The sequence below is a fragment of the Panthera uncia genome (genome assembly GCF_023721935.1).
Source record: "Panthera uncia isolate 11264 chromosome A1 unlocalized genomic scaffold, Puncia_PCG_1.0 HiC_scaffold_17, whole genome shotgun sequence".
Lineage (NCBI taxonomy): Eukaryota > Metazoa > Chordata > Mammalia > Carnivora > Felidae > Panthera > Panthera uncia.
In genome coordinates this window covers 80,051,295-80,123,383 of record NW_026057577.1, presented here as the reverse complement: position 1 = coordinate 80,123,383, position 72,089 = coordinate 80,051,295, and the positions used below count along the sequence as shown (strand labels likewise).

General features: G+C 34.6%; 1 pseudogene; it reads right to left on the bottom strand.

Moving 5' to 3' along the window:
• Positions 1-39,220: 39,220 nt before the first annotated feature.
• On the bottom strand, positions 39,221-69,535 carry LOC125935255 (40S ribosomal protein SA-like; annotated as a pseudogene).
• Between the last annotated feature and the right edge of the window lie 2,554 nt (positions 69,536-72,089).

The following is a 72,089-nucleotide window of genomic DNA, read 5'->3' as shown; positions in this document are numbered from 1 at the left end:
AGACTTTAGAGTTAAGGTACTGGCTCCTCATTTTCAAGCATCTCATGGATTTACTTTCCCTCTAGTTCCAAGTCTTTTCATTTGGAAGCCCACTTGGATCTTTAAGCATAGTTTTTTTGTTTTGTTTTAAGGTTTTATTTTTAAGTTATCTCTACACCCAACATGGGGCTGGAAATTTACAACCCTGAGATCAAGAGTTGCATTTTCTATCAACTGAGCCAGCCAGGAGCTCCTAAATGTTGTTTTTAAAAGAGGCTTGGACAAATACCTACGTGCCAATACCAAACCAGATATCATTATTATCAATTTTTATGTTAACTTTAAAAAATTTTTATGTTAACTTTTAACATCCTGGCCCAATGCTTTAAATAGGGAATTAAATAGGGAATACAGAAAAATATTCCAATCAGTGACTATGTAAACATTCCAAAAGTTTCATTCTCAGAGTTTGGCCAAGGGTCATTGCTATTCTAGACATTCCATTGATAAACAACAACTGCTCTCATATATGTACAGGTTCTAAAATAAAAATTTGTCTTAAATATACAAGTTTTAAAATAGAGAATTAGAAAAAGATGTAAAATAAATATGAAATGTTCAGATATTCCATAGATAAGATCTTAAATGATTTTTATGTCACCATAGTATACTTTTTAAACTTTCCATACAACAAATTACTGCTTTATTCAGAAAATATTAACATTTCAACAGCAAATTTTATGGAAATTCTTTGTCTAGTCTTTATATATGTCTGAGAAATTGTTATTTCTCTTCCATACAAATCCCTTTACCACTTTAAAAAATTCTTCTGTACACTGTTTTCACGCTAATATCTGGATCTACTTATCTTTATCCTTTCCCTTTTCTGTATAAATAATAATCATTATATAAGTAGCATCTAGTATTATTTTATACGGATACCATTGTCTTCCCCAAAATGACTATTTTCACTAACCTTCTACTATGCCTGAAATCTGTTTTAAGGATTATTTTATGATTAAGAAACATTATGAGGAAACACGGATGGAGTCAAGAATTAACAAAGTTTTTTTTTTTCTTTTCCTATAGAAATGCACATTAAAGCATGCATGTTTTGGAAGATCTGCAGTTCTACAGGCTTGTTTATGCCACTCACCCGGTCCTCACTAAGTGTTATTCACTCAGAAAAACTGAGCTGGATTTACCTCCTGTATTTACTGTTATGACTACAAGGGCAGATTCTGAGAAGAGACAACAGGGAAAAAGGTGAATTTACTCTATTGACAGTGCTTGAGAATTGATTTGGCAATCAGCAAAGTCTACTGCTTTTACCACAGGGGCTAGAAAAGGGTGGCATTGCCATAATGTTAAAATAGTTTTATAACTCCCCATTGCCTGTGTGATAAAATAGGAACTCTTCCTTATGACACACAAGTCAATATATATGGCTCATGCCTATCTTTTCTGTCCATTTCCCATTGTTTTCCGATACACATGCTATGTTCCACTCTTGACATATTTCTGTTCTGTATGTGTTCCATCCTTTTTCCAATTCCATGTTTTGCACTCATAATTCTGTCTACAAACTGTGAGAGTTCACAGAGCGAATTTTTTTTTTAGGTCAAAAGTGACCTATTATATAAAGATTTCCATGGCTCCTCCTTATTCTATCACAGTCAAGAACATCATCTTTGTGCATAAAGGACACTGTTCTGCTGTAGCATTAATTATAATGTATTATAAATTTATGTACATAGCTCCTAATAATTACCTAAGTCCAAGTCCATTTAAGATTAGATATCCAAAAGGAATTAAAGCATACCAATATAATAAATGATCAAATAACAAAAGAATAGCGCAAAAGAGAAAGAAACAAAGTACAAAACACCCATAAAATCATAAACAGAAATATTAAATCCCTATCAATAATTTTAATTCTAAAAGAACTAAATTATCCAATAAAAGAGAGTAGCAAAATGGATAAAAAGCAGGAATCAACTATATTCTACCTAAAAGAGACTCACTTTAGCCTACAGGATACACACAAATTTCAAGTGAAGGCATGAGAAAACATATTCCATGCAAATGGAACCCAAAGGAAAGCATGGGTAGATATATCAGAAAAAAATAGGTTTTAAGTTAAAACTAACAAGAGGCAAAGAAGGTCATTATATAATTCTAAAGGGGTCAATGCAGCCAGAAAAATAATAATAGTAAATATTTAGGCATCCAACATCCAACACTTAAGTATATAAAGCTAATATTAGCAGATTTGAAGGGAAAGCATAAATAGCAATAATAATGGGGGCTTTAATATTGGATAGATCACTTTCAACAATAGATCACTTAGCAAATTAATAAAGAAACAATGTACTTAAATTTCATTTTAGAGAAAATGGATCTAATAGACATACACATAACATCCTAGCCAAAAGCATAAGAAAACAAAATTTCTGAAGTACACATGGTACATTCTCCAGGATGGTATGTTAAACCCCAAAACAAGTGTTAACCAATTTAAGAACATTGAGAGCCTATCAAGCATTCTTTTCAAACCACAATGATACAAAACTACACGTCCAATACAAGAAGAAAAATATAAATTTATAAAATGTAGAGATTAAACAACATGCTTTTCAATAACTAACGGGTCAAAAAAATAGGAATAATTCAGCAAGTATCTTGAGAAAATTAAAATGGAAACATACAAAAACATATGCAATGCAGCAAAAGTAGTTTTAAGAGGAAGAAAAAAAGTTCTCAAATATCCAAACTTTATCTCAGTGAGGTAGAAAAAGAACAATCTAAGCTCAAGATAATAAAGGAATAAAAAAAATAATGAAGATCAGACTGCAAATATGCCAAATAGAGATAAGAAAAACAATAGAAAACATTAACAAAGAGTTAATTTTTTAAAGATAATTAAAATAAACTTTAGCTAGACTTTTCAAGGAAAAAAAGACTAGAATTATAAATGAAAGAGGAGACATTACAACTACAACCACAGAAGTACAGAGGTTTCTAAGAGACTTCTATGAATAACTTTTTGTCTCAAAATTGGATAACTTAGGGGTACCTGGGTGGCTCAGTCGGTTGAGCGTCCGACTCAGCTCAGGTCATGATCTCATAGTTTGTGAGTTCGAGCCCCGCATCGGGCTCTGTGCTGACAGCTCAGAGCCTGAAGCCTGCTTCTGATTCTGTGTCTCGCTCTCTCTCTACCCCTCCCCCATTCATGCTCTGTCTGTCTCCGAAATAAGTAAACATTAAAAAAAAAATTGGTAACTTAGGGGAACTGGGTACATTCTTAGAAATGTACAACCAAACAAGACTGAATGATAACAAAACCAACATCTGAACAGACCAATAACAAGTGAAGATACTAAATCAGTAAATAAAAACCTCCTACCAAAGACAATTCCATGACTAGATGAATTCATTAGTGAATTCTACCAAATATTCAAAGAACTAATCCTAATCCTTTCAAAAACAGAGAAGAACAAGAAACTTCCAACCTCATTTTATGAGGCAGCATTATCCTGATAACAAAGCCAGATAAGGATACTACAAGAAATGAAAGCCAAAGGCCAATATGCCAGTTGGACATCAATGTAAAAATCCTCAATAAAATACTAGCAATCCAATTTCAACAGTACATCAAAAGGACTGTATACCATGATCAAGTGGGATTTATTCTAGAGATGCAAGTTTGGTTCAACATTTGCAAATCAATAATGTGACACATCACATTAGAAAATGGAGGGTGATAATTATATAGTCATCTATATAGATGCAGAAAAAACACTTGACGAAACAACATATTTCCATTCAGAAAAAAACAACTCTTGTAGTGACTATAGAAGGAACATATATCAATTTATTAAAGGCCATATATGACAAATCTATCATACTCAACAGTAAAAAAAAGAAAGCTTTTCTAAGATCAGTAACAAGACAAGGAAGCTCACTCTTGCAACTTTTAGCCAATATAGTACTAGAAGTCCTAGCCAGAACAAGTAAGCAAGAACTTCAGAAATAAAAGGCAACTAATTCAGAGAGGAAGAATTAAAATTATCTGTTTGAAGATGACAGGATTTCTTATGTAGAATCCTAAAGATTTCACTAAAAACCAGTTAGAATAAATAAATTCAGTCAAGTTGCAAGATACAAAAATCAACCTACAAAAATTAGTTGCATTTCTATACACTAATAATGAACAATCAAAAAAAATCATGTAAACAATTCGATTTATAATGGCTTTGAAATAAAAAAAAAAAACTTTGGAATAAGTTTAACCAAGAAAATGAAAGATCTGCACAATGAAAACTATAGAATATTGAAGGAAATTGCATATGACACATATAAATGGAATTATAACCTCTTTTCTGCAGTTTAAATGATATTATCAAAATGTCCATGTTACCCAAAGCAATCTACATATTCAATGCAATCTCTAAGTCCAGTGTCATTTTTCACAGAAATAGACAAAAGCATCTGAAAATGTATATGGAACACCACAAGACTCTCAACACCCAAAGAAATCTTGGGAAAGACACAGCTGGAGGCATCATCACACTTCCTGATTTCAAACTATTTTACAAAGCAATAAAAACCAAAACATTATGTATTGATATAAAATAATACATATAGATCGTGGAGTTATTTTTAGAGAGTATATTGTAAGCCCTGGGAAAGTCAATGGGGTAATTGCTGAAATGTCAGCGATGTTCTGGTCTCAAGCTGTTAGCATTATGAGAACAGATCCCCATGATCTCCCAGGAGCCAGTTAGGGAACAGATCCACTGTAATTGCCTAGCAGTCCTTAAAAGTGCCCATCTTCCCCGCATGCCAAATTTCACGTAAAGACCACATGTCTGTTTGGTCTATGTCTGGAGGCTCTTTATGCTTTCCTCCCATGCTTTAACATTCTTTGATGTTTATACTTGGCAAACATGAAATAAAGACTGTGTGCACTTCGCTGCTGCTGCTGTTTCACTGGCAGAGGCAACCCTGCACGTCAGCCCAGTCTAAGTGCCTGAGAACTTTTTCTTCAGTGCACAGTTACAATAGATCAATGGGACAGAAAAGAGGGCCCCCAAATAAGCCTATGTATATATGGTCAATTATTTTTTGACAAAGGAGTCAAGAATATACCGTGAGGAAAGGACAGTATCTTCAAGCAATGGTGCTGGGAAAATTGAATATCCACAGGCAAAAAATGAAACTAGTTTGGTCTTACACTGAACATTAAAACCAATTCAATATAGATTAAATAAGGCTTGCATGTAAGGCTTCAAACTGTAAAACTCCTCCAAGAAAACATAAAGGGTAAGCTCTGTAGCAATGGTCTTGGCAATGATTTTTTTGGAGGTGACATCAAAGCAAAGTCAACAAAAACAAAAGTAAACAGGTGAAACTACATCAACCTCAAATGCTTCTGCACAGGAAAGGAAATCATCAAAAAATTTACGCAACCTATGGAATAGGAGAACATATTTGCAAACCAGTAAGGGATTAATATCCAAAATATACAATAAACTCTTTTAATCTAAAAAAAGGAGGAAAAAAAAAACCCACAAATAACCCAAATTAAAAAAAAAAATGGGCAAATAACCTAAATAGACATTTCCAAAGAAGACCTACAAATGGCCAACAAGTACCTGTAAAAGCACTTAACATGATTAATCATCAGAGAAATGTAATTCAAAACCACAAGGAGATATCACTTCAAACCTGTTAGGATCTCTGTTATCAAACAGAGAAGGGATAATAAATGCTGGCAAGTATGTAAAGTAAAGGGAACCCTTGTACACTATTGGGGGGAATGTGAACTCATACAGCCACTATGGAAAACTGGAGTTTCCTAAAGAAATTAATACCATATGATCCATCAAGTTCACCCTGGGTATCTATTCAAAGGAAACAACTCAGTATTTCTCAGAAATGTCTGTTTTCCCATGCTCACTGCAGCTATGTTCACAATATTCAAGGTGTGGAAACAATCTACTGTCTGCCAACAGATCAATGGATGGTGAAAATGTGACACACACACACACACACACACACACACACACACGCAGCTACATGTATACATATATAGAGTGGAATATTATTATCCTTATCAAAGAAGGAAAAACTGTCATTTGCAACAACATGGCAAACTGATTGGCTTATTTCACTTAGCATAATACCTGACAGAAAAGTAACAAACAGTGACAAATGCAATCACTTACACAACTGCCTTTGAATAACATGGGTTTTAATTGCGCAGATTCACTCACATGCAGATTTTTTATAAATACTATAAATGTATTATCTCTTCCTTATAATTTTCTTAATTTGATTTTCTCCAGCTTATTCTAAGAATACAGTATTTTTATATAACACACAAAATATGTTAATCAACTTCTAATTTTATTGGTAAGGCTTCTGGTCAACACTAGGCTAATAGTAATTAAGTTTTGGGGCAAAAGTTATACATGAATTTTTTACTGTGCAGGGGCTTGGTACCCCTAACACCTGAATAGTTCAAGGGTCAACTGTACATAGAAACTAAAATTCTAATGTTACAAACAGTGTAGAATGATTGTTGCCAGGAGCTCCTTGGTGGTGGAAATAGAATCTAGTAAAATGATACAAAATTTCAGTTATAAGATGAATACGTCCTGAGGATCTAATGCATATTATGAGGACTATAGTTGTTAATACTGTATTCTGTGAATGAAACTTGTTAAGGGAGTAGAAACTTAAATATTCTCATCATAAAGAAAGGTAAAAAGAATTTTTAAAAGAGATAATATAAACAAGAATTTTTCAACCTTAGGTCACTATGGGAAGCTGCAGTTCCTCATCAAGGAATCAGAGTAGGCACCTTGTGACTTGTTAGGAACTGAAATAAGAAGAAGGAGTACCAAACCTGATTCATTTCACAGAATGAGGCCTCTGTCCTTCTTCATTAACTGCCTCTTTTTCTCCTGTGAAACTCAAGCACTTTTTTCTAAATCACAAAAGAATAGAGTGAAAATGAGAAAGTAAACTTTGCTCTGCACATGTGCTTCTGTGCCATTAACCCTCTGGTTTTCGTAAACTGTGCACCTTCAGTATCTGTTTTCCCCTGTTCATTGCAGTTTTGTTCACAATAGTCAAGGTGTGGAAACAATCTAATGTCTTGCCAGCCTACACTCTCACCCCCATCAAAAAAGGATTTCACAAGTAAATGAAAATCATTTAACTCTCAACAAATCACAAGTCCAGCATTTAAAAAAAATGATAGAATGTCCATAGGAGATTTCAAGAAATGGTTAATGTTGTACAGGTTAAACATATTTACAGAGATTATGACATCAAAAGGAAAATATTTCTTAAAATAAAATTGTTTTAGAAGATATGGAAACCTTTAAAATCTTTTTAAACAGTATTCTACTGAAACAATTTTTTTCAATTCTCACATTTTAAATTTTATTCAAAATTTAATCGCTGTAATTGAAAAAAAATACCACGATTCATTCAAACAGATGATTACATAGGTTAGTAAATAACACAATGAAAATGCATTATCAAGAACTAGATACCATGATATGCTTCCTAAAACAAAAATCTGTCTCTTATAAAATATAAAGGAAGATTCTGCTGCATTTTACGGAAAAAAAAAATCCTCCACTTTGAAACGAATCAAATCTCTCATCAGTGCAAAGAGAGCTAGTCTACACCAACTAAATATCAGCTGTCATTTCAGTCTTAAATTCCTAATGGAAACAGTCAAGAACAGATTCAATTTTAGCTGATTTCTAAATAATACTCTCAGACCCAAAATACTGTCTCAGAAATTTGGGGTTAGATTATCTTTCTTTGAACATATATTCTTCTAAATTTGATAGGAAAATCAGAGAAGAAAATGTTTTAAGCCATTAAAAACAATGTCACAGGCTCTATTATAATATTACCTTTCTATACAGTAATCATGCACTGTTAATAACCAGGCAATTGGGGACAGAAGTTTTTAGTGTTTAACCAAATCAAATAATTCTTTTTTTATTTTTAAAAAAAAAATTTTTAATGTTTATTTATTTTTGAGACAGAGAGAGACAGAGCATGAACGGGGGAGGGTCAGAGAGAGGGAGACACAGAATCTGAAACAGACTCCAGGCTCTGAGCTGTCAGCACAGAGCCCGACGTGGGGCTCGAACTCACGGACCGCGAGATCATGACCTGAGCCGAAGTAGGCTGCCCAACCGACTAAGCCACCCAGGCGCTGCAAATCAAATAATTCTAATAGCTTATATGCTAATATAAAATATTTAAAGGGTAACTGCATCTGGCACTCAAATATCTTGTTCAAATCCCTTAACAGAATTTATATTCTAAACCATCAACCCATCATCGGAAAATCTTGTTGAAATTAAAGGGTATGTTATTGTTTTTTTCTTAGAAGCCTATCATTTATCTACTAATTAAATGACCTTGTTGAGGTATAACTGTTTTAGGAGATCTAGGATTCAAATCCAGATTTCTTTAAACTAAAATATAAGTTATATCTGAGTGTGAAGGATTGTTTTTCTGTGGAATAAAATTTGAAGCAAATAATTTAATTGGTAAATATATTAATTACTCTCTCCATGTCTACTCTCTCAAAACGTTTTAGCTGTTTCCGACATGCAGACAATTCTAAAAATTTTAAGTTCAATTTCAATTTTAGATTCAAAATGAGGTGAAGCTAGATAAACTGCCAAATTTTAGTTCAGATTCTACGATGTCCCATTCTACAATGGGAAATCAAGAGAAGAATGATCTCTGTATAGAACATGAATATATCAAGAATTTATAATATGAATTCTAAAATAATAAAGATGTAATATGGTTATACTTGATGTATAAAGAAAATACAGACTTCTGACAAAAAATGTTTTGTTTTGTTTTTTTAACATCTTTTAGCTTTCACATATAGAACAATATAGACCTGGGTACTAAATTCTTTAACAACTAGATACAGTACTTATCAAATAAGAAATTTTTTTTTTTGGTAGCCAAGGAGTTACATAAAAAAGCAAAGTAGGCAAAGATTATATATACAGTCCATTTACAAATAATGCAAACCCCTCTGTGATCTCAAAGAATGGTAAGATCTGGAGCATCTGTGATCCTTGAGATTGATGTCAGGATCACCAAGAACACTGTCAGGGTTAGGCAAAAAATTCACTTCCGGATACTAGAGAAATCTAATACAAGTTAACACAATACAAAGCATTAAACACTCTTGTTGTTAGGTTTTATCAAAGTTAGTTAGTTTATATATGCTAGTTTTACCTTTCAGACCTTAAATTACTTATCTCTTCCAAAATAAGTATTTTCAAAATGTTTAAATTACCCTATAATTTGTCATTAAATACCTGTACATACATCCTGAATGGTTCATGCTTTTTAAAGTAATGTCTTTATTAGAAAATTCACATATTTATTATTCAAAGTCAAATAATACAGTGTAAAGAAAAAAAAAAAACAACTTCCTCATCTTGCCACTCCCCAAATATACTATGTATTGGAAACAACCATGTTTGAAATATCCATCTGTCCAAAAAAAGCAAAGCTGGATATTTTTCCCCACACCCTTTATTATTTACGAAAACAGAATATTTATCAAGTTATTCAATCAAAACTCAATGGTGAAGACATTGTGAAAAGACAAGCTTTATGTTCAACATTTTCCTATAGGGTCCTTTTGCAATACTCTAATTGCTAGGCCTTTCCTTTCTCCTTTTTTTTAAATTTTTTTGAGTTCTTATTTAAATTCTAGTTGATTAACATACAGTGTAATATTAGTTTCAGGTGCACAATATAGTGATTCAACACTTCCATATACCACCCTGTGTTCATCACAGCAAGTGCTCTCCTTAATTCCCATCTCTATTTAACCCATCCCCCCAATGACTTCCTTTCTGGTAACCATTACTGTGTTCTCTGCAGTTCAGTGTCTGTTTCTTGGTTTGCCTCTCTCTCTTTTGCCCCTCACCCATTTGTTGTTTCTTAAACTCCACATGAGAGTGAAATCATATAGTATTTGTCTTTCTCTTATTTCACCTAGCATAATATTCTCTACCTCCGACCATGTCATTGCAAATGGCAAGATGCCATTCTTTTTTATGGCTGAGTCACATTCCATTTAACACACGCACACACACACCACAAATCTTTATTCATCTCCTTTCTTCTTTTTAAAGTCATTATCACATAATGTTTTGGAAAAGATTTCATAAACTAATATTCTATTATAAAATTTTGTGTTTCAATTCTGTATTAAACTGTAAAATTTAACACAAAGTAATTGATTCATTAAACAACTAAAAAATTGTTCTCATTCAAAATACCATAGCATGTAATATAAATATGCATATGGTCCAGTGTTTGGCATATACTGAGTGTGCAATAAATATATATTCAGTGAATGAAGACTCAATGCCAATACTGTTCTGCTTATTTGTGTGTGAGTGTGTGTGCAAGCATGCACATGTATGTGTGGTGGGGGCTGTGAGCTCATGTTTGGTTTATTTGTCTGGATGTAGAACATTGTAGTCCATCAAAAAATATAGGACATAGGACTGCTATCATTTTTTACATTTTTTTAAAAAAAGGAAATGAGATACAAAGGTTCAATGTGTTCCTGCCTACTCTAAAAAACTTTTCTTGTCCCTGATTTGTCTTCACAGGGTCCTTACAGGCTACCTAAAATTGCATTAAAGTCCTGGGACAAAGACAAATGAGGTTCCTGCTCAAGGTACTACAAGACCAATTAGCACCATATAAAATATAAATATGATCATAAATACATTAAAATAGAGCCTTTAGGAGAAGTAGGTCAATGGAAAATTTGAAAATGAATGAGATTTACAAGGTTAAATACCCTAGATGGCTATAAAATAATAATTTAGAAGAAAGTGAAATATATTCTATTTAAAAAATGATATTTTATAAAAATCATCTCATCTACAAAATGATGCCCTCCGAATCCTCAAGCTTCTAAACTGGGTTTACCATCTTTAATTTTCTCACATGTCTCTATTAAAATCCAACACAAATTCCAACACTCTTCAGTCTCAGAAATTTACCTTCCTGGGGAAAATGGGTAATGCACTACATTCCTTTCTTCTTAATAATAGTTATTGTTTTTACATATTTATTATTTTTTTCCAAAGGGAAAAGGTATATACTTTCTACTGAGTTATATTTCTTTTTTAAGTAAGTTCTATATGGGGCTTAAACTCATGAACCTGAGATCAAGAGTTCTATGTTCTACTGACTGAGCCAGCAAGGCCCCATGAGTTACACTTCTTTATGTGGATTGTTACCTTAGAAGAATATCCTTTTCCATTAACTCCCCCTTTCACATTTATTTTAAATTTGTGTTTTTTTCTCATCATTCACTCATAAGTATAGTCCATATTTCCCAATGCCTCATGTAATTACATCTTAGCTATCACAGGACTTAAACATTTTAATGCAGAGGTGATGGCTTATGACAAAATCCTAAGTGAGAATTAAAAGTACCCACTCTAGAAAAATACCCATTGTCAGTTTTGCAATAATCAACATGCTTCCTTCTATATTTAAGATTCAACTAATCCCTTTGGCAACATCCATATTCTAAGTGTATCAGTTGGTAAATTCAAAGACCCTACAACCTCCTGTTTTTATATCTATGCTTGGCTCAGTAAAAATGTACCACTCAGCTATGGGTCTTACTTGTCTAAGCAAACAATAAATTTAGACTTCATTTCCAGAATAATGCATATTTTCACTTCTTGAATAAATACCTAGAAGTGCAATGGCTGGGGCACAAGGTGAGTAAAAGTTAAATTCTTAAGAATGCTAACTGAATACAAGCACTTTCTACCAGCACTACCATTATTCCATACATGGCTCAACTGCAATGTTTCTATAGCCTCCCAAAGGCTCTGTTTCTATCCTTGTTCTCTTATTGGTCACTAAAACCACAGCAGTGATTTCAATATGTGAATCATATTACAGCATTGGTCTATTTAGAGTATTTCAAGAAGTTCCCACCACCCTTGTAATAAAACCTAACCTTTCTATCATAGCTCCTCATTTATCTCTCAAAATTTACATGCAATGTTCTACAGCCACATTAACTGCTTGGTTTTCTTCAAAACCCATCAGTGTCCCATGAATTAAGGACTTTTAACTTGATATTCCCTCTCCCTGAATGTAATTTCTCAAATAGTACTATAGCTTATTTTTTCACTTCATCAAATTCCTTTTTAAAGGTCACTTTTGGGGCGCCTGGGTGGCTCAGTCGGTTAAGCATCCGACTTCAGCTCAGGTCATGATCTCGCGGTCCATGAGTTTGAGCCCTGCAATGGGCTCTGTGCTGACCGCTCAGAGCCTGGAGCCTGTTTCAGATTCTGTGTCTCCCTCTCTCTCTGACCCTCCCCCATTCATGCTCTGTCCCTCTCTGTCTCAAAAATAAGTAAACGTTAAAAAAAAATTAAAATAAAATAAAGGTCACTTTTTAGTTTGGTCCAAACAAGCCAATTTTAAGAATATACATTTCAGTAATTAGCTAGGTTTAATTTGTTTTATTTATAGCATTTATTGTTTTTTAACACATATAAAAGCATAAAACCATACATTTATCACCTGCCAGTGGCAATAGAATAAAAGTTCCAGAGGGCGAGGGATTTTTTCTTTACTCTTTTTGTACAGTTTCTCTAGTACCTAGAATAGCACTTGACAAATAGCAGGAATTAAGACATTTGTTGTGGTTCCAAACAACAAATGAAACATCCTACATTTTGGCCCACTTGCTTTTGTATCAGACTTCACTGAAGGGGATAAGAAAGGTACAATGTATGACATGTAGTTAAACAACCTAATCTAGTGACCTCAAAGTATTTTTCTATCATTTTCTGCAGTCTGTTCTCATTTTCCTGCTTATATTAAATGATTAACAATTATAAATATAGCTTTGCAACTGAATCAAATCCTTAGTTTTTTGTTTCCTTCAGATGAAATTACCTGATAACCCATAATCATAATGAACTCAATATACTGCATTTTCCATAGTCACCTCTGTTTGGGTGAGCATTCCTTCTGAAAATCATGCATTCAGATTAGGGTCCAAAACATTCAAGACCATTAGGGTTAAACTGACACTCAAAACTTCTCTGCAAATCTATCATATTTGTCTTTTTTTTAATGTTTATTTATTTTTGAGAGAGAGGCAGAGAATGAGTGGAGGAGGGGCAGAGAGAGAGGGAGACACAGAATTTGCAGCAGGCTCCAGGCTCTGAGCTGTCAGGACAGAGCCCTACTTAGGACTCGAACTCAGGAACCATGAGATCATGACCTGAGTTAAAGTCAGTTGCTCAACCAACTGAGCTACCCAGGAGCTCCTATCATATTTGACTTTTATTTTTATTTTTTTTTCTTTAGCAATAGCTATTGTATTTCCTGACAGAATAGAAGCCATCAGACTGGAGAACTCTTACCCTCCTTTCACTCTTTATTAAGGTCTATCTATTCAATAAATACATTTTGTTTTATCAGTACTATTTCAAAAGAAGAAATGTCCCTAGAACTCTCAAAGCCAAAATCTCTAATTGTCCACTGAATCCTATCCTCCTTACCTTAAGCTTTAGATGTCCTTTCTTTCTCCATTTCTAATATATCATTTCATTTCTATAGATCTAAGAACACATTGTACTATTCATGTCCCAAAATCAAAACAAAAATCTCAAAATACTCCTACTTGCCTGTCACATCATCAAATTCGTATCTCTACTCTACACAACCATACTTCTTCAAAGAATAGTCTATATATACTTTCTCCACTTCTTTATTCCCTCAGTATTCTTAGACATCCTCCAATCTAGGCTATACCTTGATTCAAATTGATCCAGCCAAGGTGACCCACGATTTCATATTGTACAATCCAATAATTTTTAACCTCAACTCATTCTATTGGTTGATTTTGATTACTTTAGTTCACTAAGTATTTTCCTCCTTTTCCATCCGTGATAGAATCAAATCTTAAATTTCCCTCTGATATATGATAACCTCATCTCAATCTGTAATGCCTTCTCATACTTTACATGACCAAATGGAAGTATGTATGCCCTCAGAAAACACATGCGCAAGTACACGCTCAGATATGTAACCTCACACAGATATGCATATCTCACATACACATTCCCATACACACATTTCATGCATACCCCTGCACATCCATATACATACACAGACACTACCGAAAGATAATCCTATGAATTATGTGTAACCCCCTACACCGTCACTTGTACAATGGCACCCCCTCACCTAAACAGACACACATGCATCTCGCCACACACATTCACATACATGTATACATCCACCACACTTGCACACTTACATACACAAATGCACATATCCTCCATACAAACATACACACACATGCAAATTTCACATTCAGACACTCATGTACTCTCAAGCATGCACACCATACACACTTCTTTCAGACTTGGAGTGTGTATACTCAAAAAAATGAACTGTGAGGACACAGACTCAAAACTTACAACTTTCAGAAAATGAGTCAGAATCTAAAGTAAGTCTACTCTTTTCTCACAATTGCATCCTCATTTCATCACCTAAAACTCTCCATTCCTCTAAAAAGTGTACCTAGAATTTGCCTATATATTTCCATTTTGTTTGCCACCCAGCTAGATATACCATCATTGTTTATCTACCTCCTGACATTTTTCAAGTTGCCTATTTTGCCCTGTCTATCCTATATGATTTGAACTGTGTTACTATTTCAGAACACAATTCAGATTAACAACTGTAACATTTAAATTCATTCAATGACTGTCTATAAAATTCTATTTTCATTATTAAAATTGGCCTATATTGAATATGTAATACTAGAAACAAAATGATAAAATAAATATCATCTATTAGGTAACATTTTAAATGGTTTAAAATAGATATGATAAAACTCATGTAATGTATTTCAAGGTAAAAAAATAGCAATATACCATTTCACATATTTCAGAGACACTATAACAAAATTTTATCAAACACTAAGAAACCATGGACAAAAATACATACTGTGGTATTACTATAATAGGGCTATTCAAAACAACATAAAAATAACACTAAAAAAATAGCAATAGGGAAATAAAGGATGAAGTATCTATTCAACAGAGTATTATATACTCAAGGTATTTTTGAATAGTTTTTTAATGTTTTATTTATTTGAGAGAGAGCAGGAGTGGGAAAGGGGCAGAGAGAGAGGGCAGGACAGAGGATCTGGAGTGGGCTCTGTGCTGACAGCAGTGAGCCAGATGGAAGCCTCAAATTTACAAACTCGTGAGATCATGACCCAATCCAAAGTTGAACACTCAACCGACTGAGCCACTCAGGCACCTCTAGAATAGTTTTTATTTATATAATCAGTGTTCCTAGGAGATTGAAAATGTTTAACTATAAAAGGTATAAAATGGGTTTAAACTTGTACCTACAATATAATCATAGCTCAATTAAAACTAAAATAAAGAATGCAACTGATTTCTGTACATTGATTTCATATACTGCAATTTTGCTGAATTCATCTATCAGTTCTAGTAGACTTTGGGTGGAGTCTATCAGGTTTTCCATGTACAGTATCATGTCATCTGCAAGAAGTGAAAGCTTCACTTCATCTTTGCCAATTTTGATGTCTTTGATTTCCTTTTGTTGTCTGATTGCTGATGCTACAACTTCCAACACTATGTTAAACAACAGAGGTGAGAGTGGACATCCCTGTCATGTTCCTGATCTCAGGGAAAAAGCTCTCAGTTTTTTCCCATTGAGGATGATATTAGCTGTGGGCTTTTCATAAATGGCTTTTATGATATTTAAGTATGTTCCTTCTATGCTGACTTTCTTGAGGGATTTTATTAAGAAAGGATGCTTACACTAATAATGAAGCAACAGAAAGACAAATAAAGAAACTGATCCATTCACAATTGCACCAAGAATCATAAGTACCTGGGAATAAACCTAACCAAAGATGTAAAAGATCTATATGCTGAAAACTATAGAAAGCTTATGAAGGAAATTGAAGAAGATATAAAGAAATGAAAAAACATTCCATGCTCATGGATTGGAAGAATAAACATTGTTAAAATGAAAATACTACCCATAGCAATCTACACATTCAATGCAATCCCAATAAAAAGTGCACAAGCATTCTTCTCGAAGCTAGAACAAGCAATCCTAAAATTTGTATGGAACCACAAAAGACCCCAAATAGCCAAAGTAATATAGAAGAAGAAGACCAAGCAGGAGGCATCACAATCCCAGACTTTAGCCTCTACTACAAAGCTGTAATCATCAAGACAGCATGGTATTTGCACAAAAACAGACACATAGACCAATGGAATAGAATAGACTCCAGAATTGGACCCACAAAAGTATGGCCAACTAATCTTTGACAAAGCAGGAAAGAATATCCAATGGAAAAAAGACAGTCTCTTTAACAAATGGTTCTGGGAGAACTGGACAGCAACATGCAGAAGGATGAAACTAGACCACTTTCTTACACCATTCACAAAAATAAACACAAAATGGATAAAGGACCTGAATGTGAGACAGGAAACCATCAAAACCCTAGAAGAGAAAGCAGAGAAAAACCTCTCTGACCTCAGCTGCAGCAATTTCGTAGTTGACACATCTCCAAAGGCAAGGGAATGAAAAGCAAAAATGAAATATTGGGACAAGATAAAAAGCTTCTGCACTGCAAAGGAAACAATCAACAAAACTAAAAGGCAACCAACGGAATGGGAAAAGATGTTTGCAAATGACATATCGGAAAAAGGGCTAGTATCCAAAATCTATAAAGAGTTCACCAAACTCCACACCCGAGAAACAAATAATCCAGTGAAGAAACGGGCAGAAAACATGAATAGACACTTCTCTAAAGTAGACATCCAGGTGTCCAACAGGCACATGAAAAGATGCCCAACGTCACTCCTCATCAGGGAAATACAAATCAAAACCACACTCAGATACCACCTCATGCCAGTCAGAGTGGCTAAAATGAACAAATCAGGAGACTATAGATGCTGGCAAGGATGTGGAGAAACGGGAACCCTCTTGCACTGTTGGTGAGAATGCACCACTGTTGTTGGTGCTGCCGCTCTGGAAAACAGTGTGGAGGTTCCTCAAAAAATTAAAAATAGACCTACCCTATGACCCAGCAATAGCACTGCTAGGAATTTGCCCAAGGGATACAGGAGTGCTGATGCATAGGGACACTTTTACCCCAATATTTATAATAGCACTTTCAACAATAGCCAAATTATGGAAAGAGCCTAAATGTCCATCAACTGATGAATGGATAAAGAAATTGTGGTTTATATACAATGGAATACTACGTGGCAATGAGAAAGAATTAAATATGGCCTTTTGTAGCAACATGGATGGAACCTGAGAGTATTATGCTAAGTGAAATAAGTCATACAGAGAAAGACAGATACCATATGTTTTCACTCTTATGTGGATCCTGAGAAACTTAACAGAAACCCATGGGGGAGGGGAAGAAAAAAAAAATTAGACAGAGAGGGAGCCAAACCATAAAAGACTCCTAAAAACTGAGAACAATCTCAGGTTTGATGGCAAGTGGGAGGGAGGGGAAGATGGGTGATGGGTATTGAGGAGGGCACCTGTTGGGATGAGCACTGGGTGTTGTATGGAAACAAATTTGACAATAAAGCTCATATTAAAAAAAAACTAAAACAAAGAAAAATACACAAAAGCATTAATAGAGGTAACAGTTCAGTGATTTAACCATTTTAGCTTACCTCCTCTTTTCTTATTATCTGCATTTACCATTGTGAGAATATAAAAAGGAAAAGCCAGTTAACAAAAGAATTATTATTTTCCTTTTTTCTCTACCCTATGACAAATGGAATAAAAGGAGCTATGGAGATCTCTAGGTCATTAACCTTTTTGTATTCTTTTTGTAAAACTCAGGTTATTAATTTTTTCCTAGTCAAGAAAATTAATCTTAGATGCATTATTTATTTATTTCAAAGTGCCTTTTAAATATTGAAAGTATCTTTTATTTATTTATTTGGAAGTACTTTAATCAACACCCCGACTAGAATGAAAGTTCAAAATAGATGCTATTCGAATGATGGCATAATTAGAATGGCTGGCTATTACAGAAACTAACTTCAAGGTGTTACTAGAAGTATTAAATGCAAACAGTAAGTATAATATAGCAGCCAGATCCTAAATGCACAATTAAATTAACAATTTTGTTATCCTTCCTTTGTTTCATCGTGTAACACGTTATGAGGAAATAACATGGTCATGGTTGGGTTCTTTAGAAACAGAATGTGATGTTCTAAATTTGGGGGACAGATATAGAGTGCAGTTTTCTCAAAAATACTACCAGTCAGGTGTGAAAAAAGCTTGACTGGGCAGAGGAATACTTTGCATTACAGAATATTTGCACCAGCTTCCTGGGCTACCTTAAAAGTGGTTATGGAGCTGGCATGGCTCTTCAGAGTCATCCCCAGCTGTGGGAAGGGCACTAACTCTTCATAGCCCTATACTGACCAGTCACTGGCTGTGGGCTACTTCTAAAAAGGGGGGTATAACCTTGGTATAAGTAGCTCTTTTCAACCAGGGTAATTACTAGAAAGGTACAAGATAATAGCCACAACACTCCGAAGAAGTAGGAAAAAAAAAAAAAAGTGCTTCTATCTTCAACAAGGTGGTAACGGGTAATAAATAGGAATGCAGTACAGCATGAATTCAAGTTTACTAATTTTACTAGTCTCCTAAAACTGCTATACTAAATATAGTGACTGTTTCCTCAGTTCTCTAAGGTTATATTCCTACTTTACAGAAATCACTCCTGTAATAAAGAAAAATTACAAATATATAATGTTATCCTCTCTATTAGTGTTGAGATCATTGAGTATTTTCAAACAATAGTTTTTTGACTTTAGAGGATACAGGAACAACTTACAGAGTATTTGATAAGTAAAAATTCCTTTCATACCACCAGATATTCTGAGTTAGATTTTTACAGGTAGTAAGGTAATACAGAATTTTAAGTAACATTTTTATTCTTTGTGTGTTTATTTTTCTTATACTCAAAGCATTAATTGCTGGAAAAATAGAGAGGGTATGGTAAAAATTGCACAGAGACAAAGTTGAAAAGTTCTAGAACTATAGTGGCAACAAGCACACCCAGTGACCATGTTTTGGTTTCTATATCCATTATCCAATAAAAGGAAACTGAGCTCCTTGGAAAAAAGCCCATTTCTATGCAAGGACAGTGAAAACAGAAGATGAGACTAGAGCATCTTGTACCACCAGAAAACAAGAAAATGCTAGATGATGATGATGATGATGATGATGGTAGTAACGATGATGTTGATGTTGTCATGTTCAAATAAATGGAAGTCAACATGAAATATTTTCCCAATGTACAAAATTAGAACAATTTAAGCAACAAAATGAATAATGTTGATTGTTGGTTTGGGCCCCAACATTTAAAGAGCTTAGAAGTTTTCATTCTTGTTCTTACAAGGAGAAAAAGCTGAACACTCTACCCATGTATTATTTTTCCTGAAACTATCAGAGAACTGAGACCATAGGATAGTCATCCCCAAATATGGAGAGACAGCTTAATACCAAGAATCAAATACCAAGACTCTTAATACCGAGAATCAAAACTTACATCAGCTTATGGATCTGAGAAGGTACAGAAGACATGAACTAGAAGTAACACTTAAATAGCAACTTTTATAAATTGCTGGGGGCTGAGTGTGGATGAGACTAAGAGTAAAAATCTCTAGGAGCCAAAGTCTAGGGAGAGAGGACCACATTTTCAATGGTTTTAACTCTAAAAATCAACCAGATTCTCAAGGTGAAGTGCCAAGAAAGATCCTCTCATGAGTCTAGCAGAGGGGAAAGAAACATAATCCTTGTGAACAATTCCTAGGGTATTCTTCATTACAAAGTCCCACTCTCCAAGGGAGAATTTTCTAGAACCTTACCCCAAATGGAGAAGGGCATTCTTTCTACACCAGCATGCTTTGTCTTCCTACCTCATCTAAAGGAGACAAAAAAAAAAGCTCTGCTGTTGCAATAGCACTTCTGATGGACTCAGCCCTGATGAGGTCCCCACTACAAGACTTAAGATTTAAAGATAAGATTATAGAATGCTTCCTCTACCTAACAACTGAAAAACACACCAAAGGGACTTCAGTTTAACAGTGAATTATAGCTGAATGAGCAATAAATTGCTCTCTTTGAGGAAGAAGACGTCTATCAAGCAAAGAGCTATAAACAAGGAATCTTCAAATTAGATTAGAGGTTAGAGGTTAGAGACAGCTCCAATAATAGATTCCTCTATTTCTCCTTCTATTTCTGTTCAGTTTTTAACTTCATCATGCACTGTTCCTGTTTATTCCTGTGAAGTGTTCTTGTTCTGAAGACTTTCTTTTGAAGTACTGCAAATAGGGCACAACTACATGCTGTCTACAGGGAACCTCCTTTAAACATAAAGGATTAGGTAAAAGGAGGGGCGCCTGGGTCTCTCAGTTGGTTAAGTGTCCGACTCTTGATTTCAGCTCACATCATGATCTCATGGTTCATGAGATTGAGCCCCGCGTCAGGCTCCATGATGACAGCTGGGAACCTGCTTAGGATTCTCTCCCTCCCTTTCTCTCTGCCCCTCTCCCACTTGTTCTCTCTCTATCTCAAAATAAATAAACACTTAAAAAAAATTAGGTAAAAGGAAATAAGGGGGAAATATGTAACATGCTAACACTAATCAAAAGCAAGCTGGTATAGCCATATTAATTTTACACAAAGAAAACATCAAAACAAGGAAAATTATTAGGAATAAAGAGTGTCATTAAATGATGAGAATCAAAAACAATCTTGAGAGTCAAAAACAATGATAGAATTAAAAGGAGAACTAGAGGGATCCACTAATTGTTGTGGGAGATGCCACAGCCCTCTTTCCGTTATAAATAAAGCAGGCAGAAAATCTGGAAGGATACTTTTGATACAAATGGCATCATCAATAAGCTTTATATAAATGACATTCACATAGTACTACCAGAACATCTGAACACTCCTCACAAGCTCTCATGGAATACTCTCCAACATGGACACCACTCTTGGCCATGAAACATGTTTTTAGAAAAGCATAAAAATCAAATAAAAAATGTTCCTAAACATGATAATTAAACTAGTACTATGGTCAAAATGTTTGTTTCCCTCCATAATATATAGGTTGAAATTTTAATCCTTGGTGTAATAGTAATGGGAAGTGGGCCTTTGGGAGTTGCTTAGGTCATGAGGATGGAGCGCTCATGAATGAGATTAGTGCTCTTACACAAGAGACTAAAGGTGACCAACTCTTAGTACTTCTCACCATGTGAAGACACAAGAAGTTACTGTCTATGAATCAGGAAGTGGGTGCTCCCCAGCCACCATATCACAACAGCTGGCACCATCATCTTGGACTTCCCAAGCTCCAGAATTGTGAGAAGTTAATTTGGTGTTTATAAATCACTAAGCCTCTTTTATTTTGCTATAGCAGCCCAAATGGAAAAAGACAACTAGGAATCACTAACAGAAAGATAGCTAGAAAATCTCAAATATGTGAATATTCAGCAACATACTTCTAGACAACACATAGGTAAAATCTGAGATAAACTGCAAGTATCTGAAAATAAATGAACAAAATGAACATGAAAATACAATTTACCTAAATTTATAGGATGCAACAAATAGAGTGTTGAGGAAAAATTACAGGATTCAACATATATATTTTAGAAAGAATGTATATCTGACATCAATAACTTAAATTTCTGCCACAGGAAAGTAGAGAAAGAAGAGCAATATAAACCTAAAACAAGCAGAAGAAAACAAATTAAAAATTAGAGAAGTCAGTAAAATTGAAAAAAAGGAAAATAACAGAAAATCAACAAACCCAAAAGCTAGGTCATTTGAAAAAAAAAAAAAAAACAATGAGGAGTTGGATTGCTGAATTGTTAAGCATCTGACTTCAGCTCAGGTCATGATCTTAGGTCATGAGCCTGCATCAGCCTCTCTGTTGTCAGCACAGAGCCCACCTCAGATCCTCTGTCTGCTTCCTCTCTCTGCCCCTCCCCTGCTTTCTTTCTCTAAAATAAATAAACACTTAAAAAATCTTCTTAGAAAGAAAAGAACAATGAGATTAATAATTTCTTGCCATGCTAAGAAAAGAGAGAGGACACAAATTACTAAATCATGAAATGAAACCTCACTACTGATGTCATGGATGTTAGAGAAATAAAGAAAAACTATGAATAAGTCTATGCTCCAAAATTTGATAACTTAGATGAAATGGACCAATTTCTTGAAGATTAAAAACACCAAAATGCACACAATGATAAAAGGATAATTTGAATGGACCTATGTCTATTAACCTGAATCAATTGAATCAATAATTAATTATCTTCCCCAACAGTAAACAGCAAACCCAGATGGTTTCATGGTGAATTCTACAAAACATTTAAAGGAAATATTATAACAATTCAAGAACAATATCTTAGTTAACTTTTCATTATTCTTTCTTAGAACTAAATTACTTGATCAAGCAGTGTATCATTTGACATTTATTTGTTTTTGGAAAATGTGTTTTAAAGAAACCATTTACCTCCAATAATATCATTAGCAACTTAGAATAACTTTTATATTTTCCTTTTGTAACAATTAATAGCACTGGTCAAAATGGTAACAGAAGCAATATTGCATCCACTTCTCCAAATGCAGGGGTAAACAAGGTGTGCAGCTGTAATCAAATCTTTTTTTACAGAAAATATCTAAATGTTCATGACAAGTTATTTTTACATTTTCTGTTGTTAAGCTATGATGGAACTAAGTTTTGACTTACTGTAAGTTTTATTGTTATGATAGCACTTAATAAATTATTCCTAAGACCTAATTAGGATCAGATTTTAACTATTAGAGTTTAAAGCTGTAATTTTATTTCCTTGAAAAATTTTATCATCATGGTAACAGATTAGGGCCCACCAACCAGTGAAAAATCAGATTTATCACTAGGGTCAAGTTTGGAGACCATACCATGGCAAGAGTGGATGGAAATGGCAGAACTCTAAGAAAAAAAAAAAAATAGAAAGAAAGAAAGAAAGAAAGAAAGAAAGAAAGAAAGAAAGAAAGATTCAATAATGTAATCTATAATGCTTCAAACCATGGACCAATATTAATAATTATAACCATAATTACATTTTACTGGAATTAAGGGCAAACTATGTTCCTTTTGAGCAAAATTGCGTAAAGGGCTAAGCATTGTTGGTGATTCTAAAATGAGTGGCAGCTCCTGGAACTAGCAGGACAATTGCTCCTAGGAGGAGAGGCATAGTATGCTTGTGTGTGTGAAGAATTTTTGTACCATTCTACCAAATATTTTGCTCCCAATTTACAGATTCTGTATCAATACAAATGTAATTACTTACTACAAATATATCATACAGAGATTTATCAAGATGTTAAGAAGGCCTTGGAGGGGCACCTGGGTGGCCTAGTCGGTTAAGCTTCTGACTCTTGATCGTGACTCAGGTCATGGTCTCGCAGTTTGTGGGTTCTAGGCCCTACTCGAGAACCTGCTTGGGTTCTGTCTCTCCCTCTCTTGGCCCTTCCCCACCCATGCTCTCTCTTTCTCAAAATAAATAAATAGTCTTAAAAAAATAAAGAAAATCTTGGAAACATTCTACTGATGGTAATGTACAATGTAACAAAAACAATCCTCATTCAATGAAAATCTTCTAAAGGGAATTTTCCTTGGATCATTCACACATCCCAAAGGATTTAATTATTGTACATTAACTCCAATCACAAATTTCCACTGTACTGTAACTGCCTGCTTTAAGAATCCTTAATATAGGCAATAAGTGCATGTGATATGTTATTTTATACTGATGAGTTTTAGTTTCATTTATTGAAATTATACTATTTTAACATTGTCATTGATTCATCATGTGAAAATCATTTTATCCTGTATCTCTCATGTTTTCCAGGTTGTAAATCCAAACTATAGTCCTTACTCTTCTATCAGAGAAGAGTATTTTCTTCTAATATAACCACCAAATAATTATGTACTTTATAGATAATGTTTATATTAATGAGTTCTTTCTCTATCAATCTTTAGCAAGCACCTTTGGAAAAAGAAGAAACATTATTTAAACATTTACATTAAAAACCTTGAGATACCTAACTATCCAGGGGCCCCTGTTGGCTAAGTCAGTTAAGCTTCTTACCTTGGCTCAGGTCGTGATCTCACCACTCAGCTAGTGAGTCGAAGCCCCATCTCGGACTCTGTGCTGACAGCTCAGAGCCTGGAGCCTGCTTGGGATTCTGTGTGTCTGTCTTTCTCTGTCTCTTCCCCACTCATGCTATCTCTCTCTCTCTCTCTCTCTCTCTCTCTCTCTCTCTCTCTCTCAGAAATAATAAACATTAATTTTTTTTAATCTGTCCATTTTCAATTTATATTTTTACTAATTAGTATTTATTTTATTAAAGGAAATTTGGCAAGATGTTTTCACTTATAACAATATGAATAGTTTATCTATATTGAAGTCTTTTCAGAATGCTTACTTTTGAAAATGACAGTTACAGGAAAGAAAAAAAAAAACATTTGTCTTAGAAAGCAGTACCAAATTTGGTGAATAGAGGGAAAAAGAGACATAGTGGGGTCACAAAAAATTAATTTGATTAGGATAAAAATATTCATTTTTCTAATTATATATTCTTAAATCCTACGTAAGAATTTCATTCCAGCCCATTTATAAACAATTGTAGCAGTAAGTAAATTTTACTTTTCTTGAAATGGTTGAGATAAACATAAAAATGTGTGCAGTAAAGGACAACAGAAATCCATAAAACTGATTCAAGTGTTTTCCCAAAATATAATACCTCTAGCACAGTTATTTGCAAATAGCATGAATCAGTAATAATTATTGGGTTCATCTGGGATTTGATTTTGTCTCTAAGCATAATACTAATTCTAGTTATTTAAATGAATACTTGACCAATTTTACTTACACGGCATCATAATAACAATGCGTATCATTAAATCTTAGATTAACTTTGTAATTACATTTAATTAAGACCTTAAACTCTATTTAGATATGCCCCACCTTTGTCAAACTTTGGCAGAAACCACAGTGGTAGGCAGGTAGGTGTGGTCAAGATGTTGGGATAGCTCAGGAATAAAAAAAGCAGCACTGATGCTGTGAAGGCTTTGGATCCATCATTGGACACGTACATGGTTGTTTCTTTAAGACAAATATCTCCAAGTGGACTTCCTAAATGCGAAGATATCCAATTTTTAATTTTGACAGAAAATGACGAATCTCCCTCCAGTGCTTTTTTTCCTTACATCTCCAATACCATTTGTCACCAATATTTATCAACTTGAAAGATGGGAATGCACCCCTAATTTTAAGATTTTTTATGCTAAAGGAATGAGCACATGCCTACATGTTTATTGCTTATGTTTCTTATCTTTTGCCAATTTTCTATGCTTTTCTAAATTTCCTATTGAGTTTTAAAACCTTATTTGCATTAAGTAGCACAATGCACTAATATGGTAATAGCATTAAACCATACTTACTGTTTTTGTGTACTGAAATGTTTTTTTCAGATTTATAGGTTTTTCAAATTTTTGGTGGAAATATGCCGAACAGATACTTTAAATAACATAATTTACAATCTTTGCTTTTATGGAATTGCTTAAGTTGTATTTCCTAAAAAATGTTTTCTCTTGCACAAATATCCATATATTAAGCATAAAAGGCAAAATCCAAATTTATCCTTTAAGTTTATATTTATATTAATATAAACCATTAAATCCAAATTGCAGAGAAAGATGTAAAGCAGGAGGATTCTGAGCTCTCACTTCCTCTCATAAACACACCAAGGCTGCAAATGCATTTATTTGCAATATATACTATCATATTATGTGTGTATATATATATATATATGCATAAATATGTTATACATTATATGTACAATGCCCAAAGTACATTCAAAAATGATCTCAAGACTAGCAGAACACCTTTCACACTGCTATGGAAATAAACAAAAAGCCATACAGGACAGGAGGGGCAGGCATGCAGTTAGTAACCAAACCCCTGATGGAATGACCCACAGAAGCGAGTGATATCACAGGCATAGAGATATTCTTTGAGGAGCAACGAGATCAGGTCTTGAAGTGGGCAACTTAGCCCTAAGAATCTGCCCAGGAAGACACCCCCCATAACATCTGGCTTTAAAAATCTGCAGAGCTTAACTCCAGGGGAGACACAGGGCTACAGGAAACTGAAACCCTTCTCTTAAAGGCTCATGAATGTCAAGATGCAGCATTAAATCATAAACCCATTAACTAACTGTAATATAAACTGTACCACTGTAATAGTTTTGTAGCCACTGCCTGTTGCTATTGTGATGAGCTCATGTGTTGCTAGTATCCATTTAAAACACCAGGTGATGCTAATCATCTCCACAGTACAATTTGTCTCTCCAATAACTGTGTATCACAGTAAAAAGAGACATCTCACAGTTCTTATATATTTTTCACTGAGTTTAGTACAATGCATAAAAGTTTACTAACACCATGGGACCCACATGAAATGTAACTAGTGATGTTGGAAATGCTCCCCAAAGCAGAAAGAGGTCATGACATTACAACAAAAGGTTGAAATGCTGGATGTGAACGATATATTGAGGTCTGCAGCTGTGGTTGCCCACCATTTCAGGATAAACGAATCCAGCATAGGGACCATTGTGAAAAAAAAAAAAAAAAAAAAAAAGGAAATTTGTTAGGCTCTCCCTACAGCTACCCTAGCAGGCATAAAAACGTTGCTCTTTTTGCAAAATTTGCAAAAATGCTTTTTATCTCCTGTTAAAAATGTAGCTTTTATGTGGGTACAGGATTGCTATAAGAAAGGTATATACAGACTCTGACTGGTTTTGGAGAAAAAGCCAAGTCATTACATGACAACGTAAAGCAAAAGGAAGGTGAAGCATCTAAAGATGGAGAACTTAATGCCAGCAAAGGATGGTTTGATAATTTTGTAAAGAGGCTTGGCCATGACAAAATAGATACCAGACGATGTAGCCAAATGGCTGCGATTATTCACAAGCTTTTGACTTCTTTGATGACATGGAAACACACTGAGAACAAAGCAAGAGGTGGAATGATGAGTATAATGTAGAAACCTTTTTAGAGAAATAAAAAATGAAACAGACAGAAATTACAATGTATTTCTGTCAAGTTATCTAGTGTGCCTGCTGCTCTGCCTCCCCTTTCCACTGCCTCCACCATCACTTTGATAGGCCAACCATCCCTCATCCTCCTCAGCTACTCAAGGTGACAACGTGGTTGAAGACCTTTAGGATGATCCCCTTCCACTTAATAATTATGCTTTACAGTTAATAAACTTGTGTGATTGTCTTCATGTCAAATCTAGTTACTGTACAAGAACTGGAAGAGACTTTTTTGGGTCATCACCACTTCAGTTTCCATTGTGTATGACATCATGTGCAAGACTTGTATGGAAGTGGGTAGCCTATCTTAGGCATTAAGTGAGATAGTTAATATACAATTAATGTTAGTTTTCTTACTGTTTTTAACTTTGCTTTGAGAAGAATGACATTACCGTATAGTACACCTCTCTAAAGAAACTACATACCAGTCTTTCATATGTCAATGGTGTTTTTAATTAACAATGTTTCTAACACTGTATTGTGAGTATGACAATAACACTCTGTCATAAAAATTTTATAATTTTATATTTATTCATTAGTGTATATTTATAATTTATATTTATTCTTTAGTGTATAGGCAAGGCTACTGTCAAATAATCTAATTGATTGCCTTAGGCTACCATAGAATAATCATAGTGGAATTTCTTCATTATCAGTGCATGACTCATTATACCTACACATTTCTTTTTCATATTACCTTTCATTTTTTTATATATAGTGTTAATAATCTTGATAAGTTCTTTAGCGTTTTTATCCTGTGAGACATATTGACTTAGTGACAGATAATTCATCATATCAAGAGAGGATAGATACTTACATTATGAATATAGTATTGTAAATGTGCTTTCTTTATAATTTTATTAATATTTTCTTTGTCTAGCTTTACTGTAAAAATATACTATATAGTATATATAACATACAAAATATATTTTAATCAACTGGTTTTGTTATCAGTAATGCTCTGACCACTAGTAGGCTATCAGTAGTTAAGTTGTGGATGAGTCAAATTTCTATGTGGATTTTCTACTGCATGAGAAGTTGGTGTTCCTAACCTCCGTGTTGTTCAAGCGTTAAGTGTACAGCCAAAAATACTGTAGTAACTTTGTATGTTTACAGATAATAACTAAGCGTATCATGGTGAACATTTCACAATATGTATCATTGCCAAATTATTCTGTTGTATACCTGAAACTAATAAAATATTGTAAGTGAATTATACTTCAATTAAACATAAAATTTTCAAGTATTCATCCTTCACTATGAAACAAAATACCATCTACATAGAAGTTTTTCTTAACTTTTTTTTAATGTTTATATTTTGAGACAGAGAGAGAGAAAGAAAGAGAGAGAGAGAGAGAGAGCGCGCGCTAACGTGAGCGGGAGAGGGGCAGAGAGACACAGAATCTGAAGCAGGCTCCAGGCTCTGAGCTGTCAGCATTGAGCCAGACACGGGGCTTGAACCCACGGACACAAGATCATGACCTGAGCTGAAGTTGGACATTCAGCCGACTGAGCCACCCAGGCTCCCATAAACCTACATGTTATTTTATAACATATTCTTATTTTTATACAAAACACTTTATATATTAACATCATACATGAAGTAAAAATACATTAAGTAATGTATAATACTGAAAATTAGTATTTGGTTTGATGACACATTTAGACACATGATAATTATTTAAAATTTAAAAATGCAATAGTCTTCTATTTAGAGAAACATACTGGACCTTCAGAGTCTTCAAATTTTATTCATCCCTACTGCTGAATATATGTGAAATACAGTATTCAACTAGTCCAACACTTTCATTTAACCATGAAGAAATTGGAAGAAATTGCATCCAAGGGAGCTTATTGGACATATCGAAGACCTCACAGATAACAGTGGAAGAATGAACAAGATTTAGGATCTGCTTATATTCTTTATGTCAGCTCATCACGATGTGTATTGTCATCTCCTTATAATAGCAATTGGTATGACTAGTAGGATGTCAAGGAAATGAACAATGAATTAAATAGATTTGAATTAAATGCTTTCATATTTTCCCCCCAAATGCCTCTTTAGAATCCCTGAGCAACACCTGTGATGCTATCCTGGAAATATATATGAATTTCATTTTGAAATAAAGAGATAAAGCTTTTATTTTACTATTAAACATGTTCTCTTGAATTGATTTACATATATCTAGAGATCCAGTAAAACTCAATACAATATTTTAAGATCTTTTAGAGGTAAAGAATTATGAAAATTAAAGATGCTGGAGTTTAAAAGAACTAATTCATAAAAAAGAAGACTTAGGCTTGTGAATATAGAGAGCATCAGGCTTACCTTCTCAAAGCTTTTAAATATTACACTTAATGCTACATGACTTCATGAAAATTTTACAAGGAAACTCATTCTAAAATCTGAGATTAAATGCACCCTTTTTATATTCACAGTTATTCATAGTTCATGGTTTATCAGTGTTATTATGGAAGTTTGTACTAATAGGCATCCTTTTTATTGAAAACTATAAAAAACGAATCAACATAGAAAGGCATTTTAAGGCACAAACATGTTTCTGTATGAAATGATCCTTAAAAAACAAACTCTGGAAGGAGAATGTTTAAATTGGATTACAAAATAAATTGATTCATGCCTTCATATGTAAGACATAAATGCATCTAAATCTACAGTAAAGTTAATTAGATATTTCTATTTCTTATATAAAGTAGTTATATACAGTTATTATATAGGTTATAATGACTGATTTAATGCCTAAGAATGATTTTAAAGAGAAATGTATGTTGTATTTAGAAAATTTCAAGCCATCGCTCATTAAATGAGTTAAACATAATTGAAATATATTTTGATTCATGTTGTCAAACCATATTCACAGCAAAACTGTGTAAAGAAAATATTTTCTTCATTTCAAGTCCTCTTTCTTCTTCCTCTCAAAGTCTAAGATTTACCAACCACTCTTCAATTTCAGCTCATATTATGTCTATACCCATTTACAAAGTCTGACAAAAAAATAGTTTGGAAAAATCAGCGTTTCTTTGGATATAAACAGTATTTCAATTTTCTAATTAGAAGTCATTACATTTCTGTTCTATAGCCTGTCCTCTGAATATAATGTAGTGTTCTTTTTTCACTTCTGTCAGATATAGGTATAAATATTCCTGATTTATAAATATAGAGAATCTGGGGGGGGGGGGTGAGTGGGGCTTGGGAAGAAGCACATACTATCATTTCTATTTCACTCCTTCATTTTCCTTTACAAGAACTTTTTACCTATATGCTTCAGTGGAGATTTACACACATTATAAGCAGATTTAATTGATAAACATTCAAATTTGCTTACAGATTTTTAATATAAATCAGTAAAAGAATGATCATTGTGCCTATTTGATTGAAGAGGGCCCAAATTTGAGAGACAATCAAGTTTAGTGCTCATAATTAAATAGCATAAAACTATTTTTTTTGAAGTGTAATAAAGCAAAAACTCAGTATAGTAAGAAAAAATAGTCTCAGAGGATCAACTGTAGTTTGTTCCTAAAGGGTCTCCCAATGCCAAGGACAGTTTTATTGAAAGAAGCCTGTTCTTAACTTTTTAATAACATATTTACTGTAGTCTACAGTTTAATAAAAGTTTTTGGAGTTTCAAATCCTTTAAGCATGCTTAACGGTGTCTCAAGAACAAGGTGCACTGGTGGCTAAGATAACTTTTGATACAAAAATAACACTTCATAGATCTTTTTATTTAGTTATTGACCCACTCCACACCTGCACATTTTTTTGTTGCCACAAGGTTAAAAGCCCAAGCTATTCAATATATACAACAATTGAAATTGGCAATTTTTGTACCTGCTGAAAAATTATTTATTTTGGAAATACTATTCTTAAACAAATTTCATAGATTGTATTTTCCTTAACTGTGCCCAAATTCATACATAATTTTTGTTAATATCATACTGGCAAAGCTTTTGCAGTGAAAATTCAAGCTCTCAAATTTTGCTTGATACTTATCCTGTACTCAAGTATCTTGCTTATGAAATATTATAGATAGTAACATTAATTTTTTAAAGTTTATTTATTTATTTTGAGAGAGAGGGAGAGAGAAGAGAGTATGAGTAGGGAAGGGGCAAAGAAAGGGAGAGAGAATCCAAGCAGGCTCCATGCGGTCAGCACAGAGCCCGATGTGGAGCTTCAACTCACTATGAGATCATGACCTGAGCCTAAATCAAGAGCTGGATGCTTAACCAACTAAGCCACCCAGGCGCTCTGATAGTAACATACATTTTTAATAGTAGCATTTTTTTCTCATGTTTCAGTTTTGCTGCACATTTAATTGCTCATTTTCATTGGGAGTTGCGTTCAAGCCTATGATACTACAGCAGCAATTTATTAAGAACTGGCACTTTTAAGGTTCTGTATTGAAAGATTAACAGTGAATTATAGTACCGATTGAACATTAAACTACCATCTTGTGCAACAAATGTTACAGATAATCTGCTACCTGAAATATTGGTATTTTACGGCTTTGGAGATTACATTAATTACAGTCACTTTAATAATGCAATAATTAGAATGTTTTATGGTAGTCACTAAGGTCAGTTTATACAAGTAATTATTCACCTGCTACAAAGCTTTGTGAAGGCATTAAGTAAGCAAAAATATATACATATATGCTGTTTGTGTGGGGCTCTCACAAGTTGTGATGTTTAGGAAGTGTAATACTAGTGAATGGTGTTTCTGTGACAAAAAAAAAGCATTTGAAATAAAAATGGGTAATCTCTGGCATCACATTTAAGAAATAAGATATAATGCCTATACATTAAAGTCTGTATTAACTAATAGTATTTTACTATGTATTAATAAACTATGCTGACAGAAAAATTTTTCATCAAAAATTTCTGGAAAATAACCCATTTTTACTAACAAAAAGGGTAAGGTACTATAATATTTATCTCAATAACTTACCCATCAATTGTATAGAAAAATACCAGTATTAATTTTGGCATAATTCATATATATTACATTTCTAATTTTATGTTTATCAAAAAACTAACATGGGATACATGAGAGCACTATATATTTAAAAAAGAAAGATACGTTGAATGAATATAATAAGCATTATAGATGGGAAATATAACATTAAAGAAGAAATATTGCTACTGATAGGTGTTACAAACATTTAAAGCTTGAGCTACAATCACTGTTAAGAAAATGATCCAGGTGTACAATATTATAACAGTGAACAAACCTAAATTCTCAAAATATTTTCAACTGCCATGGTTCTACTATATGTAGTCTGACTACAGCTTTTGAGCCATTATCACTAGGAGTTCAAGAGAACATTTAGGTCTTAGAACCTCATCCATCAATTAACAAATTAGTAAGCACTTATGGTATGTCAGGACCTAGACAAAGCATTTAAAATACACACAAGAAAAATGTAAACACATATTTTCCACATAAACTTTTCTGTCCCCACTTTCTATTTCCTTGCTTTCAAGAATTCGGCCCCCACTTTCTACTTCCTCCCTATGTTTAATGTTTCAACATAGTATTCCATCATTAGAATATACTCCAGGTACTGGATGTTTAAATTACCCATTCCACTCACCAAAAGAAACATGTGTATTGTTCTTAACTAGGCCGAAGAATCGGAAATAGAAAACCATTATCTAAACTTAGTTTTTCCTTGTAATTTACCTTCTCTGATAGTTCTAATGTATTGTAGGAAAGAATGACGGTATCCCCAGTTCATATAATTTTTTTTCAGAAATCACATTATGTTCCTCTTCAGGCCTCTTCTGTCCATCATGAACACTGACATGTTTACTGAATAATTTTTCTGCTCCAGGATTTTTTGGTAATATGTGTATCAAATTAGTCTTTCCTCAAATTATGCTAATACCAAATGTTTGTATCTTTGAAGACAAAGATTCCATGATAAAAGACCACAATGTTTAACACATAGAAGATAGTACTAAAATATTCACAGTTCTAATAGCAAGGTATGTTGACAGAAAACAAATTACATATGATTGTCATTTACTTGGAAAATTCAAATGGCTCCTTCTATTCTAAATGAAGTAACCTCAAAGTAACTACAATCAGTGCAAAATTAAGCAAAAGAATTGGTAGAAATAGGAAATGGAGGCTGTTCTTACATTCAGTAAGAACATAACTGACCAAGGAGGGTAACATGAATGTTGTGCAGAAAGCAAAGAGAAAAGATAAATAAAAGAAATACCTTGTCATAAAAGGCTGCAGACATTTTCTGAGAAGGTAAAAATCACTTTTATGGAAAGATTTCTGATTAAAATATGAATTGGTTGATTTAGGCTAAAAGTTCTACATACAAGTGATTTGTAGCACTATATTTAACTATTTGGTAACGGAATTTTTATTGAATGAAGTTGTAATTATTTTTTTCTCTTCATGTAGAGATGCCTAACTATAAAAATCTTACAATGGAAAAAAGATTTTTCATATGTGTGAATACTTTGATCACTTAAATTTTTTGTTTACTGAGTCAAAAGTTGTCCCTAAACTCATTCCAGTTAGCAACCTTTCCATTATATGGTTGTTTTCAGAGATGATTGTGGAGAATTTCAGATGAAAAGAGGAAACATTTTTCTATCAACACTGTAACAGTCTGATAAGTTAAAGGAAATAGGATCTTACTTTTAAAAGAAATGCTTTAAGGACACTATAATTATTATAACAGATTATCATACATACCTCAAGTTTAAAATGTTTGAATGACTTATTACTGCAAGATCTTTCATAGACGCAATAATTAGACAGGCCCATGGATGGAGGTCTTAAGGAGCATAGTATTAACTATAGACAGCTGCATTAAAACAAATGCTCATGTGTTGTTGGATATATCACATGGCTTACATCATCCAGTTCAAGTATTTTTTTTGATATTAACTTAACTAGCCTTTAGTTTCATATTTAACAGCTTATCATTACAGCTGTGTACTTTATACTTAAGAATATACCAAACACCTCTAACAGGCTTTTTGGCTTTCAGTCATTTTTCTCTAATCAATTCTACAGTTTTTCGTAAGCCTTCTTCCAGAAGTACAATTAGATCACATTAATCCCTAGCTCAGAACACAATCAATAATGCCCCATTGCCTACAGAATTAAACCCTTACACCTGAGGATCAGATCCCCTTATAATCTGGTCTCAACTTCAATTTCCAAAAGCATGCCCCATCTCTCTTTTGCTCCTGCTGTGTTCTCTAGCAGCATATTTAAATAGGAAATGTTCACATCTGATAAATGATAAATTGTTCAGCTTGGTAAAGCAGGGTTTTTTTTTTTTCTTTTTCAACCTGCATTTTGAAGAAAATTAATAATTACTTCTCACTAGAAGGGAGTGGGTTTTGGAGGGGAGGTGAATACTAGGAATAATGGAGAGGACACCTGACAGCGATCCACATCTCCTTTTGGTCCATGCTCGCACAGTGTTTTTCTTTTCATGTATCCCTACTTCCACCTTTGTATAGTTTTTTATATTTATTTATAACACTAACTGCCAACCTTAGGTATGTGGTTATTTGCATACAAAATGTGTCTCTTTTATAGAGGAGAGAAAATGTGTTAACTTTTGGATCTGTTTCTTGAAATCTTCAATAGTTTCTCTCTACACGTGGGTGAGAGCTAGAGATTCATCGCCTGGCTTGACCAACTTAAAAACACAAGAATCTCTCCTCTCTATCAGACTTCGGGCTAGAAACTATCTTCCCATTGCTTAAAAACAAGAGTTTCCTCCCTGCTCAGGTAAAGCTATGATTAAACAATCATCCAAATGCAATCTCAACCTGAGGCCGCACACAACATCTGCATGCAATAACCACTTATCTTATTAAAGGAGCATGAAAACCTGAAAAGTAAGAAACTAATGTAACTGAAATGGTTGATATCCAGAGAAGTGGGCAGTACAAACATGAAACTACCCAAATCACCACATGAGTATGCTTTAAAGCCCAAAACACACAGGCATGCCATAGTAAACAACACTTTAAATAAATAAGCTGGGCCTTGTTTCAGGGTTAGAAACAGGGGTTTGGAAGCCACCACTCAATCTCTACAACAAGGAAAACAAAACAAAACAAAAAAACTGAAAAAACCAACAGCTCTTCTTGGATCCATAAGAGGAGGGAATACACAGGACAAACCGCTGTCTCCAAATTTGGATAGTCAGGTGAATAGAGGGAGTCACCACTTACCAGAATGAACATTCCTTTGCAGAAATTAGTGCCAGGGTAGCAAAACTTGAACTGTAGTTGATGATTTACTGGAGGCTCATTGTGGACATATCTGGGAGTTAAAAACTCCACAGGGATCCAGGTAGAGAGGGGCCACCACACTATTCACACTTCTTTGAGTTTTACCTCCAGGAGGTAGACTAGGTTTTCAGAGTAAACACCAGAGAAAAAACCTCTTTATGCTCTGACAGGGGTAGAAGAAGAGGAACCATTTTAAATACTCCAGAGCACCTGGTTCTTCTTAACAAGGCCTGCCCTCAGGAGAAACTATTTAACTAGAGCCTAAACTGTTGTGGTTTAATCAAACCCATATTGGCCTTTGGGAAACAAAATATCCAACTCCAGCCACACTTAGCCTTTCACTTGGGAAAAGGGAAATGCCCACAACTGCAGCTCACTTTAACCATTCTGTTAAATTCCTCCAATTCAAAGGGGGAGATGAGAGAACTGGGAGGCATGTGTGAAGTTCACAGTCCAAAGGTACAGGCTCACTAAAACACTGAGTCCTAACTATAGGCCTATGGAATTCTTCCCATTCCCCCAACCAATTTACCCCAGATCACTAAAGGCCTATTTACAGCACATGTTTTTACGTAGGACATCTTATCTGGATATCCAGGAAAACTTACAAGAAATACCGAAAGGCAGCAAACACAATTAGAGGAGACGGGGCAAGCATAAGAAGCAGACATGATAAGGATGTTGGAATTACCTGACTGGCAGTTGAAAACAATCTGATGAACATGCTAAGGGCTCCAACGGATAAAGTAGATGGCATTTAAGAAAAGATGGGCCATATTTCCTTTGCTGTGCAGAAGCTTTTTATCTTGATGAGGTCCCAAAAGTTCATTTTTGCTTTTGTTTTCCTTGCCTCTGGAGACATGCTAAGTAAGAAGTTGCTGTGGCTGAGGTCAAAGAGGTTGCTGCCTGTTTTCTCCTGTAGGGTTTTGATGGTTTCCTGTCTCACATTTCACCCATTTTGAATTTATTTTGGTATATGGTTCAAGAAAGTGGTCCAGGTTCATTCTTGTGCATGTCGCTGTCCAGTTCTCCCAGCACCACTTGCTGAAGAGACTCTCTCTTCTCCATTGGATACTCTTTCCTACTTAGTCAAAGATTAGTTGGCCACATATTTGTGGGTCCATTTCTCGGTTCTCTATTCTGTTACCATGATCCAGGTGTCTGTTTTTGTCCCAGTACCATACTGTCTTGATGATTACAGCTTTGTAATACAGCTTGACGTCCAGAATTGTGATGCCTCCAGCACTGGTTCTCTTTTTCAGTGTTACTTTGGCTATTTGGGGTCTTTTCTGGTTCCATACAATTTTAGGATTGTTTGTTCTAGCTCTGTGAAGAATGCTGGTGTTATTTTTATAGGGATTGCATTGAATGTGTAGATTGCTTTGGGTAGTATAGACATTTTAACATTTGTTCTTCCAATACATGATCATAGAATGTTTTTCCAGTTCTTTCTGTCTTCTTCAATTTCTTTCATAAGCTTAGATCTCTTACCTCTTTGGTTAAGTCTATCCCCACACATCGTATGGTGTTTGATGCAATTTTTTTTTTATTTTTTTTATTTTTATTTTTTTAAATTTTTTTTTCAACGTTTTTTATTTATTTTTGGGACAGAGAGAGACAGAGCATGAACGGGGGAGGGGCAGAGAGAGAGGGAGACACAGAATCGGAAACAGGCTCCAGGCTCCGAGCCATCAGCCCAGAGCCTGACGCGGGGCTCGAACTCACGGACCGCGAGATCGTGACCTGGCTGAAGTCGGACGCTTAACCGACTGCGCCACCCAGGCGCCCCTTGATGCAATTTTGGATGGGATTGATTCCTTTGTATCTCTGCTGCTTCATTAACGGTCTATAGAAATGCAACCAATTTCTGTATGTTGATTTTATATCCTGTGACTTTGATGAATTAATGTATCAGGTCTAGAAATTTTTTTGTTGGAATCTTTCAGATTTTCCACATAGAGTATTATATCATGCAAAGAGTAAAACAACAAAACTAAAAGAATGGGAAAAGTTATTTGCAAATTATATATCGGATAAAGTGTTAGACTCCAAAATGTATAAAGAACTTATCAAACTCAACACTCAAAAAATAAAAAATCCAGTGAAGAAATAGGCAAAAGACATGAATAGACACTTTACCAAAGAAGACATCCACATGCATAACGGGCACATGACTCATCACTCATTATTAGGGAAATACAAATTAAAGTCACAATGAGATATCACCTCACACTTGTCAAAATGGTAAAATTAAGAATTCAGGAAACAACAGATGTTGGCAAGGATGTGGAGAAAGGGGAACACTTTTCACAGCTGGTGGTAATGCAAACTGGTTTAGCCACTCTGGAAAACAGTATGGAGGTTATTCAAAAAAATTAAAAATAAAATTATCCTATGATCCAGCAATTACACTACTTGGTATTTATCCAAAGGATACAAAAATGCTAATTCAAAGGGGCACATGTCCCCCATTGTTTACAGCAGTGCTATCAACAATAGCCAAAATATGGAAAGAGGCCAAATTCCTCTACTGATGAATAGATAAAGAAGATGTGGTGTATATATATTATATTATATATATAACATATATAATACTACATATATTGCAACAATGTGGATGGAACTAGAATGTATTATGCTAAGCAAAATAAGTCAGAAAAAGATAAGTATATGATTTCATTCATATGTGGAATTTAAGAAACACAACAGATGAACATAGGGGAAGGGAAGGAAAAATAATATAAAAACAGAGAGGGAGGCAAACTATAAGAGACTCTTAAATACAGAGAACAAATTGAGTGTTGCTGGAGGGGATTTAGGTGGGGAGATAGGTTAAATGGGTGTTGGCATTAAGGAGGGCACTTGATGGGAGGAGCACTCAGTGTTATATGTAAGTGATGAATCACTGGGCTCTACTCCAGAAACCAATACTACACCGTATGTTAACTAAATTGCAGTAAATTAGATAAAGTAAAAAAAAAAAAAAGTTGGCCAATGTAAGCAGAAATAAGGAAATCTTTTGAAATAACCAAAAAGAAATGCCAGAGATCAAAAACTGTAACAGAAATGAAGAATGCCTATGACAAAGTTATTAGTTGACTAGATTTGGCTGGGGAAGTAATCTCTGAGCTAGGGGACATGTCAATCAATAGAAACCTCCACTATGGAAAAGCAAAAAGAACAAGACTGAAAGAAAAAAAAAAAAAAAGGCAGAACAGAACAGAATATCCAAGGACTGTGGGACAACTACAAAAGCTGTAACATACACATAATAAGAAAACTAAAAGGAAAAGAGAAGGGAACAGAAGAAATATTTTAAAAAATATTGACTGAGAATTTATCCAAATTAATGTCAGAGACCAAATCATAGATCCAAGAAGCTCAGAGAATACCAAATGGAATATATGCAAACAAAACAAAACAAAACAAAAACCCCACTATGTTGGCATATCATTATCAAATACAGAAATAAAAAAATAAACAAAAATTCCTGAGGAAGCCAGAGAGCAGAAAACATCTTACCTGTAGAGAAGCAGAAATAAGAATTGCATCTGACCTTTTTTTTTTTTTTTCCAGAAACTGTTTATTTTCCATCTGTTTGCCTCTGTAGAAGAGCAGCTTAAGACCACTTAGTGGTTGTTCCTACCCAATCAGTGGCCTAAGTAGAGCGAGCTGCAGACGAGTCTTCAATGGCAGGCTGAGTGCTCCAATATTCAGTAGGGAACTGCTGAAAAGCACAGAGGGCACCTGCACACCTTCAGACCAGTCTGCGACTTCAGGTTGAGTAGCGATTAGCTCAGGAGCTGGAGCAGTCCATTCACCCTGAAATTCCTCCTTGGTCACGGCCTTTTCAGCAGCAGTCTGCTCTTCCTTTTCAATCCCTTCAGGATCTCTGTAGAGAGATTAGGCATGACTTCCCCTGGGTGTTCACAGGAAATGGTGCCACATATGCGCAGAACTTCCCAGGCCAGCATCCACCACATTAGACCCACTGCGTGAGCAACTGTGTTGTTGAAAGGATGGCAATGTCCACACAGTGCAGAGGAGAGTCTGTATTACACAGAGCAATGGTAGGCAGGTTTATATAAGACATCAGGCTGGTGGTCAGCCCTGAGATCAGTAACCACCAGAAGCCTTGGCTCCCAGAAGGATACCTGGATCTGGTTAGTGAAGATGCCAGGAGTGAAGTGGTCAGCAATAGTGGTGGTTCCAGTAGCAGGAGCAAACTTGGTCACGGCTCGCTGGCCAGTATTCCTGGATGATAAGACATTGACATCAGCTGAGTTTTCTTTCTTTTTTTTTTTTTCTTATAAGGATTTTATTTACAACCATTTTGTTCCTTCTTGCTCAAGATCATCCTGAAACAGTATTTTCTTTTTTTTTTAATATATGAAATTTATTGTCAAATTGGTTTCCATACAACACCCAGTGCTCATCCCAAAAGGTGCCCTCCTCAATACCCATCACCCACCCTCCCCTCCCTCCCACCACCCATCAACCCTCAGTTTGTTCTCAGTTTTTAACAGTCTCTTATGCTTTGGCTCTCTCCCACTCTAACCTCTTTTTTTTTTTCTTCCCCTCCCCCATGGGTTTCTGTTAAGTTTCTCAGGATCCACATAAGAGTGAAACCATATGGTATCTGTCTTTCTCTGTCAGCTGAGTTTTCAATGGCAACAATGGCACGAGCTACCAACTGAAGCTTCTCCCAGCTTCTCTTCAGATTTCTGATAGAGATACCATCACTTTTCCTTCTGTAGATGTACTGTTTTATTTAGAGGTCAAGTGGGTTCCTGCTACAAGAAATTTGAGGACATCCTCCTCCTTCATTTGCTGGACATCAAGGGCTTCAGACACTGTGAAAATTTCCCTTTAAGTTATGATGAAAATGCAAAACAACTGTATGGACCCCCCGACTGGAAAAGCAAGAACTGCATATGACTTCTTAAACCCTGTACAGGCCAGAAGAGAATGGGGTGAAAATATTTAAAGAGTAGACATAAAAAAACCAACAAGCTGGAATTCTGTACCCTGAATAATTATCCTTCAAAAATGAAGGAGAAATAGACTTTTTCAAACAAAAACTGAGGGAATCTCCTGCCAGTAGATAGTGTTGGGAGACATGTTAGAAATTTTTTAGAGAGAAGATAAATAATATAGGTCAGAAACTCAGATTAAGAGGAAGACTACTGAAGAAAGAATACCGAAGGTAAAATAAAAACTTTTTTTTAAATTTTTAATTGCTCTAACAGATAAGCTTGTTCAAAACAATAATAGCAACAATGTATTCAATTATGTAATCTTTTGTATATATCTTATGTGTATATATATATATATATATATATATATATATATGCTTATGTATGGTTACTTGTAAGTGAGATAACTGAGCAAGTGGGAAGGTTAAATCAGGATTATTTGCTTGGTATAAGGTACTCACACTACCTATGAAGGTATTTTGTTTAGCTAAAGAAAAACAAACAAAAAGATCATGACCAGAGTTTGAAAACTTCATGAGTTGGTAATCCCCTTTGAGAGAGAGTTTAGAAGATGGAATGAAGTGGAGAATTTATACTCCACTAGTTAAAAATAACATTATAGGGGTGCCTGTGTGGCTCAGTTGGTTAAGCATATAGGGCACTGGCAAATATCTGAGATTAAAGTAAGAACACAGATATGGTTGGAGTAGGACCCTGAGATCTGGGATAAGAAGAATATCTGCACTGACATTTGGTACAATTTTCTGGCCTATAGTATTGAACACAGAAAAAATGGATGAATAAAAAAAATGTATCTGGAATTATAGAACCTTTAAGCCCATGGAGCTGAATCTAATATTCTTAAAGTGTATTGTAGAAAAATTAGATCAAATGCACGTCGATGTCATACCTGGAATCACACTACCATAATTATAAAATAGAGATTAGTGATCAATTTAGATTTTATTGATTCTGTGTTTTAAAATAGTCTTCCACTCAAGATGCTGAAAGTTAATCTTCATAGGGTTTATTGAAATTATTACTACAATGTCCTTGTAAGAGCCCTGCTCTGTGTAGAAATTCTAGAGTGATACATATTGAGAGACATTTGTTTTGACTGTTAAAACTCTGTGTGACACATGCAGGAGTACTCACATGCACGAGTACACTAAATGACCTGGGATTTGAATGGAGTACAGGGCATGGAGCAGTTATGCTCCCCAGAGCCAATCACCTCTCCTGACTCTGAACTTTGCCAGATGACCTCTACTTTGGAAATGACGCAAAGTGCTCACTGAGACTGTATGCCAAAATCACTGCCATTGGTCAATGAATGGCTGCTCTCTCCAGGATACATAATGTTAGTCATGTTGCTTCTATGGGATCATTCAGGAAGGCATTCATATTGTGGAGATATTCAAACTTGTAAGTTCACTTAAATTAGTTCTAGTATATCAGGCCTCATGTACTTAAAATTTAAGAAAAATGACTTTATAACCTACATTAAGAGAAAATTACATCGTGAGGAGAAAGTGGATTTTGTTTAGCTTTTTACAATTTAGAATTGCAGACTATCTTATCATAATTTGCAGTATATTTCCTCTCACTTCTTCACTTTCCTTATGTAGCTACAGCTTAAACAATGGATTTTATTTTGAGGAATAAAAGTAATAAAATTGGAAATATTGGTTCACCTGGGTAACCTTATAACTGCTATAGGCCAAAGTATTGTGGTTGTCAATTTTAAATAATACTATGATTTTTTAAAAATGTTTGTTTATTTTTGCAAGTGTGAGCTTGAGCGGGGGAGGGGCAGGGAGCAGGACAGATGAGGATCCAAAACAGACTCCAGGCTGATGTGGGGCTTAAGCTCACGAAATGTGAAACTCTTGAACCATGAACTCACTAGCCATGTGATTATGACCTGAGCCAAAGTCAGATGCTCAACTGACTGGGCCACCTAGGTGCCCCAACTGATGCTATGATTTAACCCCTTAGGATAGGCAGTGTTAGAAAGAGTATCAGTCATCTGGGTTTGCTTTCTACCTCCACCACTTAAAATATCTGTGACTTTAAATAACTGCTTTGTAATCTCTGATTAGCAAGTATTTTTCTTTAAAACATCTATAAGAATGTCTACTTCCCATAAATTCTGTCAGCGTTTATTAAGATAATTATGTAAAAATACTCCTTTGCTTATAGTGGTGCTAAATGAATATGGCATATATACACAAATATTTTCTGCCTCGCTTTTCATGTAATGGGGCAGAGATCTATATAACTGGACATTCTAAGTTTATTGATTCTTAAATGAAACTATATGTAACCATAAAGGACAATCTATAAATAATATACAATTTATATGTATGATTTATCAGTGTGTTTTGTATATGTATATACATGTAATGCATATAATACATAATATATGTGTGTGTTGTATATATAGGCATGTGTGTACATTTTGCAAGATGAATCATTAGAAGAAGGATTGTTTTGTTCCATGAATGATTTGGGGATCATTGAATATCTATATACAAAAAAAAGTGTTTTATATACACTTCACAGCATATACAAAAATAAACTCAAAATGTTTTGTAATTTCAAACATTTTACAAAATGTTTTGTAAAATTTCTAGAAGAAAACATAGGAGAAGACCTTTGTAATCTATTAACTGACATCAATTTCTGCAACACCAAAAGCACAGTCCATAAAAAAAGAAGTTGACAAATTTGTTTTCATCAAAATTAAAATGTATGTTGTTCAAAAACAAAACAAAACAAAACAAAACAACAACAACAACAAAACCACCAAGGGAATGGAAAGACAAAACAGGGATTGGGAGAAAATATTTGTAAATTGTGTATATCCAAAATATCTCAAGTCTACTCAAAACTTAATAAGAAAACAACAACAAAAAATTAAAATTGGAAAAATACTTTAACATTTTATCAAATAACATATATAGATAGGAAATAAGCATGTGAAAAGATGCTACAGATCCTCAGTAATTTGGGAAGTACAAATTAAAACAATGAGAGAATACTATATATCTATTAGAATGGATACATTTAAACCATATCAAGTGCTGGAAAAGATATGAAGCAAGTCTTTTACATTTCTGGAAGGAATTCACAGTGGTAGACCACTTAGAAAAAATGTCAACTGCCTTAAAAAAATGAACTGTAGGGGCGCCTGGGTGGCGCAGTCGGTTAAGCGTCCGACTTCAGCCAGGTCACGATCTCGCGGTCCGTGAGTTCGAGCCCCGCGTCAGGCTCTGGGCTGATGGCTCGGAGCCTGGAGCCTGTTTCCGATTCTGTGTCTCCCTCTCTCTCTGCCCCTCCCCCGTTCATGCTCTGTCTCTCTCTGTCCCCAAAAAAAAAAAAAAAAAAAAATGAACTGTACACCTACCATGAACTATTTAGTCAAGAAAACTGAATGCATATAGAAATATTCATATAAATACTTCAAAGAACAAATACAACCTAACACCCAAAAAACTAAACCAATTTAAAAATGGGCAGAAGACATGAACAGACATTTCTCCAAAGAAGACTTACAGATATCCAAAAGACACATGAAAAGATGCTCAACAAATAAAAACTACAATGATAGAGCACCTTGCACCTGTCAGTATGGCTAAAATCCACAACACAAGACATTAGACATCTTAGTGAAGATACAGTAAAAAAGAAACCTCTCTCTTGCATTGTTGGTGGAAATGCAAACTGGTGCAGCCACTGTGGAAAACAGTATGAAAAACATTCTTCAAATAGTTAAAAACAGAACCACCTTATGATCCAACAATTGCACTACTAGATATTTACCCAAAAAATACAAAATTCAAAGGGATACACACACCCCTATGTTTATAGCAGCATTATTTACAATAGCCAAGATATGGAAGCAGCCCAAGTGTCTACTGACAAATGAATAAAGAAGACACACACACACGCGCACACACACACACACACACACACACATATAATGGGGTTTTATTCAGCCATAAAAAATGATTTCTTGTCATTTGCAACAACATGGATGGAGCTAGAGAGTATAATGCTAAGCAAAATAAGTCAACTAGAGAAAAACAAATACCATATGATCTCATTCATATGTAGAATTTTAGAAACAAAACAAACAAGCAAAGAGAGACAGAGAGAGAGAGAAAGAGAGAGAGAAACCCAAAAAACAGACGATTAGCTCTAGAACAAACTGATGGTTACCAGAAGAGGGGGTGGGTCAGAAGGTGAGTTAAATAGGTGATGGGGACTAAAGAGTACCATTATCATGTAGGAAAAAAATAATAAAATAAAAACAAGTAAATAAAGTATAAACTGACTATAAAAAAAGAAAATAAAATATTACCTAGAAATCAGGAAATAAACCTCGGTATATTCTGTTAGTTATTACTAGTTATATTGCAATGGATAATGCTTTGGTGTAACCAAATATTGCTTCATTAAGAGTGCATTTCTACTCTACAAACATTTGAATTCTCTTGTTTCTTACAAGCTTTATACCTCTCAAAACACCTCAACTATACAAATCTATGAGTGGTTGCTTTGGTACAACATCTTAATGTTGTGTTTAGCTATGAAGAGTTCAAATATAGATTTAAAATGAGTTATAAATATGACTTGGTTCATTTCATTGTTGTGTTAATAATTTGGGTTATTAACAGTATATATGTATATTAAAGATTATAAAAGTCCAAATATTTCTTTTTAAAAAAATTTTTTTAACATTTATTTATTTTTTTGAGACAGAGAGAGACAAAGCATGAAGGGGGGAGGGTCAGAGAGAGGGAGATACAGAATCTGAAACAGGCTCCAGGCTCTGAGCTGTCAGCACAGAGCCCGACGCGGGGCTCGAACTCACGGACCGCGAGATCATGACCTGAGCCGAAGTCAGCGGCTTAACCGACTGAGCCACCCAGGCGCCCCCAAATATTTCATAATATCATTGGAGAATGTAAATTTCTCCGTTACCTAACAAGATGGGTTATATAATACAACTTACTTTTGGGATAAATGCATGTTTTTAACCTCACCAGAAAAACACAAATCTGTATGTGGCTTTTATGAGTTACATGGAATGTACAGAAAACGTATCCCCCCCTTTTTTATGCTTCCTTTATAAAGTGACATAATGACTTAATTTGAGGATTTGAAAGGTACCTCCACCCCTCTCTTTAAGAAAATGAGTGAGTGATGGAATTAGAAGCTAACTGGAAAGGCTGAGCAGAAGTCGGAACCTGGTCTTTGTATTTCTGAGGTATGCATTCCAAAGAGGTAGCTTATCCCTCAACTAAGAAAGTGAACAGTCTCGACCACTGCAGGTCAGAAGTTTAAAGTGAAAGAAAAATGTCTGGAACTGGACTCATGCATATAACAAAATCTGAACCCAAAAGAAAGCCAATTGCATAGTTTGACAGTGACCCTGGAGGAGGCAAATCCAATTAATTGGGAAAAGGATTAGTTTGAAGAGACCCCCTCAAGTGGAGCTTGCCAGAAAGGATCTATCTCAGTAGCACATTTGAAGAACAGCCATCAAGTCAGGTGGATTATCAGTGCCCCTGTGCTAATCCCCAGTCAGAACATGAGATAGTTCATCTGCATTTTTTAGAAGCTGACTTCCAATTAAAAGCTGATTTGTAAAAACAATGCCTTGTGTACTCTTAAGCCCAAAATACCCTGAGAAACCAATAGTAAAAAAAAAAAAAAAACCCAAAAACAAAATACAAGGAATATTAGCTACAACTTACTTTCACCAGCAGAAGGAGCTTATGTACCAATAGTATGGGGATGGTCTAAAGCAAATTAATGCAGGCTCAGCTATAAAAAGAGCAGACGGAGCCCTCTGTTAAATAAAATTTAAATTCCAAAGATAACATTTCATAAGAAGGAGAAAGCAATGAAAGCATTCTTAAGCTAAAAATAAGATTTTTCATTTGTTTGAAGAAGAAAAAGAAATTCACAGTGGTTTAGTTTACCAAGAAATAGAATTATTAACCTTAGTCTTCTCCTTTTGAGATTGTCATTAATGCAATGAAGACATTACATTACCTTCCTTCGAAGGTACATAAATGGAAATCACATTTTGAATCCATCAAAAAGATACAAGGTTAATTGTTTGTACTTTGGGCTTCGCTTTTCACTTATAATATTTATTTAACAATTAAATGTACCAGACATTGTGTTAGATTTCATGAATTCACGAGTTAATAAGAGCTAGCCGTTCTCAATAAACTTATCTTAGAGGTTTAGGTGGGTGAAGGAAAGAACACTAACAAAATAATTAGCAGTAGGTACTGAAGAGATGTATCTGTAACTGTTAATATCATTTTAACTTTTTAGAATGAGAAGTTTTAAAATCATAGAATATGTGTTGCTTATGATATGGGTAATAAAATTTTATAATCCAATTTTTTTAAGTCATCTGTGTAATTTCCTTCTGATTCTTGATCCTATCAACTATACTCATCTTTTGTGAATAGCCTTTTGTGAAATACTAGGACCAGTCATGTCACTAGTCAAGGTCAGTGTAAGGAATATTAGATATATGACTGTATGACAAACCTTAATACAAGCAGTAGTGATTTTTAAAGGTATTAATTTCTCAAATAATTATTTAGTGTTATGAATTGAAGAGCATTATTATTATAGAGATATAATAGTGAGAGAGTTGTTAAGTCCTTCCAATGGAAACTGATACTTTCCTGAAGAAGACACATAATAAATAAATGAATATACAAACAGGTAAACGGATACTATTATATGATACAGTAACAAATTATGTGAGGCAAAGTTAAGCTTTTGCTTAAAAGTCAAAATTAAAAGTAAGAAGTAAAGACTGATGGGAAGGAGGGGTATTGTGGATAGGTGGCAAAAAAACAAAAAACAAAAAACCAATCTGAGAAGTCTTCATTAAACAGAGAATTGGAGTGAGGAAGATACTGAGTGGAAGAATATCAAAAGCATCTAATTTGAACTGTCAGCCCAGAGCCTGACTCGGGGGCTTGAAATCATGAACCACAAGATAATAAATGACCTGAGCTGAAGTTGGATGCCTGACGGACTGAGCCACCCAGGCGCCCTGATAATTTGACTTTAAATTCACAAAAACAATTATGGTTCACTATATTTAAACTTGACTCATTAGACTCTAGGAATTACCTAAGTGCTTGAGAGAGTTCATTTGGTTATTCAGACAATTTAAGGACTTAAAAAGAACATGAATTATTAAAATTATAAATGCCAGTATCATTTAAACATGTTAAGTGACAAAATTATAAGTCTTTTCAATAGTGATAATTAAATTGTACTAGTTTATGAGATATCATATATGCTCAATCTGTTTTTTTTTTCCATATATTAAGTCAACAAATTAAATTAGCAATTTAAAAAATCAAATTGCTCCAAATGAGGTGGTTTTTTTGGTTTACAAAGATCACCACAAGTATACCATAGAACTTTGAGAATACATATTACTTTCTCAAGAAATATTTATTAAATAATCAATGAATAATTGGCTTTTCAGTACTTTTAGGATCATTTCCTTTATTAACCACTTTTTAGAATCATCTATGATATTTGTTAAACAATAAAGACTTGCAGAGTCTCCCCCACTTATAACTACTGATTGAGTAGGTATTGGTGTAGTCTAGAAATCTGTTTTTCACTAATGTCTCTTTTGACTCTCAGCAATAGGCAAAGTTGTACTACACTGCCCTAAAGCACATTTCTAATTTGCTTCCTATCCAGTCTAGGCAGTTTTTTGACTAAGTCCCATGTCTGATGCCATCAACCTTTCTGATACAAACTTTCTCTGCGTGGATGTGTATCAGTGCAACTTATGGCTCCTCTTTACTAGCTGGGATGCCTACCTGCCTCCAGATCACATCTATCCTGGGCTAAGAATCCTGGATAATGTGTTCTGATCCATCAGCAAGCTGCTTACTAATCTCATTTCATAATAATTCTTTTCACTTTATGACAGCCTGTTCATGTCAGAAATAGGCATGAAAATAGCAAATTTGGATGGCAACTCACAGTAGAGCTTGACTACTTTTATGTTCCTTTCAGAAAAGCAACTCAGTTATTATGAATGTTTATTTGAATATGTTAAGATTACACTAAGGTTCTTGAGTGACACTTTTCTTTCTTCCTTTCTTTTTTGACATTATCCTAAAAATGACTCAGTTTTTGCTATTTGTAATAAAATCAAATATGTTATTCAATTGCAAATGCAGAAAATAACCTTCCAGTTTGATCTATTCCTAGGATGTACTATTTGAACATTAATAATTCCTTTTATAATTCATGGATCCTTAGCTTGCTAAGAAATGATACTCTTTCCTGTGTAAAATCACGGTAAACATGCTCATTCAATAACTACCAACCATAGAGTTTACTCAGACAATGGAAGATTGGTTCTTAAAGTTATTGAAATCTATGCCATTTTCTACTGTCACTTTATATTCAAAATACTTCATCTGAATAAGAACTGTGATTATTGAGGACTGTCTCTTACATCCTATTGTCTGTCAGCAGAATTACTTGGGCTGAGTTGAATTTTTTCAGTCTACTGCATTTTTTCTAAAAAAAATAATGCATAAACCTATCATCTAAGTAAGGTACATGCGTTATCTAGTTCCCATTGGATAAAAAAGAAAGAAAACAAAAACAAAAACATTGCTACCCATGCAATCTTACAATGACAAAAACGTGGCAGCATACTATGTTACAAATCACCCTAAATTAAATTCACTCATATTTATCCTTATTTTCACTTTCTTTTTTTGTAAATTGAAAGCACAATTCAGTCTTTCTCATACTAAAAATAAGAATACCTTTTGTTAGTCATGTCATTTCTTAATTGCAGACAGAGAGATCAAGAAAGTGGTGTTTTGCAGGATCACTGTAGCTGCAAATTTGTAGCACAGTAATTGCCCAGCATGTGCTAACAAACTGTTCAGCTCATCCAGGCACACTCAGTCAAAGAGTGCAAGCAGGTAAAGAGAAGAAAGATAATCAATGGTAATCATTTCTGTATTTTTTCACTTCCCTTCAAATGCCATTGTCATCTCATTTATGTGAGAAAAACAAAAAGCAATTTAGAAAGTTACCAAAATTAAAAGGAGAAAAGTGCAATTTAGAGACAGGAAATATCCATGTGAATTGAAAGAAGGCTGGGTTCCTTCAACATTGAATGAGTACATTTTTGCAACAAAAAAAGGATAATAGTATGTTGTTGTTCTAGTGATAATAGCCATCATGAGGAAAATCCAGAAGTATTTCATGATGAACTGAATTATGCTGTGCATATCAACAGGAGATAAGTAGATAAATGAATTACTGATTATAGTGACATACAGTGTGGTCCACAGTATTTTAGATTTTGAACATAATCAATGAAAAATGAGTACCCCAGTACTCTAAATGTATAGTTAACTGTCAATAGTTCCTATACAAACATGGCTGATCACATGATATTCATTAACTACCTGGTATACTTTTCTAGTGTGCAGATTTGTAGTGACCATTGTTATGGCAAGAAAAAAACGAGCTCTTAGTCTTTATCATTCCATATCTTTCCATATTCATTTGCATATATGTATATTTTCAGGCCTAGCCTCAATCTGAATAAAGACATGCATTTAAAGTGATTTAAAATTGACATTTCAATCAAAATGCCTGAAACATGTTCAAATTACAAAATTTGATTTTGTGATATCCTTATATCACCTAGGCATAATAAGAAACTCAAATAGATGCACTAATATACTTCGATTTCAATACTTGGATGTCTTTCCTTGTTTGGGGTTAAATAAGTTTTAAGTAAGTGTCTGATTTAAAATATTTGCAGAAAGTATGATTATTCAGATTTTTCTTTCTTTGGTTCAGGGTTTTCTTGCTCATAATTCATGATGAATATCAAATCTTATATTTACATTTGGTGGGAGATTATCAAGTCACGTTTTACACCTACTAATGTTTACTTTATGGTGATAAGCTTAGAATCATTCTGCTGTTATGATAGTTCTTATTCCTAATTTCGGGTTTAATGGCAGGAGGAATGGGGGTAAAGAGCAACACATCTAAAGAAAATGACCCAATTTTTTCCCGTTTTTTAAAAATATTTTTAAATTTAAATCCAAGTTAGTTAACAAACACTGTAATAATGACTTCAGGAATAGAATTTAATGATTCATCACTTAAATTTAACACCCAGTGCTCATCCCAACAAGAGTCCTCTTCAATGCCCCTCGCCCATTTAGCCCATCCCCCAACTCAACACCCTGCCAGCAACCCTCAGTTTGTTCTATATATTTAAGAGTCTTTAATGGTTTGTCTCCCTCTCTGTTTTTTATCTTATTTTTCCTTCCCTTCCCTTCCCTTCATCTGTTCTGTTTCTTAAATTCCCCATTATGAGTGAAATCATATGACATTTGTCTTTCTCTGATTTATTTCGCTTAGCATAATACACTCTAGTTCCATGCACATTGTTGCAAATGGCAAGATTTCATTCTGTTTGATCACCAAGTAATATTCCAGTGTGTGTGTGTGTGTGTGTGTGTGTCCATCTTTTTTATAAATTCATCTGTCTATGGACATTTGGGCTCTTTCCATACTTTGGCTATTTTCAATAGTGCTGCTATAAACATTGGGGTGCATGTGCCCCTTTGAATCAGCACTCCTGTATTCTTTAGATAAATACCTACTAGTGCAATTGCTGGGTTGTAGGGAAGTTCTATTTTTAATTTTCTGAGGAATCTCCATACTGTTTTCCAGAGTTGCTGTACCACTTTGCATTCCCATCGACGGTATAAAAGGGTTCCTCTTTCTCCACATCTTTCCCAAAATCTGTTGTTTCCTGAGTTGTAGTTTTAGCAATTCTGACAGATGTGAGGTGGTATCTCATTGTGGTTTTGGTATGGATTTCCCTGATGATGAGTGATGTTAAGCATTTTTTCATGTGTCTGCTAGGCATCTGGATGTCTTCTTTGGAAAAGTGGTTATTCATGTCTTTTGCCCATTTCTTTACTGGGTTATTTGTGTTTTGGTTGTTGAGTTTGATAAATTCGTTATAGCTTTTTGATACTAACCTTTTATCTGATAAGTCATTTACAAATATCTTCTCCATTCTGTTGGATGCCTCTTAGTTTTGCTGATTGTTTCCTTCACTGTGCAGAAGCTGTTTATCTTGATGAGGTCTGAATAGTTCATTTTTTGCTTTTGTTTCCCTTGTCTCCAGAGACATATCAAATAAGAAGTTGCTGTGGCTGAGGTCAAAGAGGTTGTTGCCTGTTTTCTCCTCTAGGATTTTGATGGCTTCCTGTCTTATGTTTAGGTCTTTCATCCTTTTTGAGTTTATTTTTGTGTATGGTGTAAGAAAGTCTGACCCTGTTTTCAACTAACCTTAGGATTTACATCTCACTTGCTGCCTTTTATTTAATTTACAAAGTTATTTGCCTTCTTATACAAGCCCCATATTTAAGCCTATCAATCTGGAAAACGTCTACAAAAAGTTTTCAGATGTCCTGCTCACATATACAGTTATCACCAGGATTACTGGGTAACTAGTTTTCTAAAGTTAAAACTACTTTTTAGCAAACTTTTTCGTGATTGATTACAACTCATGAGTAATCATAATTCAGCATGTTTACCACTTAGATAATATAACCCACCATGAATCTGCAGCAAATTATGAGTCAATCAGGCAGGAATCTATTTTATAATGCTGAAATTATCACATGTGGTCTATTCTCTGTCCTTTTAGGTCAATTCTGCAGATGAGAGTTACAACTTATTTCCTTAAAGCTGTAAGAGTGCCTGTGTATCAGGCTGTCTTTAATTTTGTCCAAAACACTTGTATCATTTCTGTATATGCCCCCCTCCTATTGAAGTGAAATATAAGTCTTTACCTTTATAACTATCTCTTTCTGTTTCTAGCATCTTGCACTTTTAAGCTCTGGATTCTGTGGTGACAAGACTTATTGTTATTTTTAATAAAAGCTTTATTCCAGAATAGTTTTAGATTTACAGAAAAGTTAAAATAGTAGCATTCCCCACATGTACCCACAAGTGCCATATCCATCAAGCCCAGATTTTCCTATTATTAACATCTTACATTACTACGATATGTTTGTCACAATTAATAAATGTTGAAACATTATCAACAAAAGTTCATAATATTTCCAGATTTCCTTACTTTATACCTAATGTTCTTTTTTCGGTTCCAGAATCCCACCCAGGGAACATTACATTAATCTTCATGTAATCTTCATTAGGTTCCTCCTTCTGTAAAAGTTTATTAGACCTCCTTTGTTTTCAATAATCTTGAAAATTTTTTTCAGAGAGGTAAGAATAGATATTTATTCCATGAAAGAAAATATATTAAAATAGGAACAGAGAACTAGAAACCCTCTGAGAAAATAGAAATATGGTATCAAACCTTTTTTAATTTTTAAATTTTATTTAAATCCAAGTTAGTTAACATATAGTACAATAATAATTTCAGGGATGGAATTTAGTGATCATCACTTACCTATAACACCAGTGCTCATCGCAACAAGTGCCCCCCTTAGTACCCATTACCCATTTAGCCCAGGCCCATATATAACACCCCTCTAGCAACCCTCAATACTAGTCAGATAATTTATAGAACAGCCCTTAATTGGAATTTATCTAATATTCTTCTTTTGATAAGGTTGTGGTTATGGGCTTTTTGGGGGAAGAACACAGAGGAGGGCATTTTCACACATCCATATCTAGGGTATATGATATCAACATTACTCATCACTGTTGCTATTAATTTTGCTCATTTGGCTAAGGTAGTGTTTGCCAGGATTCTTCACTGTAAAGTCAATCTTGTTTTGCTTTTCTCATACTGTACTCTTTGGAGGGAAGTGACTATGCAGAGCTCACTTACAGTGTAAGGACTTACGCTCCATCCCCTTGAAGGATATTTGGACATAAAACATTACACTCCTAAATAATACATGAGCCAAAGGATAAACTCAAAAGAAATTAAGAAATATTTTGAACTAAATTAAAGTGGAAACACAATTTACCATAATTTCGGGGATAAAGCAAAAGCAGTGTGTAGAGAGAGGTTTATAGTATTGAACACATATTAGAAAAAAAAATCTAAAATCAATAATCTAAGTTTTTAGATCTAAAAATATTTTTCTAAAGGACTGGAAAAAGAAGAGCAAACTAAATCCTGGAAAACAGAAGAAAAAAATAAGAATTAGAACAGAAAATAAACTAGAAAACAGGAAAAATATGCAGAAATTAATGAAACCAAAAGCTGTTTAAAAAAAATCAATAAAAGCAATAAGCCTTAGCCAGGAAACTAAGAAAAAAAAAAGAGAGAGAAAGAAAGGACACAAACTACTAACATTAGAAATGAAAGAGGAGACATCACTACAAATCCAATGAACATTAAAAGTATAATACAGGCATGTTATGAACAATTCTATATCCACAAATTTGAGAACCTAGATGAAATGAATTATCAACTCCTTGAAAGACAAAAGCTGTCACAACTCATAGGAGAAGAAATAGACAATCCTAATAGGCTTATGTAGATTAAAGAAACTGGAAGAGTTTGGGTATCATGATGATATTTTAGATACCAAAGATGCAACCCATGAAAAAAAAATAATTGATAAGCTGGACTTAATTAAAATTACAAACTTCTGGGGCATCTGGGTGACTCAGTCGGTTGAGCATCAGACTCTTGGTTGTAGCTCAGGTCATGATCCCAGGGTCTTGGGATAGAGCCCTGTGTTGGGCTCTGTGCTGAGCCTGGAGCCTGCTTAAGATTCTCTCTCCCTCTTCCTCTGCCCCTCTCCCCATTACTTACTCTCTCTCTCTCTCTCTCTCTCTCTCCCTCTCTCTCTCTCTCAAATAAACAAAACAAAATAAAACAAGAAAACCCACTTTTGCTCTGCAAAAGACCCTGACAGAGAATGAAAAGATAAGCTACAGACTGGGAGAAAATATTTGCAAAAGACATATACAATAAAAAAAAAAAAAAAAATCCTGCCATCCAAAATATACAAAGAATAAGAAAACAAACAAACCAATTTAAAAATATTTCCAAAAGCTGGGGTGCCTGGGTAGCTCAGTCGGTTAAGCGTCCGACTTCGGCTCAGGTCGTGATCTCACGGTCCGTGAGTTCGAGCCCCGTGTCAGGCTCTGTGCTGACAGCTCAGAGCCTGGAGCCCGTTTCGGATTCTGTGTCTCCCTCTCTCTCTGCCCCTCCCCTGTTCATGCTCTGTCTCTCTCTGTCTTAAAAATAAATAAACGTTAAAAAATTTTAAAAAATATGTATTTCCAAATACACTGGGTGACTGGGTGGCTCTGTCGGTTAAGTGTCCAACTATTGGTTTCAGGTCAGGTCATGATCTCACAGTTTGTGAGTTCAAGCCCACATCAGGCTCTGTGCTGACAGTGCAGGGCTTGCTTGGGATTCTCTCTCTTCCTCTCTCTCTCCCTCTCTCTCTCTCTCCCCTTACCCCACTCACTGTCTCTGCCTCTCTCTCAAAAATAAAGAAATAAACTAAAAAAATTTTTTTTAAATGCCCAAAAGCCAGAACAGACACATTACCAAAGAGGACATATAGATGGCAAATTAACATATTAAAAGATGCTCAACATCATTTTGTCAATAGGCAAATGCAAATTAAAACAACACTGAAATGCTACTTATTAGAATGGGCAAAATCCAGAACACTCACAACTCCAAATGGTAACAAGAATGTGGTAAAGATGTAGAGTAATAGGAACTCTCCTTCATTATCAGTGGGAATGGAAATGGCATAGATATGGCACTTTGGCACTTTGGAAGATGGCTTGGTGGTTTCTTACAAAACTAGCCATACTCTTACCATATGATCCAGCAATTATATTCCTTGGTGTTTATCAAAGGAGTTCAAAGCTAATGTCCATCCAAAACCTGCACTAAGATATATAGCAGTGTTATATATAATGCCAAAACTTGGAATCACTGAAGATGTCCTTCAGTAGGTGAATGGATACATAAACTGTGGTACCTCCAGACAATGGAATATTATTCAATGCTAAAAAGAGATGAGCTATCAAGACAGGAAAAGACATAAGAGAAACTTAAATGCATATTACAAAGTGAAATAAGCCAATCTGAAATGACTACATATTGTGGTGATTTTAACAATATGGCATGCTAGAAAAGGCAAAATTGGAAATCAGAAACTATTAGTGGGGTGGCAATCAATAGGTGTAACAATTTTTAGGGCATCAAAAATACCTTGTATGATACTATGATGATGGATACATGACATTATACATTTTTGCAAATCTACAGAAGAAAAAACCCCAAGAGTGGACCCTAATGTAAACTTTGGATGATTATGATGTGTTAATGTAGGTTTATCAGTTATAACAAATGTACCACTCTAGCGGAAGATGTTGACAATGAAGGAGGCAATGCACGTGTTGGGGCCAGGGTATGTAGGAAATCTCTGTATTTTCCTCTCAATTTTTCTGTAAAACTAAAACTGCTTTAAAAAATAGAGTCTAAAAAATTTTCCATTAGGGTCTTCAAAGCTTTTGCTGAGACTTTTCAATCATTTGTTTGTTTCAAATGTTTTGTAATTGCTTCTTGAAGCATTTTATCATTATGAGTTAAAATCCTTGTCAGATAATTCTATAATCTGTGCCATTTCAATTTTGGCATATGCCGCCTTTTTTTTATTCACCTTGAGCTTTTCCTGATTTTTTGCAACAGAGAAAAGGAGGCGACACCAATTATTTACTTCCAAATGGGATTGTAAGTCTAGCTTTCCCACTCAGCTTCTGTTGATACCTAGTGGGGAGGTTTTCCTGCTTTCTCAGGGCATGAGTGGGAGTAATGGCTACCCAATAAGGTCTTCATTTACAGCACATTGGCTGAGAAGGTGATTCCTACTTGGGTCTGTGGGAGTGCTTTCCTTATAATAGGAAATGATCAAAGTCCTGACTCTCCCATAGGTCCCTCTGATGCCATCTCAACATAGATGGAAAGGGAGCTTCATCTCTGGGTAGGAGTGGAAATTCAGGCTTTCTGTATGGTCACTGATAGGGGTGGGTAGGTTGTGGCTCAGTACCGCAGGACAGTGATGAAGGTACCTACTCAATATCGTGTCTTGTTTGACACCTCATCAGCAGGGGTTGGTGTGGAATTAGGTCTCCTGATTACAAGCTGGTGCAACTTAAGTCTAGACAGCTGTCAGTGGTAGAGATTTGACAGCATTTTTTCTGTGGTTTTTCTTTCCTGTGGAGTAGTATGGTCATTGTTTAAAAGATTGCTGTCTTGCCAGCTGTCCCTTTTCTGGTCTGTTGTCTTAAGGGAGTAAGTTTTTTAAGGCCTTTTTTGGTCTGTATCTGTTGGTGTTTCCAGGTTGCCAGCCTCTCCAGGCTTTGTCTGTATATATAAAGCAAAAAGAAAACCGGGGAAATTCACCTTTCATTGAGCCCTGAGGGCCCAAGCTTGTTTGCATTCTTGCTACTTTCAGAGTATTATTTTTGTAACATTTATGTTTAGATGATCAATTTCCCACTGGGAGGGTGGAACAGGAAGAAGTACATATATTCTACCTCTTTGGAGTTCTAGGCTTATTGAAGCTTTTTATATATGAAAATGGTATGATTAGGCTTACACTTAGAAGAATCTTCTGTGGGGACATAGTTACAAGGTACAGAAACACAAGGCAAGAAATGATGTAAAGAAGAACGGAGACACTGGCTGTACCATTAGAAGAGGGAACACAAATACAAAAATAAAGAAACAAAGAGGCTAAGATTGTAGTTGTTTGTGATGAGTTGTTTGATAGAAAACATCACCCAGTAAACGTTTAAAATGTATAATATTCATGATACCTCTAGAAACTTATTCCCCATACATTAAACACTCTATGGTTCTGAAGACTTTTTTTTCATTTACAGAACTCTAATTGATATTTTAATATATAAAGAAAGAACCACATTCTAAAACATGGGGAATTATAAGGAAAAATATGCTTTAATCAAGGGCAAGAAAGTGCATGGTAGAGCAGAATAACATATTTATAGTAGCTACATTCCTTACTACATACAATGACTTACTGGAGAGTAAGGTTATATAATAAGAAACATCAGAAATTTTATAATCCTATGTTTGAATACTAGAAAACACTAAAAACAAGATTCTAGTGAAAATGATTCTTCAAATTAACACTTTAAATGGTAAAAATATTACATAACTCCTTCTATTAAGAATAAAATATATCAAAAAGAAAAGAATCAGATTAAAAATTAAATTTTTAAAGCAAATCATTAAAGACTGGTAGTAAACATGTTAAGCTTATATATGCATATATTGGGAATATGTATGTGCATACACTCACACATATATGCACACACATACACATGTATACATACAAACACACAAATGCAGACTAGTTTTAAAATCTCAGAACCCTTCATCTTTATTTTTTAAATATGTTTGTAATACAGGTTTTGATTTTTAAAAGGATAGCAATGGTTTCACATCTGGAAAAAAATAAATTCATTAGGAAATCTGAAGTTAAAATGACTTCAATGAATACAAAATCTCAAAACTATGTGTTCAATATTGCTGATGAAACTTCACAACCTGACTTTTATTATATATTTAGCACTTTGACAAGTTTTTTCAGGTCCTAAATATCCTTATAAATTTTACGAACAAAATTTAATACAGCAGTCATATAAAGCCAAGTGATTGTGTATCTTTCTTCTCAGAAACACTATCATTTTGACTTTATAAGATGCTCATCATGATAATAAAATGATATAAATAGCTAATATTTACTGACACTTAACCCTGAAGCAGGCATTATAATAAATGCTTTATGTGCAATCTCATTATAGTTAATAGATTCATCTGGGTAGTTGTTCAAAATTATACCAAGTAAGGAGCAAGAGCAATATTCAAACTCAAAACTCCTCTATAGGATGTGTACTTAATCCCCATTACATTATCCTGAATTTGTATGTAATTACATTTTCTTTTACAATGAAAGCTGGTGCAGCCACTCTGGAAAACAGTATGGAGGTTCCTCAAAAAACTAAAAATAGAACTACCCTATGACCCAGCAATTGCACTACTAGGCATTTATCCATGGGATACAGGTGTGCTCTTTCAAAGGGACACATGCACCCCCATGTTTATAGCAGCACTACCAACAATAGCCAAAGTATGGGAATACCCCAAATGTCCACCGATGGATGAATGGATAAAGAAGATGTGGTATATATATATATATATATATATATATATATATATACACAATGGAGTATTAATCAGCAGTCAAAAAGAATGAAATCTTACCATTTGCAACTACATGGATGGAACTGGAGGGTATTATGCTAAGTGAAATTAGTCAGTCAGAGAAAGACAAAAATCATATGACTTCACTCATATGAGGACTTTAAGAGACAAAACAGATGAACATAAGGGAAGGGAAACAAAAATAATATAAAAACAGGGAGGGGGACAAAACAGAAAAGACTCATATATATGGAGAACAAACTGAGGGTTACTGGAGGGGTTGTGGGAGGGGGATGGGCTAAATGGGTAAGGGGCATTAAGGAATCTACTCCTGAAATCATTGTTTCACTATATGCTAACTAATTTGGATGTAAATTTTTTTTAAATAAAAAAATTAAATTAAAATCTTTGTGGGTAAGGGGAGAGTAAACAAAATATGTTACCCAAAATAATTGTACCAATGTGAAATTTTTGACATCTAAAAAAGATAAAATTACCATAAGTGTAAGGAAAAAATCCTTTAGCTTGCAATTGAAAAAAATAATACTTTAGCTAATAGTTGGACAAAAAGTAATCTGTTGTTCCAGATATAAACAACATACCATTTATCTTTAGAAGGCCAAGGAAAATTTACAAATACCTCAACCATAATATATTTACTAAGATCTATTAGTATCTTTATAGATTTTGCTGAGCCTGTGGAGGACATCAGTTACTACCCTATTTTTACCACCCCTTTAAGCCACTCACAGAGATTACATTCTAAAAAGATTAAGGGGCACATGGGTGGTCCAGTGGGTTAAGTGTCTAACTCTTGATTTCAGCTCAGGTTATGATCTCATGGTTGTGAGATCCAGCCCCACATCAGGCTCTGCACTGAGGAGGGAGCCTGCTTGGGATTTTCTCTCTCCTTCTCTCTCTGCCCCTCCCTACTCACACTCTCTCAAAATAAATAAACATTAAAAAAAAAACCAGAAAATAAAAAAAATAAAAATATTGAAAGACTCTCTAATACAACATAACAATTCTTATTTTTAAAACTAGTAGTTAGCACATAGTAGTTTCTTCAGTCCTCAATTTTGATTACTTGAATAGCACACCGTCAGGCTCAGCCTCATGTGTAGCACCTGCAGCTTTGCTCAGTTGACTTTGAACTGTGGATCCCGGAACATACAACTGAGATTTATCATAGATAAAGGATGTTTACCAATAGAGAATGAAATGATCAAGCTTTTTCCACAAGGAAGGATAAAACAAGTTGTACTTTTAACAGTTTTCATATATAACCTCAAATCCTGTTTATCCTTTTACCTGTAGCTGATTTCACAATCAATTTTAATTCTAAAGATCAAATGAAGAATAAAAAGGAGAATATATTTTATATTTTGAAAATCAATTCTGAAAAGCAACTCTGCATCAGCTTTCAAAACTTTGCTTAAGAATTAGTTGAGTAGCATTCTGACAGCTACCAAGCCACTCTCATGGACAGTGGTCTCTGCAGCCCATCAGGCTGGTAAGAGTCACCAGGTGCTAGGTCGGGCAGGCACACAGGGATCATGCATGCAGGTGTGCATAGGGTTCATGGACATATCAGCTGCTGCATCAACTGCAACATAAAAGGCCCCACATGGAGGGCTATGTAATCACCCTGATGGAATCTGAGCAAGTGGCTTGGAGGCTGTGCTGAGCCTACAGCATCCTAGATGTCTGAGTTGATGACCACTTGGTCCATATGCATGATTTGCAACTATTAAAAAAGTGTATATACTGTATTTCAAAAATAAAAAAAATAATTATTTGAGTAAAATAAACACCTATATTCTGAAATAATATTTCCCAGAATGGGCAGTACACTTTTAAGCATTATTTCATGTGTATTGACTTCCTATTTGGCAGTCAATAAATTGACAAAGAGAAAGATGTTAAATACAACTTACTCAAGTAGTCCCAAATATGTGTATTGAGCAAAAGTACTTAAAACTGTATAAATTCCAGTTCTTTACAAAGTCATTCAACACACACACACACACACACACACACACCCCTAGACTGCTACACTTGAAGCAGTACCCGAACTAACACTGAAAACAAATAATTTTCTACATAGTACACTTTTGTGGATTTTGACAGCAGACAAGGAAAATAAATGTTTCATCCCCAAACCCTCCGGCTTTAAGTCAATGTTGTACCTTCTTGTTTTCCCCCACCTTTAATGCTTTCTAACATCCCAGAGGTGAAAGATGAAGGGTTATCTGTAACCTCAGGTCCTATCACTTTGAAGTGGAGTGATTGCAAACTCTCAAAATCAGGAAAATTGAACATTTTAAATGTGAGCTTTCAGCTTCATTCCTGAGTTTTTGATCCTATACAGTTAACTTTGTATGATATTGGGGATAAGTAAGCTACTAATGTCACTGGAGGTGTAATGATGTTAAGCAGACATCACATCACAGTCACAGATGTCAGGATAAAATTAGCTTATTCTATCAGAAGACATCAAACCTCAATTTTCATAAATAGAATACATGGATGGCACTGATTAAAGCAAAACAATAATTACAGTTAAAGGAAAGAAAACTATAGCTTCACAGAGTCACAGCCAATGTTTTTCTAAGCATTTTAGATGGAATCAAAGCCAATCCTAAAAACAATTGACTAAGCCTGCATAAAGATTGTTCTTTAGGCAAATTAATAAACAATGACTAAATCTTAGTAATGATAGTCCTGAAGCAAAATGCACATATATATGTATAATTTCCCATTATAGAGTATAGAATATATTAAAGGGAGACAAAAAGAACCATGATTGTCCATGAATGTATTTAGATAGTTGGATTCAAAGAATTCTTTTTAATCATTACCTAGGAGATTATATTTGGAAAGAAAAAGTTAGTCTCACTTAAAGATATATTCCTCAATTAGATTCTGTGGTAAGGAGAATGCTAGATGACCCTGAAGGTTCAAATGCACAAGTATACATGTCTCTACAAACTCTCCCTCTGACTATTGGAAGAACTCCTGAATATGATGTGATATAAAGCTAGGTATTTTACATGACAAAATATTTTCAGATGTAATTAAATCCCTTAATCAGTTGTGTTTGACTTAATTAAAGGGGAGGTTACCATAAGAGGACTTGATCTAATCAGGTAAAAGAAAGACTAGAGCCTTCATGGAGGTCAGATATGTTCTGCTGGCTGCTTTGAAAACATGAACCAAAAAGTCAAAGTGTCAAGGCAGAGCAAAGGGCAAAGAACTGAACCTACTGTTAGTCTCCAACAGCTAGCAAGAAAAGGGGACCTAAGGGGGACTTGGGTGGCTCAGTCAGTTGAGCGTCTGACTTTGGTTCAGGTCTTCATCTCACAGCTTGTGAGTTCAAGTTCCCTCTGTACTTACATCTCAGAGCCTGGAGCCTGTTTCGGATTCTGTGTCTCCATCTCTCTCTGCCCCTCTCCTGCTGGCACTCTGTCTTTCTTTCTCTCAAAAATAAATAAACATTAAAAAAGAAAAAAAAAGAAGGAAAATGGGACCTTAATCATATGGCTGCAAGGAACTGAACTCTACTAAAAACCATAGGCTTTGGAAGAGGGCCTCAAGCAGCAGAAAGGAACACAACATGGAAACCATTTTGATTTCTTCCTTGTGAGAGACCCTGAGAGGAGAATCCAATGAAGACATGCCCAGATCCCTGACACATGGAAACTGTGAGACCATACATGTATGTTGTTTTACATGGTTTAGTTTTTGGTAACTTGTTACATAGTCATAGAAAGTGACTCTTAACCTCAGAGTAAACTCTAGTTCCTACCAAGAGAACCAACATAAGCTTTATCTATTTTTATTATAATCACATATTGCTTAATTCAAGTCAAATCACATTTTTCCAAAAAAAATTATATATTTTTTGTCAAGAATATATTTCACACACAAATACCCCATATATTCCTCAGGGACTATATTTCCTTCATTTAGACATAGGTATAATTTGAAAGAATTAAGTTCTAGTTTTTACTCTCAAGCAGGCCCAAACTATTCATATTTCACTGATTAAAGTATGTTTAATTGTGGAACCTTAAATTAACACTCAGAATTGAAACCATAAATGCCTTATGATGCATGTGGCTGCAAAACTTATAGAGCATATTGATCCAATACATAGAGTTGCAGAAATATGTAATCATGTACAAGTATAGCTATTTGAGGAAGAAATTAATTGCTGAGGTAAGTTTTAGTTTGCTGTGTTTTGTAATGACACACAAAATAAGTAGTATTTTTAGTAAAAAGCAAAATATATTGTTATCTTTAATATTCATCACATTTGCTTGTAAAGGTTATTTGGCCAACAGTCATGAATGTACCAACTATTCACAAAGCATTCTCCAATGTGCTCCCAGGGATGCCTAGATTGCTATCTGCTCACAGAGAACTTAGACTCAAGACTCTTAGTTGATGCTAATGTTTTCCCTTCTCAGAAATAGTTAACTCCTGATTCAAAATGTTTATCAGTAAGGATAGATAATTAGAATAATTCTATAACATGGATTTTTATCTGTTTTTACATTGTGGGAAATCATAACACTTCAAGCAAAGTAACCATTCTTCATATGCTGTCACTCTGTATGACTAGAAAAGGGTATGATGGACTATTCCCGACCCCCTGCTAATAAATCTTCCCAAATAACTTTAACAACTTATTAAATGATTGCAATGGGTAAGCCTGCTGTGCAGTATCTTGCATTTCTTATAGAACACCTAAAATATTTTAACCCTAAATGCAAAGGCTAAAGCTTAGCAACTTACTCTGAGGTCACAGCCAATGGAAGCCAAGCAGAGATGCTAACCATCTATCTCATTCCGGAGCCACTTTTCTTTCCCAATTCAAATGACTCTCCATCTTGTCTATATCTATCCTATCACTAGCCACCAAATAAATTGGTTTCCCCTCCTTGACTTCCTCAAAGAGCATCCTAAGCTTCATTGCTCTGAATCACCCAATTCTGAAGCCACAGTAAACAAGGAGAAAAAACAAGATGGAGAATATTAAAAAGGATCTTGTTCTTCCTTTTATAGGCTTCCATTCTGAGGCTGGTAAAATGACTGAACACAGAGGCAACTTAGAGTTTGTATTCGTCTATGGGACTAAACAATCTAATTTCTGAATCACTGAAATTAAAGGGGATTTTTGGACAGTTGATATAATATGCAGTAAAATCACCATCCTGCTAGAATTTTCATCTGGGTCAGGGAAATTTACACTGAATGAATAAAATTTAAGGGGGGAGTGGAAGATAAGTTGTGCTTGCTCCCAGCTAAAGTTGGAGCATTTTCTTACCCCTATTTGCTTTAATACTGCTCTCATTCAAATAGATTTAGCTTTTATAATTAACTATTTTTGTGACAGAAAAATCAATGCAAACTGGCTTACAACAATGGAATATACTGACTCATAAGCACAAACCCCAATGATGGCACTGGCTTGTGCTATCTTTCTACATTCTTCAATGGGTTAACTTCATTCTGTGGCCGTGCATATTGGCAAGATATGTGGATACAATAGACAGCTCCTTGTTAAAGTCCAGTGGAAAGGAGATCTTTTCTGAAGTGATCTGAAAAGCCTGGAGAGTCACTCTGATCAGAGTAGCTTGGATTATGTGCTCACCCTAATTGAATTATGTGGCCAGGAATTGTTACCCAAGGATGGGTGTAGGCTTGGTTCATAGGCCCCTTACTTATTGCTAGAGTGAAGCCTGTTTCAGGCCACATAGACTGGGATTAGGGGAAGGATAGAACTGCAAATAAGAGCCAGGGCTGTCACAAGAAGAAAGAGTGGATATTGGGCAAGCAAGTAACCATCTACTGAGAATATTCTTTGTAAAAGTTCTATTCCAGGAGGATTTATTTATTTCTGAATATTCCAAGCATTGTACCAGATTTTAAGAACCAGATCCATTTAATTTAAGCCTTTTTTTCCACAAACTGCAGTCTTCATACTTTTATACATTAGCTTTTTACATCTCTGACTTTTATCCCCATCTGCAGGTGTTCAGCCCTGAGTTAAAATAAGAATCGTTCAGAGCCTGTGTTCCAGAAGCTTGATGACAGTCTTTCTCTCTTGTCCCATTGTCAAAGATGGGTTCAAGTGCTGCTCAAAATGTTTAAGAAGAAGATGAAATGTCTAAATCAGCCAAATGAATAGCCAAGTGTGATTTTCAGTCTGTAGCTTTTACTTGATGCTAAGTTATTGAAATTTTCTCAGAAAGACTCCAGAACTACAATTTTTCTAGAATTTCTTTGTCAGAACCCTTGTTGAGTTTGAAAAGCTGCACTGCAATGATGAAGCCATATAATGGACTTCAATTCCATAGCCATTTGCTCCCACTTGCACATTTAAATGTGTAGCAGAAATCCAAATGTTTAGCTTAATTGCCCTACTATGAAATACAGAGATTTATGAAAAGATGCTAACAGCCTGTCCCTGTGCCATCATTGAAAAGGCTCACTGGGTATTCAATAATAGGAAAGAAAAAAAGCATAAGTATAAAGAGGCAAAAATTACATTTAAATCAACATGGCAAAAGGTTTCCATGGTACAAAGAAAAATTAAATCAAACAGTGGGGTTCTTTTCAATTGAGGCCTTTAAGGAAACGGGCAAGATGTAATGTTCTTTATTTGTCAGACAAGTGACACAGTTAATCAGTGCTAATTGCCCAGGATTGGCCTCTCAGTTATGTCAGTTAATTAAAGTACATTCTCATATGTACTGACCAAACCCCTGTATGTGGTGGGTAGACAGAGAAATGAAAGGCATACATAGTGGGTCCCTCTGTCACTTGGAAAAAGAAATCAATACTGATTTAGTTGTAGCAGAATTGAGCTATTTTGTCTGCAGTCTTTTTATCTGCAAGGCCCCCTGGCCATCAGTGTGGGAAAACATTCATGGAACGAATGCATTTAGCAGGAGTAATCATCATCATCGTGAAGTGCTTATCAGAAATGAAGACAAAATGCAATTAGGCTAGATTTACAGTTGGACCAATAATTACCACTCAGATGTTTCAGCTGAATGGAAAATACATGATTCCAAACCATGACATTTGTGTTCGATGGCTTTCTCCTCCTTTCTCTTGTGATCTCTAACCCTCCTCCATTTTCTTTTCTTCTTTATTTTTTCACTTATAAAATATGTCAGTCATGATGTAGCACAGCTGAATAATTGTCATAGAGTCAAATGCTTGCAGGTGGTTAATGGAAACAGAAAATTAAATGAACAGCAGTAAAGAAACTCATACAAAATTAAAGAACTCTATTGCAAATTTAAAGGGTCATTTGGTTTCATCAAAAATCAAATAATATGAATATGTTATCCTCTGCATGAAAGAGACTATGTTAAATTGTTTTGAGAGCTGAAAAATGAGCAATCAATGGTGTGCTAATGAAATTTGTGAAAAAAATCATGCACTATTGAAATATGCTGTAAATTGTCATTTAGTCCCTGCAGATGAAGGCCTACTTTGAGGGATCAATTTTTTTTTCTTGAACTTATTGTTTACCTAAATTATTGAATTGAAGATATGACTTAAAAGAAGTTAAGACTGTTACTAAAAAGAAATGAGAGTAGGATTAAACTAAGCAGACCTTTCTATCTTTCTTAGATGCACAAAAACAAAACAAAACAAAACAAAAAATAAAATAAAATAAATCCACCAAACTAGTTACTCCTTCAAAAATGTCTTGTCTGAGACCTTTTCTCCTCATGTGACAGAAACCCAGCAATTCATAACACATTCACGATATGTACAAAGAACTGAATCAATGGCCCCATTGACCTGCAAGGACTTAAGATGGTTTAGATCAACTAAGCTCTCATCTGCCAGGCAGTTTTGAAATATATAATTGATAAAACTTTTGTGAAAAGAAAAGCTGTCTTTCTGGTGAAGAATTAGATATGATGTTGTATGGTGTCATTTAGAAGTGGATTTCAGTTACAGATTCTTCAAGAATAGATTTCAAGATTACAAAGCATTACATTCTTTATTCACTCCTTTTTATTTTTCATTATGCTCTTCATTCTCTGGGAAACCCAGAAGTCAATATGAAATGTCTTTTGTCCATCATAGAAATGATTTTCTTCTTTGCTGGTTGCTCATATCAAAGGGAAAGAAAAATGAAGACATATAATTGAGACTTCATTGAAAATAACTCAGACATTTGTGACATTGCCTTGAATGGCTATCTCGTAGCTGAATATTTTTAACGACTAACAAAATCTTAGAGGGTGTTTGAAAGTGAATCAGTTTTTCACATAAAAAAAAACAAGACTTAAAAATAAATATTCTTAAAAGAACAGCTTTAGAAAGGTTGAAATAAAGCATGTTTTTTAAACAATATAAATCCCTTAAGATGATTCATAGCCTTTTCAAATGCAAAACAAAATGTATCTTATCTTGTGCTAATAAGAAAGAAATAATATAAACACACAGTTATTTTCTTTTTCAATTATCCTTGTTGATTTAAACCATTAAAAGTATCTTTGATAGTTTTTTTCCCCTCTGTCAAACTTATGAGTTGTCAGTGGATTATATATATAAAAGTGATGCACAGGTGAAAATATTGATTCAACCTTTTTCTGAATGAGTATCAAATACTTTTATTTTAATAATACCTAGCAAAGGTAAAGTTTAGTTGCTTGTTATTTCATGTAAAGTAAGATAAAAACCAAAATACCTCAACGAATCTGACTAGTTTGCATGAAAAATATAATGAAATGCCCAATTTTTTGAGTTAAAGCATTTTTTCTTTATATTTTTCAAACATTACTTCAATTTTAAAATTGTTCTGCCCTTTTTCTTTTTTTTAAATTTTAATTAATTAATTAATTAATTTATTTATTTACTTTGAGACAGAGACAGAGTGCAAGTGGAGGAGGGGCAGAGAGAGAGAGAGGGAGACACAGAATCAGAAGCAGGCTCCAGGCTCTGAGCTGTCAGCGCAGAGTTCGATATGGAGCTCCTAGCCATGAACCAAACCGTGAGATTATGACCTGAGCTGAAGTCAGATGCTTAACTTGACTGAGCCACCCAGGCACCTCTGAAAGTTTTCTGCCCTTTTTCTAACTGAAGCCCTTTAAAGCCCCCATGTTTATATAACAGTAATCTTGTTGTCATTTAAATCCAGCCATCTAAATACTAAATGTAGAAACATTACAATTTTCAAAATGGTACTCTTTGAAGACTCACTACTACGAAAAAATGATAGATGAAATTCATAGCAGAGACATTGCCATTATTCCCACTTAACATCATCACTTTTCTGCTGTCACAGACTAGAAGTCTGGACTTCTCTCTTGTCCAGCAAGAGACCAGACACAGAATTGAATACAAGAGAGGCTATGTCCAGGTGGAGACAAGAGCTCCGAACAGGGGTTTCTTCTCTGTATTTATTGAGCTCACAAGATATTACCCACATGATGAATGTGAAGAAAATAAGATCTTACACAGATGAACATGGAGAAAACAATCAGACTGTAATCATTAACTTGTGTGTGTAGGAAGCAAATGGTCTGAGGGGCATGTGGTGTTTGTGATCAAGGTATGTTGGCACCAGATGGAAAGTAATTTCCTGTAGGTGATATAACCAGTTACTCGTGATCCCATTAAAATATCTGGCTAGCTAACCTCAGGCGCTTTGCTTCCTGGTGGCGGCTTTCCGCCCTAAGCTTTTTTCTAATCCATTTATGTAAGTGGAACCATTTTCCCACATTCTGCCTTTCTTTTAAATTAAAATTTTAACTTTTTTTTTTTACCTTTCAAATAAAATGTAGGAAATTTTTATGCCAGAGGCAAACATCTTTATTTTCATGTATTACATTGAAATTTTTATATATATCCCAGCCCCACTAAAGACCTGTATTCAAGATTTCTGTTCAGTACAAAGTACATTTCATACAGATAGAATACAGTGTATAGATGAGTCTGAAACATTATATATCTTGATAAATACATTCCCTTTTGATAATTCTATTCCGTTAAATTAATACATATCAAGGCTAGAAGTTTGAGTGGAAAATATAAAACATCTATACTAGTATTAAGAGTGCCTAAGTTCAGGATGGCACTAGAGGCTAGGAAAGATGTTTTCTCAGCAGTCTGAGGTTCTGTGGATGAGACTAGTCTAACAAATATGAAATAAATACAAAAATAAGTTTAAGTTCATTGTAATTTTCTAGAGCTGTCAAGGTAGAAAAAAATTCAGGAAAACCAGAGTGGAAAGTGTTAACCCTGCTCAGGTCTACCTTCAGAAATAGGGCGCTCATTATCCCAGCAACCAAGAATGTTTGCCACTGACAGCCCAGAGCTGAGTTCCTCTCCTGGAACTACACCTCACCTACTGCTACTGCCTTGAAAACTTGCTTGCCTTCACTTCATTCTGCATCTGGTGATTTATGTCAGTACAAAGGTTGCACCCTTGCCTCAATTCCACACATGTCTAAAAGGCCACTCTTTTCAACGCTCCCCATGGGATCAGATAAAACCATTGTTATTACCTCCTTAATTTGTGCAGTACTGCTTCCCTTATATCATCGTCATTGTGGGTTTCTTCAGAGCAAGCCTCAAGAAACTTTTGCACACAGATCTTCATCTCGGAATTGGGTTTCCAGTAACACAAAGAGAGAGAGAGAGACCTTCATTAGTCCTTGAGTGACAGGAAGCATTTGGCTAATTAGAGAGATGAAGGGAAAGCATCATAGCCTGGTGTGGTATGGAACACACAAACTGTGGTGAAAAGTGCAAATGACTCACTATGATCCTAAGATGGTGAAGAGCCCCTGGTCTGACGATCTGAGAGATTTTCAGGGAATTACTTAAAATGAGAAGGGAGAAGATAGGTGTTGGTAGAATGTGAAAGATATTAAACGTCATGTAAAGGATTTGGATTTTATTGAGTAGATGTTTGCAAGTCACTCTAAGACTAGAGTTAAAGTGCAATGCTTAAGGAAGCTTGGTTAAGGCAGGATATGCAGGATGGAATAGAATCAGGAATGGCAGCACAAGTCCATGTTTTAGAGAGTAAAAGCCTGCAGAGGGACAACAGAAAGAATAAACAAATTTCTCTTTCCACTTTCTGTCTCTGTCTCTGTCTCTCTCTCTCTCTCTCTCTCTCTCTCTCTCTGTGTGTGTGTGTGTTGTGTTGAAAAAGAGAAGAAAAAAATCTGACATATACTTTCTAAGGAAACCCTGGAAGGAATGAATAGGTCTTTTGATGAATCCTTTTACGAACTGTTACTTCCAAATCTACCATCAGAGAGAAATAACCTGGTATATTTTTCCTTCCATTATGTATTTCCTATTTCTATTTTGTAGAGATACTCATTAAAACTAAAACAAACATGTGAAGAAAGCCAGAAGAAGAAGGGGGATAATCAAAGGATCTGGATAATGGTACATAAACTAAATAATTGCCTTCTGGCATAACTGAAAATTGTTTTTCTTTAACTCAGCCTGCACTCTGTGTTCAAATCATCTCCCTAGGATACAAGGTGAATGATAAAAGACCTGAAGGAAATAGTCAAATTTCCTAAAATTTAATTACATTTTTGTCAACCTTGGATAAGGCACTAGGTGCTCATCACACACCTTATTGTCCAGGACCGTTTTCGATATTGTTCTTTCCCTTTCAGAGCACTTTGAATTTGTCTTTGAACATGACAACATCTATCATCCTTCAGTGAATTAGCAAGTGTATCAGTAGGTTATCATTAATATCCAAATAAAGATCCTAAATGCAAATTCCTGGCAGTCTTATCATTACTCTCAAGTACTCATGCTATTTCTATTATTTATTTCTAATTTTTTCAGAATTAGGAAGATGTCCAAATTAGATTATCTTGCAATATCCTCTCATACACAGATGAAGAAACAATTAAGAAGGTAAATATTATTTCAGATAACAACTATTACACTTGTTCCTTAGAAAAAACTGAGGCTACCCTAACAGATTCATAGAGCATTTTGCTGACTCTAGCCTAGGAGCCCTTGGAATAAAAAAAAATACTATATTGCTATGGGCTCCTCTAAATTTCTGTCTTCCTAAGAAAGGAGTTATCCAAATTTATTGGTTTAAAGACTTCAGTATAATAGCATTTGAATCTAAATGGTTCCCCTTCATTTTGATTTTACATTCTTAAATAATCAAATATAGGCCCAACATCTAAATTCCTCCAAGTAATAGTGAGGAAAAGGAGGCTAGAATAGTATACCTACTTTAAACTTCAACCACACATTAAATTTCCATCAAATTAACTTACTAGTTCTAAATGTGAATCAAAGTCTCCTATTTTCTAGAAATTCCTCCTTGCCTGATTATGGAAAGTTGAGTTCTGACAAAAATCCTTTATTTAAAAAATTCAAAAGGACATGATTTTTTTTCACAGGTCATTGACTCTTATAAATATTGCCAAATAGCAGTGATGTTTTGCCATGTCTAGCAAAACATAGGCATTTAATACTGAACAATAATGTACTTTGTTGTTCTTTCTGCCTAGTTTTTTAAGAGTGTGCTTTGATTTGATTTTGTAATGAAGCAGAGGGAATTGTATCTATGTTTTTCTCTTCTGTTTCTATTTTGTCATAATTGTCCAAATTATCGTGAATAAAATGACAATAGGACATCTTATAACATCTTGAAATTATTCATATGATTCTGGTATTGCTCTGGCCACACTAAAGCTGAAACTGCATTTTGGCATACATTGCTAATTGAAGATTCAAGTTTGACTATCAGAATGCAAGGTGGGCAACCAGTGCCTGAAAATCTCTGGAATCCTACAGAACTCTCTCAATACCAGTCCCTGCATCACCACTATTGATGTAGACAGAGGTTATACAGGAAGGGCGAAGGGAATTAGCAAACTTTTTAAAGTCACTTGCCAACAAAGTGAGGGGAAAGAGTTCTTGGAATCTAAGTCAAAGGAAACGAGGTTTATCAAATGGAATAGGTGGCAGTGATTTTCTTCAATCTACATCATTTTGATTGTGCTACTGAATGTCACAGATAGCTTAGCAAGAAAACAGTAGTAACATTTCCAGAAGTATTTTTGTTTCACGTAATTAAGGACTTGTATACTCAAAAAGTAATTAAATAATGGAACAAAATTATGTGGAGCTGTGGACATTTAATAATATAATGAAGGGTT